Source organism: Callospermophilus lateralis, unplaced genomic scaffold (genome assembly GCF_048772815.1).
Source record: "Callospermophilus lateralis isolate mCalLat2 unplaced genomic scaffold, mCalLat2.hap1 Scaffold_86, whole genome shotgun sequence".
In the NCBI taxonomy this organism is placed as follows: domain Eukaryota; kingdom Metazoa; phylum Chordata; class Mammalia; order Rodentia; family Sciuridae; genus Callospermophilus; species Callospermophilus lateralis.
The window spans coordinates 5,043,792-5,115,880 of record NW_027516693.1 but is presented as its reverse complement, the minus strand read 5'-3'; the positions used below and the strand labels follow the sequence as shown (position 1 = coordinate 5,115,880).

General features: G+C 34.9%; 1 protein-coding gene and 1 pseudogene across 1 annotated transcript; one reads left to right on the top strand and one right to left on the bottom strand.

Moving 5' to 3' along the window:
- Window positions 1–47,440: 47,440 nt before the first annotated feature.
- On the bottom strand, window positions 47,441–48,286 carry LOC143641121 (ribonuclease H1 pseudogene; annotated as a pseudogene).
- A 6,288-nt stretch (window positions 48,287–54,574) lies between these two features.
- LOC143641120 (ephexin-1-like) lies at window positions 54,575–57,297 on the top strand. The gene is made up of 3 exons (XM_077108516.1): window positions 54,575–54,995; window positions 55,635–55,739; window positions 56,999–57,297. The coding sequence occupies exons 1-3, from the start codon at window positions 54,575–54,577 to the stop codon at window positions 57,187–57,189; spliced, it is 717 nt and encodes a 238-aa protein (XP_076964631.1). The 3' UTR covers window positions 57,190–57,297.
- Window positions 57,298–72,089: the final 14,792 nt, after the last annotated feature.

Sequence of the window (72,089 nt, the reverse complement as noted above, 5' to 3'; positions counted from 1 at the left end):
ACTCTCTTCTACTCCATGAGCACTTGTCAGTGACATGCCATGTGCACAAAGTGAGAAGGCATCTTTGAGCATAGCAGGAAAAATGTCCCCACCAGACACCATCCACCATGCCCACCCTAACCTTGGACTTTCAGCCTTCATAGCTGTGAGGGTATATATTTTTGTTGCTTAAATTACTATAGTATTTTGTTGTGGTAGCCTGAGTAGATTGAAACATATGAAATAAAAGTTAAATATAAAATATGTATATGTGTCTGTGCATGTATATATATATATATATATATATATATATATATATATATATATATATACACACACACACACACACACATACATATATTTTTGCTTATATATAAGATATATAAAGCACTATTTTTGGTATACACACAAATATAATACTTAGTATATTTAAAATAAAAATTATTATGGAGAAAGGAGAAAATTAAGGAAAATATAAAAACACATGCCATAAAAAATAAACAGAATGGCTTAACAACACTTTTAAAATGTACATTGTAATGTCAAAAAGCAGTGTTAGAGATGAGGTACATCCCAGCAATTCAATTCAGAAAGAAAAATATTGAAATATGAACTTTAGAAGCAGAACTACTGAAGCACATATGGAAAACAAAAGGTTTTACTGTTATGAACATGTGTTCTGGGGAGAGGAATAAGAGATCACATTATCATGAGTAAAAATAAGCAGAATATGCAAAGAAGGAAATGCCTCTAGAACAGCTATTGATTTTATATCTATGCTCTTAAGAAGATAACTAATACTAACTTTGAGTTCTCACTTTCCTCACAGCATTTACATTACTATTATACTCTTAACTATGAAACTTCAATAGTTGATTTTTAACGGTTTCCTTATCCCAGAAGTAATTTAATTTTCCATTCAGGATGCTTAACAGTCATAGCAAATACATGAATACATACTGTTAGGTTTGGATGTGAGGTATCCCCCCAAAGCTCTTGTGTGAGACAATGCAAGAAGGTTTAGAGGAGAAATGACTGGGTTGTAAGAGTCCTAACCCAATCAATGATTTGATCGCCTGATAGGGATTAAATGAGTAGTAACTGAAGTGGTAGTGTGTGGCTGGGGGAGGTGGGAATTAAGTTGTGGCTTTGGTATATATTTATATCTGGAAAAGTGGAGTCTCTGTTTCCAGATCACTTTGATGTGAACTGCTTTTCTCTGCCACCCTCTTCTGCCATGATGTTCAGCCTCACCTTGAGCCCTGAGGAATGGAGCTGGCCTTCTATGGCCTAAGACCTCTGAAACTGTGAGCCCTCAAATAAACTATTCCTCTTCTATAATTGTGATGGTTGGATCCTTTAGTCACAGGAGCAAAAAAGATGACTAAAACACTATGAATTGGTTCTAGCACATGGGTTTATGGCCTTCACACACATCCTCTTCAATGCAACATAAGGATTATTTATTTTTCAAATAACAAATGATATATTGCAATCTTAGCCCTCTTTTTACATGGGTGTTACATTTAGTAACAGGATTGTAAATAAGATTTCAGGAATAGTTTTGGACTTAAGCTACTGTATATGAATGGTTGTACTTGTCTCCTCTTAATATTAGAAATATATATCAGAGAGTCTTGCTAAGGAAGGGCAGAAAAGAAAGCTTTTATCTCTGGGACCTTACACCCATCACAGGACAGCAGGGTCACTTGTTACATCAGGAAACCATTGGAGGCCCTGAGAGGCTCTTTTATCTATGACATACTCTGAGTTTTGAAGCACTGGAGCAAAGATCTCTGGCAGTGAATATTTACCCCATCATTTTTCCTTGGAGATGCTGTTAATTTAGCTAATTCTTCAATTTTGCTGAAACCCTAGTTTTGAAGAAATTTTAGAAATTAAGTTATTGTGAACTGTATTCTGAAATTGTTGGTGGCATAACAAGAGTACTGCTCCCAGTTAAATGACTGTAGCAGTTACAGGTTGAAGACCATTGTGGGAACATTTCATAGAAATTATTCAATTTTGCTTTTATTTTATGAATTATTTGAATAAAAATACATAGAATATATATATATATATATATATATATATATATATATATATATATATATATATATAATATTTATTGAGCAATGCCTAAAAGGAATCAGATACCATATCCAGTTACTTGTAGGGATGCCATAGAATAATCATAACATTTTTCAAACATTGCTCTTGTGGATCCTCTACCATGTTAGAGAAATGAGGCTTAGAAAGGTTAAGTAACTTGATTAACTTCATCCAATTAAAATTTTTAAAGATTATGAAGTATTATGCTTGAATTATTTCATAAGGATACTATTTTTGAAATATTACCATTTTCCTGAGGTTTATGTTATCATTCACTTCACTAATTAAGACTTCACCAACTCTACAATCAATGCTTTAACAAAGAGATTTTGAAGAAAGAAAATATGAGTGTTTTTCCAGATTTGGTTTTAAACTTTTGACATCTTAGGAAACTCTGACTAAGAGAGAGGTTTTAGAAACATATTAGAGATGAAAATAAGTATCCCCAAACCCCCAATGGCCCTTTTCCTTAAAGTAAAATATTACATTGGGCTATACAGAACAGAAACATGGAGAAGAGATGATATGACAAATTTGTTTCTAGAATCTTAAGAGAGAAGTTCCATCTGCTGTTTCTTAGCCCAGGGTAGTGGGAAAGTTGTGATGGAGAAATTGACATAAAATAAATGTAAACTTACCAAGTTTGGACAGTCCCACGGTTATTTCTGTCAGTCATGTTGGGTAGTAAATTAGACTTGAAGAAATTGCAGTACTAATGTCAATGCTGTTTAGAGAATCCAATTCCACTTCATTGTGAGTATGTTTGGATTGTATTCTTGCCAACTAGCTGCTTTGTTATGAGATAACTGGTAAGCTCTGAACTGAGGAAGTATTCAAAGAGTTAGTTAATTTTCCCCTTATAGAATAGGGGGAAATTTTATAATAGAATTTTTAATAGAATTTTTATAATAGAATTTTATTTTATCTACATTTGTGAACCCTAATTTTAAAAATTGGTAAAGAAATTGAAAAGACACTTTACAAAAAATGTTACCAAATAAATGACAAATATATAAACAGGTGATCAGTTTCGTTAATCAAAATTCTGTACCAATACAACCACACAGGAATAACTAAAACAAATTATTCTACTGTGAGCATAACACTTCAGCATATGGGACAGCTACTATTTCTATGCATGACTAGTGGGAATTTAAATTAACACAATTCATTTATAAAATGGTTTTGCATTATCTACTAAAGGTCTACATATGTATATGCACACACACACACACACACACACACACACACACACATGCACATACAACACACAACTACTAACTTTATGATCAGGAGTATTTTCTACTCCTCACTAGGGGGAAGGAATAGAAATATCATAAAAATTAAAATTAAAAATTAAAAAAACCTTGAAAATGTTCATTACAGCACTGTTCATAATAATGCTGATCTAGAAACTGTTCAAATACCAATCTCTCCTTGAGTGGATAAGACATATATTAATATAAGAGAATACTAGACAGTAATTAGTATGCATGATTTAAAGTAGGCACAACAACTTTGATTAACCTAATTAATATAACATGTAGTGAGAGCAGACACGAGAGTATATTTTGTATGGTTACATTTATAGAAAGTATAAAAACAATCATAATTTAAACCTGGTTAAGATAAGGAAGGAAAGAGTAAAAAGATATCCTGAGGTTCTGTGAACACAATCATTTAGTAAACTCTTTACATTGTTCTGGTTGTCAAAATTCATCACTTTTTGTACTTAATGATTTATATTTTCCTGTATATGTAGTGTACTGTAATATAGCATTTAAAAAAATAAAGCCTAATTCACATGGTAGTTATTCAGAAAATGAGATTGTTCATATAAATGTTTTTCAGTTCTAAAGAAGCCCTCTGATGGACTCAGTTGAGAACTTTATCACTTGTCTAACTTCCATCATGGGCTGGTTTTCTACATTAGTATTCTCAGTTCTTTGTTCTCTAGCTGAGATTAGCAAAAGCTAGAAGAAAGGTACACATGGTGCATTTGCAATTTGCAGAAACTCTTCTTTAAACTATGAAGCTTCACATTCAGTTGTAGTGTTCTAGGTGTGACAGATAACTGAGGAATCAAACTCTGTAGCATGGGGATCATGCAGATATTTTGTGATATCCTTATATTATTATTATTTTGCATACTGATCTTATGTTTTGGAATAGCTAGTTTATTGAAAAAAATGAATTTTCTAAGGGTTAAACCAATCTTAAAGGGATCTGATTCTTTTGCTGGCTCTGATGGGCAGTGAATCTACTTTGATTCTGGTGGAAACATGCAGCCACCTCTGCATACCACTGATAGACCCCTCATCCCAATTAAGAATAGGGAGCCCATTTTAGCTGGAGATCATCCCACCAGCACATGTAGCATTGTAAACGAAGGTAGAACTATTTAAGATTCAGGCACAGAAATTGTTCCTTAAGCCAGAAAGAAGGACAAATATGAATTTCTAATTTTTTGGTAGTCATATTTAGAGGGAGGAATAAACATAGGATGGACCCCAAATACTTGCATCTTCTGGTAAAGCCTCTAAAATTTATGAAGAGTCTTCTGTACTGCAATTCCTATTATGTAGAATAAGACCTAGGCTTGCATTAACTAAGGCAGGAGGAAAAATTATAGCCATCAGTTGTTTGTAGAGTAAAATTTTCCTCAAAAACTGAGGAAAGTTTGTTTATTGAATTTCTGTACTTCATTTGTACTTGTTTTGTTTGGAATACAATTTTTAAAAAATTTTCAGTAGTGCTAGCTTCTCCTTGAGATATATATTTCCCTTAGCATCACATTTTATTTATATTTGAATTCCTTGTCTTTTATCTTGTCTTCCTGTTTCCATTTCTTCTTTCTATGTGTAACTCCCTAACATATCTTCTTTATTTTAATCTGTTTTTGGCTCTATTATATTTACCAGTTTCCATGTGAATCTGTCTCTCTCAAAGTCTTTTTTGTGAGTTGATAATCAGTTTATGACTGGTGCTAGAGTAATTTCAAAGCTTTCTTATCCAGACATGGAGCCGCCAATAGTGAACTGTCCACTGGAATGTCACCTGCTACTGTAAATCATAACTTTTTCATGTGCCTTGCGCTTAAGTTCTTAGAATAAGCATTCCAAGAGAACCAGAGTAAAAGGCTTTCCACATTTTATGCAAAGTGTTGGGGCCACATAAACTCAGTTTTCCCTTTATCACAAGACCAGTCAGGTTCAAGAAGATGGTCCATGCCCCCACCCTGTCTTGATGAAAAATGTAAACATCTCATTGTAGAAGGAGGATGCAAGATGGATCATATTGTAGTGACTTTTCATTTTTTCTAATGAATGGTAGATAGCTGTCACAAATTAGTTCATGTATCTTTTTGTTTTTTCCTCTCATAAGTTGGAATTGACCACTGAGACATATTCCCAGACCTATTTTGTACTGAAAAAAAAAATCCTTTGTCCAAAAAATCCTTTGTTCCACTCTTTGTTATTAGTTACAGTTCTTAGGTGGAGATTAAAATAATTGACACCTGATTTACACCTAAGGGAGAAGTGACTCATATAAGGAGTAGATTATAGGTAGATACTTGTGGAAGCATTAAGCAAAACATCATGTAGAGGATAATTCTTGAGGGTTTTTTGCACATTCAAAGAATCAAACATCTATGAGCTCTGTTTGGCTAAAATTTCTATTTCACATACTTGATTTTGTTCATGCTAATATTATTTGATGCTATTTGATTATTTACATAAAATATACCACTGTAATGTTACTAGTAAGATTTAAATCATACCTCTCATTGTGTACAGGTATTGTGTGATAAAGACATTTATATTCATGCTCTTGCCTGTATTTTTAAGTAGAAACATACATTTGAAACTTCATAGTACTTGATATCACAACTGCCAGGACTGATTTATCTTTATATGTTGACACTATGCACATGTATTAACGTAAACTAAAAAAAAAAAAAATCCTTTAACAGTAAAGCAGAGTATTATACTGACTTCAGAGTACATATTATGCCATGAGATTAGATTGTCTTGAGACTGGAAGAGCATTTTCATAACAATTTTATCAATTTCTAAATTAAAATAACTTCACATCTTCTGATTAAATAATTACCTATCAGCATAATATTGCAAACACAACTATTAAAGCATAAAAGAGGGAACAAAAATGGAATATCTTGAAGAATGCTTTATCCTTACTATTGCATTCTACAAAGTGATTTTTTTTATTGGTATGTGGGATTGAATTCAGGGGCACTGGACCACTGAGACATATTCCCATACCTATTTTGTATTTTATTTAGAGACAGGATCTCACTGAGTTTCTTAGTGCCTCACTTTTGCTGAGGCTGGCTTTGAACTTGTGATCCTCCTGCCTCAGCCTTCTGAGCTGCTGGGATTACAGGCATGCACCATTGCACCTGACATAGAAAGTGATCTTAATAAATTATACAAATTAGATGTGACCATTTCCAAACTTAATCCTAAATTCCTTAATTTCAAGTGGTAGACTGAAACCAGCACTCATCATTCTTGTCTAGCTCATAAGTACATTAGTGCCAGAGCTTGTGTCCAACACTGGTTCTTGAGTAGAAATGATGTTTAGCAAAGTATATTTTTGTATTAAAACAATACTTAGAACACACCAGGATCTGAGAGAGCAGAATTTTGGAAGAAAACAATCATAAGTCTTTGACCTTTCACTTTTATTTTCTTATAGGAATATGGAAATGTTGAAAAAAGTAAAGACAGTGATTTAGTGAGCATGAACATTGACATGGATTAACACTTTTTCTTGGGGTGGGGGCAGGGATTGAACCCCCGGGTGTTCAACTACTTAGCCACATCCCTTACCCTTTTTAATTTAAATTATTATTATTATTATTTTATTTTGAGTCAGGACCTAAGCTGCTGAGGCTGGCTTTAAACTTGTGATCCTCATGCCTGAGCCACCCAAGTTGCTGGAATTACAAAAGTGTACCACCACACCCAGATCTGATTGGCTATTCATAGGTCCCTCATGTTGAATTTTTATCCACAAGTAGAAGATAAATAGTTTCTCCTTTCTTTTTTCTACAAATCCAGAGAGATTAGTTTTCTTCTGCTCAACCACATCCTTTATGCTGAAGGACAGAAAAAATAAAGTCATTTCAAATTCAAATAAGATTCATCATTATAACTTATTTAGCACCAAAAGATGGAATAAAATTTAATATTTGACTTCAAATGAATGGTATTTATTTATGTATATAAACTTCAAGTTTTTTTTCTTAAAAAGTATTTATTAGCACATGTTTCCTAAAAGGAAATAAGCTAGAAATAATGGGATTTTATGTAAATCTAATTTAATGCCTGTTATAACTCCTCATAACTCATTATTTCAGAGTATAAGAATCAATTTTGTTGTATAAGAATACATTCTCTTCCTGGGCATGGTGGCCCACACCTGTAATCCCCATGGCTTGGGAGGCTAAGGCAGGAAGATAGAGAGTTCCAAGAAAGCCTCAGCAATTTAGTGAGGCCCTGAGCAACTTAGTAAGACCCTGTCTCTAAATAAAATATTTAAAAAGGGCTGGAGATGTGGCTTAGTGATTAAACATCCCTGGGTTCAAACCCTGGTAACAAAAACAAAAAAAGAAGTGTGCACTCAATGTGATAATTTATGCTAATACTGATGAATATATGTTAGACATAATCTTAAAGATGAAATAAAATTGAATTCATTTCTATTGTTAATATATGATAGAAAAAAACAGCTTAGCTAATTTTTAAATTAATTTGCATAGAATATATTTATTTTTCAAGCTATTATACAGTAATAAGTGAAGCTTGAGTTCATTTATGAACCAACCAATATGATTATTTGAGAATAAATAACTTAAATTATATTGTAAGTTAATTTTTTCTATTGGCCCTTGTTTCTGATTGACCTTCCTTTCTTTTCTTCATTGTTGGTTTCTGATTTTCAACTTGCCTCTTTTGACATAAAAATGATAACTTAAAAAATAGTGATAATGAGGATTTCAGTAAATTTCCATTTGTGTGACATCATTTTGTCAGTGGTTGCAACAAAATGGAAGCCATTTCTCTTTCTTTTCTTCCATCCCAATTCTTGGGATAGTTAAGGATATAATGTATGAAGGGAAGATTTGGTTAGAATTAGAAGGTAAAAGGAGAAGAAAATAATCGTAGTACCTTCTTTTTCTTATCACTCTTGTTTTAAGAATATCATTCTTACTTTATGAATCCCCCCAACGCACTTTTTTTTTGGTCATTACCTCTTGTCATCAGTGGAAGTGTTTGGAATGAGTGATTACCTTTTAATCACTCTTTGAAGAAAAAAGAGCATAATCTTTTTTCTCATAAAACAAATTCCCTTTAAAATATTCTCCTTCACATGAAAACCATGTATTTCTTTTATGGGGCAATAGTCCTAGGAAGAGATTCAATAAACATACTCTGAGGATTCAGATAAGGAAGGATAGTAATAAATCAGGTGGTGGGAAAGAAATAGGGGGACTGGGAAACTTTATGAAAAGGAATCATTACTGACTTTCCTTAAAGGGTAATGAGATTGAAATACATCATAGAAGTCTATTTCAGTTTAGAAAGAAGGTCATTCCAAACTGTGCCAACACTTTTTAAAGTAAATTCAGATTATTCATAAGAAAGAACTCTATGAGGGACTACTAGAGGCTGAATTGTGTCTCCTACTGCTATATTCTCATATTAAAGACCTGACCAACAAGAGCTCAGAATGTGACCATATTTGGAGATGAAAATATTTTCAGTACTGATTATATCAATATGAGGCCACTAGTGTGGGCTCCAGTTCAATACAACTGATATCCTTATTAAAATATGAGTAAATTAGGCACAGACATTTACAAAGGAAAGATGATGTGAAGACACAGTGATAGCCAACAACAACCCATGGAAAATGGCTTGGAGCAGATCCTTCCACAGAATACTAAGCAGGAGCCAACCAGACCAATGCTTTGGTCTCATGTTGCTGGACTCCAGAACTGTGGGACTAGTGTCTGTTCTTTAAGCCACAGTCTGGGTGCTTTGTGGTAACTGTACACTAATACAGGCAGGCACATTTATAGATGACTTTAGGTGCCAATTTGTTTTTTACTCAATTTTAGAAAATATTAGAAAAATAAAATATTAGAAAGTCAATGAATGATTGCTACTCCAAACCTAATATAAATTAGTATATCATTAAAGTGATCAATGATAGTGTATCATTAATGCACACCATCAATGCTATGACAAGGCACTGATAAATAAAGTAGGAAGAAGAGAAAACCATTATATTACAAATAATGTAGAAACAACAGGCATTGCATAAATATGAAACAAAACCTTAGGGTGGTAATGTTAATAAAAGTTTAAAAGCTCTTGAGAAACCTAATTATATTGAAGGTGACTAAGAGAAAGCTCAAATTCTTAGAATTAATGGCTTTAATTTGATATTTTTCAATAATAATGTGGTTCTACTACACATAATTATTTGTATTTTTTGTGTTTGAAGCAAGTGAATACATGAGGGACACTGTATAGAAAAGGGAAAATAATCAATGACAACATCAGCACACAGGCCAATTATGATCCTATTTAGCCTCTCATTTAGAATTTGGAAGTCACTTAAATTTCTATGTACACTTTAATTAGATAGCATCAGGATATTAGCCAATTTGAAGAAATAGTGCCAGTTGGTACAGTTAATGACTTAATTTTTATTTAATAGAATTAAAGATATATCTCTGGTTAAAATTTAAAATCTTCTCTTATGATATGTATAAATTAAAATGCTTTGTCAAAACAGTCCATAAAAATCTTAACATTTTGGGCTTAGAAAGTTTGAAGTTTATTCTTTTGGTGTATAAAGTAGATGACATTTTGTGAGTAAAGGAAGCGCACGTTCTCAAGTTACACAGAAAGTCTGGAAAACTATGTGAAGATAACAGGAAAGAAAAAAACACAGATGAAGAGGGGCCATTGAACAGCATGAGCTGTAAGGAGAAGATGGGATGGTTATGCTCTGATAAGGTACCTGAGGAAGCAATTTGGACAACATCCTGAGTCTGATTTTTCTGAGTAGATTATGAGTGGAGTGTAATACAAGGCCTATAACATCTGTGGCCTGGGAGATGAATTGGAATACGAAAGAGAGCTAAGGAAGAACAAATGGAGAATAGAGTTGACCTGTAGTTCAGCAAAATTTGTTTTTTGATTCAAACTGGTTGTAAATCTAATTAAAGGCTAATACAGCATGGTTAACTACTTTCTCATAAGATATTTTATTATTCTATTGATTCAATGTGGAAAACTCAATTTCAAAGAAAGAAGTTTCGGTAAAATAACTTATCTCGTTTTATTCCTCATAGTTAGCAGGTGGTGCAGAGGAAGAAATACTGCAAATAGCTACTTGGCATTTTCAATCCCCTCAATCCCCATATGTGGGTGACTACTATGATTATTATGACATTACCTATTCTGAACATCATTAAGGAAATTTATTTACAAGATAAAATCTTAGCTGTTATTGAATTCAAATTCACCTTTGAAATTACCTTTGAATATTAATATTTATTTACCAAATTAGTAGCAACCTATCTAGATTACTACAGAGATGAGATCCATTAGAAATCAAATTTTTAATTGTATTTTTAAATGTTATGATAAGGATGTTGTGATAATGCTTTGAAGTGTTATACATTTGATTTATACTTTCTATACATAATATATGTCTACATTGGTTATATTACCTCATGCTTATAGAGAAACATCAATACTGTCCTCATTAGCATTTTATCTGTGAGAAAACCAAAATTCATGGAGGATATGTGACACACAGAAGATTACACACCAGAGGTACTGAAGTCCCTGCCTGCTCACTCCAGTTGCCCTAACATTTTTTTGTAAACAATTTGTCCTTTGTTTTCTTCCAGGATTTACTTCCCTTTAAAACAAAAAAGATTCATGCATTCATATTGAAGTCATACTTTGTAAGGAAACATAAAATAATATTATTAGAGCTGACAGTCATCTTTAACTGCAGATTTGAGTGGGCTGATGTGTAGTTGTGACATGTTAGAGCTGTGGGACTAGTGTCTGTTCTTTAAGCCAAAGTCTGGGTACTTTGTGGTAACTGTACACTAATATAGGCAGGCACATTTATAGATGACTTTAGGTGCCAATTTGTTTTTTACTCAATTTTAGCATCTTTATCAAAAATATTAGGTGATTGTTTAAAAATAAAATTGACTATTCATAAGAAATATACTTCTGCTTAAAAGGCAGCATCTTAAAGTAAAAACATTAAAGTATTTTGCACCTAATTCAGGAAGTAGAAGAAGTTTCCATAAATATTAACATTGTTTTAGAAGGTGCTGAATTGCCAAGGCATTAGTAACAGGTGTCAGGCAGAGGGTGAGATCAGGCCTGGGAAGCAAGGTTCTGGCTCCAGCATTTAAAAGAAAAAGTGAGGCATGGTTGCAATATTAGTCATTTTTTATTCAGAATCAGCAATAGAATCTACCAGCCTGAAGCCTTTTCCATTGGTGCTCCTTATATGAAGGCCAAAGACAGCACAATGATGACAGGTTACATAAGTGGACACATGCTCAAAAGAAAATGTTTATGACCTTGAGCACATATGATCAATCAGAGTATTTCTGAATTTGACTAAAGACTGATGATAACATAGCTAATTCATGGCCATGTACTACTTTACAGGCCACAATAAGCTTAGCTAGGCTCAGCCACCTACCTTTATAGATAAAATACTAAATAATTTTGTTACCATTTAGATGGTATATGTAGATAGTAAAATATAAAAGACAAAGGGCATGGAAAGCCATTAAAATTAAATATTTTCATAATGCTATTAACAGTTCAAAAGCTTTCAAATTTTACAGTTGAGAAATCAATGTGAGTTAGGAAATACAATGAATGATTGCTACTCCAAACCTAATATAAATTAGTATATCATTAAAGTGATCAATGATAGTGTATCATTAATGCACACCATCAATGCTATGAAAGGCACTGATAAATAAAGCAGGAAGAAGAGAAAACCATTATATTACAAATAATGTAGAAACAACAGGCATTGCATAATATGAAACAAAACCTTAGGGTGGTAATGTTAATAAAACACACACACACACACACTTCAGCTTTATAGATCCAGAAAAAAAATTTCTGGGAAAATATTAACATCATCAATTGAATATTTGGTAAAATAAGAACATATCTCACAAGAAGCTTTAGCTGGGAGCTTAACTATAGCCATTTGGGGACTGACCCAGCAATCTACCCTTTTAGGATTTCTTGCTGCACAACCTATGTGTCTGAAGTCTTCCACAGTGATCTCTTAGCAAGGAAGACAGAAACTTGTACCCGTAGGCCACAGTAACAGATGTTATATTTACCACAGTAGCAGGAAATTGTACATGCTTGCAAGTCACATTGGAGCTTCAGGACAATGGGCATTTCCAACCACAAGAGTTTCACAGGAGGTGATTTGGGATAAGATGAATTGTTTTAAATTTTTATGAAAGAAAACATTTCTGTGAGATAAATCAATAAATAGCTAGAAAAACAAGGTGAAGTTTCCTGTAAATTCAATAAAGTGTGCCAGCTGGAAGGAGCCTGGTATCTGGCTAGGAATGGGTCCCACATGATTTCAACACTCTATCTACATATACTCTTGCCAGATCCTCCTCCATCCAATTATCCTCCTCCACTAAAAGTAACCAGGGAATGCTGACTCTCTCCACATTTTGTGGATTAATGGGAGAAGGAATAATTAGAGCACAGCCAGGAATTGGAGAATGGTCAGTGCTGTTGCAGCTTGTTAAGTGGGGTGCAGAGAAGAGAGACATGCCTTGTAGAAAGATCATGGCTAGAGAGAAGCAGCTGCCATGACAGACATAATGGAAAGTGGAACACAAAATGTGCATGTATTAATGTTTTTACCTGATTTTTTGATATGATCCTGGGCATGTTTTTTCAACTATTTAATTTTTATTCAAATAATGTGAACACTGACAATTCACAACAATATTTGATCTTATTCCATATGTTTTGTATCAGAATGAGAAAGTAATATCTTCTGATATCCTATTCGCCTCTCCAACATAGGATTCTTAACTTTCTGGGAGATAATATGTTTATTTGTAGAGAATAGAAACATAGGGACTAAAGTTTACATTGACTCTAATATACTCTGATGCCCTCACATTGGATTATGCCAGTTATTTAAAATGCCAGTATGTTTATTCACTATTATTTCAAAGGAGGTCTTAAAACACTATTTTATAAGCATTGAGTTGTATGTTTCTGTGCATGTATGTGCATGAACTATTTTCTAACTCTAAAAATTAAATGTGTTGGAGAACCATCAGTTAATAAACACTTAATAAATGTATGGTTTAGAGGCAGATGAGTAGTTGCATGATGAACAGATGGAAGAATGAAATTTCATTTACTCTGAAATGTCCAGGCAAGAATTGTTTGCTTTCTGCTCATTGAATGATTTCTCTAAATATTGCTAGAAAGCACTTTGAAAATATTTATTCCTTTATTCTGAAAATAATTTAATTATTTCTAAAATAAAGAGACATTATACAAAGATACAATAATTTCCAAAGTTAGAAACAACATTCAAAGCTAGTTAATTCTAAACTATTAACTTGGAGACACAACATAATCCAAAACTATTTTCTTTCAGTCATTAAATGAATATTCTAGTGCCAACTATTTGTCTCTTAGTTCTGTAGTGGGCATGAAAAGATTTAAAAAAAACTAATTTACACTTGATGAGCCATGTATGAAATAGCAGAGAGAATACCATGCAAAAAACAGCTCCAATATAATGTCCTAGGTGTGGAGGTGACAGTAAGGACTAGAGTTAGAACCACCTAAAAGTGTCTCAGTGTTTGAACTCTCAGTTTAAACATAAAGATGATAACCTGACAAACTTTAGGAAATGCGTGTTGATAAAGATGTTTACATGTAAAAATACTCTATTCCCCTCATCCCAGTGTGTCTGTTCTACCTGAAATTATCATCAGTTCAGCTGTCAAATAAAATGTCATGGAAAAAAAAAGGACTAGAAAAAGTCATTGTGTGTAATAGCAGATAATATAATAATTTACTCGAATACAATTATAACACAAGATTAAGCACAATGGACCCAGGATAAAAAGGCACTGTCTGTGAAATTCTTTGGCAGGAAAGCTGGTCCCAGCAAGTCTCCTCCAGGACACTCATGATGATGAAGAGATTGTCCCAGGTCATCAGCAGTCATGTGTGCCACAAATTTTAATATTAAAAACAGAAGAGATATTAAAGCATTTAAGCACTTGTTTACCAACATTAGTATTTTAAACAAGCAACTCAGTAAAACCTATGTAAGTGCAATTATTCTTTAGGTTTGATGCACATTTTATTGTGAATGTTTCTATCCAGTTATTAAGCCAAGGGTAAAAAAAAAATTCTAGATTCTATTTTGGAACATTCACCATTTCTATTTGACCTATAATAAAATAATTTACAAACACTAAACAGAAATAAATTTTTAATATATTAAATTTAAATTTAAGGAGTAAATCTAATCTAACTTTCAATTGGCTATATTAAAAAATTCTCAAAATTTAACAATTTACCATAATTTGCAGGGTATGCTGTAAAGGAATTTTTTTCCCTTTGTAGATAGAAAGTAGGCACATGGAGAAACTCATGGACACACACAGAGTGGACAAGAGGAGAAAGAGGATTAAGAGGTAAGGAAGGCACAAGAAAGGAACTAAAGTTATTAGAGGGATATTAAGATATTTTGGCAAAGATTCTTCTGTCTTATAGAGGAGCTAAATGAAGCTCTGGATGACTAAGTAAATTATCAAAAGTCACACAGTAGGGACAGAACCAGAGGAAGAGACCTTTATTATTTTTAGATGAATTCTCAATATTCCACAAAACAAAATATTTATTTATTTATTTTTCTAGTAGTTTACTACATAGTTATTTCTGACCCAATTTCTAGTTTGGATTTTTATTGGTCTTTCAAAACTGTGAATTTTTGACATTATTCAACCAAATTTTCTAGTCCAACAGCTGTAGGAGACATCATCTCGTGATTGGAACCAACAACCCCTAGCATTGCTCTTCATTAAAAAAAAAATGCAAAAACTCATCTTAATATTTTCAGAAAGTAAGGGTGGCTCTTTAATAAAATGTACTACAAATAGCAACTCTATTATTTAATTTTTAAAAAATTATTTTAAAAATAATTTAAATTCTTAACTTTAATCTCATCCCTTTTTGCATTTTATTTTTTAAGTACATTTTTATTTTTTATTTTATTTTTAAATTTTTTTTATTGGTTGTTCAAAACATTACAAAGCTCTTGACATACCATATTTTATACATTAGATTCAAGTGGGTTATGAACTCCCATTTTTACCCAAAATACAGATTGCAGAATCACATCGGTTACACATCCACATTTTTACATAATGCCCTATTAGTAACAGTTGTATTCTGCTACCTTTCCTATCCTCTACTATCCCCCCTCCCCTCCCCTCCCATCTTCTCCCTCTACCCCATCTACTGTAATTCATTTCTCTCCTTGTTTTTTTCCCATTCCCCTCACAACCTCTTATATGTAATTTTATATAACAATGAGGGTCTCCCTCCATTTCCATGCAATTTCCCTTTTCTTTCCCTTTCCCTCCCGCCTCATCTCTCTGTTTAATGTTAATCTTTTCTTCCTGCTCTTCCTCCCTGCTCTGATCTTAGTTGCTCTCATTATATCAAAGAAGACATTTGGTATTTATTTTTTAGTGATTGGCTAGCTTCACTAAGCATAATGTGCTCTAGTGCCATCCATTTCCCTGCAAATTCCATGATTTTGTCATTTTATAGTGCTGCATAATACTCCATGGTGTATAAATGCCACATTTTTTTTTATCCATTCATCTATTGAAGGGCATCTGGGTTGGTTCCACAGTCTAGCTATTTTGAATTGTGCATTTTTAGATATGAAAACTTTTGTCCTGATTCTAACCACCTTCCAAACAAAATATTTTCAAGTTCTGTTGACATTTTTTTAATATGTATGGCTTGCTTTACTTTGTTTCTCTTTATTTCAATAGGCATCTCTGGGCTAACTATTAAGATGTAGAGAGAAATGTAATGTATAGTGCTTGCAGTTTGAGGTCACATTCTTTAGCAGGTTTGAATGATGGGAGAAACAGAGGGAGAGTAATCCAAAGAATGCAGTGCTGTTTTATTTTTATTTTTTTATTTTTTTTAATTGGTTGTTCAAAACCCTACAAAGCTCTTGACATATTATATTTCATACACTAGCATACATTAGCTTCAAGTGAGTTATGAACTCCCTTTTTTACCCCAAGTAGAGATTGCAGAATCACATGGGTTACACATCCACATTTTTACATAATACCATACTAGTAACTATTGTATTCTGCTGCCTTTCCTATCCTCTACTGCTGTTTTATATTATCCTAAAATTATTCATGAATTACTAAATATTGAGTATGAAATTCTTGCATGAATATCTGATAATGGAATTAATTTGTGCAGTTATTAAAAGTATGACTTGGAATACTTTAAATCAGCAATGACCTTGACCTACACATATGAGTATCCTGAGATCTGACTTACAAAACCAAAGCCATAAAGTGGAAGCAAACGTCAGGGTTACTATTCTTATTTATGTTGAAACTTGATGTTACTTTATGGATATATTTTTGAGGGTCAAATCAAGCAGATATGTGGGAAGAAATATCCCAGGTTTATTTCATAGTGATTAGTTAAATTATTTCCTCTACATATGGAAAATTGAACTCAAAGCAACTGGCTGCAGGGATAGAGAAATGACTTGCAGAGCTATTACACCAAATTTTATTCAAACTTCCATTTTTCATTAGAGTAACTTTAGAGCTTCTCTATAATAGTATCCTAAACACTAAAATGACAGAATAAAAATTTCAAATACCACTAGAAGATAATGTTTATACTGAGTAATACATACGGTTAGTGATATGTAAGATGCTGAAAAATATATGTATGGATACACATCCTCTCACACACACAACTACCTGTATATAACTTCAGCTACTATATTGAGGCAAATTTCTATTTCACAGTTTATTCTGTAGGCAAACATGTCATTGCCTGAGGCAGCAGAGAGGTGAAGGTCTTGTATCCAAGGACCAAGTATAGTTTCTGTGCAGTACAAAAATTTGCTAATATGTTAAAGTGGCCAGCTCATGAATTATTTGTCTTTGTTCTTTCCTGATACAGTTCATATCTAGGGCTGAGTTATTAAAAATGGTTATAGGAGACATTCAGAAAACAGAATAATTTTCAGTGTGCTATAGATTCTGAATTTTTTTTTACATTATACCTTATTATATGTGTATTGATTTCAGCAGATTTAAATAAAACTTGGAAAACTATTTTTATGTACTGAGGAATATTTGGGGGAGCATTCTGTTATTTCCAGATGAGTGTAGTTTATTCAACTAATGGTGAAATTATTTTTGCTTGTTTTCCTCATAAGTCCCAAATGCCCATGATCTCTAAATAACGCTTGGTCAGAATTCAATTCTGGGTGTTTATTTGTCATCTAGAGAAGAACACTTGTAGAAAAAATGCCATGTAAACTTTCTTATGGAAAATAAATAATTGAAATAGGAGTTTTCTGTAAAGCTTTCCCATAAAAATGAAATATTATATAACCTAAAAAGTTTGGTTCACTCTAAATAACATACACAACAATAGATTCTAATATATAAACATTTTCATTGATCAAAAAAATGATACAAATTCTTTTAATAAAATTAGAAAATTTTAAAAATTACTTAGAAGTTATTAAAATATGAGTAGTCAAAATTACAGTTGATGGATTTTCAAAATGTGATATGACATAATGTGGTAAATTGTAAATGTTTTCTCAAATGGTTTTATTCATTCTTTCTTGAATTTGACTTTTTTTCAGATAATACATAATTTTTTCCCCTTTTTAAGCAAGTTTCTGAAAAGTAGAGGCATCTTAACTAGGAGAAATATGTAATCTTATATCCAAGATCATCTTTTAATAACTGTGTTTTTGTCAATTTTTAATTTTTTCAGACCTACATTTCATATGTGTATAAAATGAAGATTTTATTTCTTACTTCAAAGAGCTGTTTTCTGGATAAGATTTGCAATTTAAATGTCACAATATTTGATACATAGTGAAACCGCTGTTGACCGGTGACGAGTTCTTGCTTCCCCAATGTTGAAGAATAACACCAGAAAGCACACGCCGAGGCAAGGTCAGAGTAGAAATTAAAGTTTATTAAAGGACAGCAGAAAAGACTTCTCCCAGAGGAAGAAGGGGACCCAAGAGGTGGAATCCAGTTAGCGGGCAAATGTATTTCCCTTTTTATAGGTTTGGTGATGGAATGTAGGTTGGAGGGGTTAGGACACAGGTGGACCCAATTATCACCTTTTGGGATGGGCTTATCACTTCTCTAAGATGGGCTATCTCCAAATCTGTTGGGGGCTGTTTCCTGAGCTCCATTAACAGTTCTTTGAGGTGGACTTTGGCCTAGGGCCTTTTCCGGACTTCATTAACATTCCATGAGTGGTCCTGTGTTTTCCCTGAGTCATTCCCGGTATGGCCTCCATTTTAGATTTCACTCGGTATTAGACCCGATTTACCTAACTACACTGACTACCTAACTTGTAAATCTGGCTTCAATAGTAGGTGCTTAATCAATGCTAGTTCCCTTCCCCTTCTAATATATGCTAATTATCATTTCATTTGTAAATGTGAACAGCTCTTTTTTGTGGGGGGTGCATTCATTCTTTGAATTTTAATAGCTTTTGATCTCATTACCCATTCTTGACAGTGATTGCATATATAAAATACCAAAGCATTTAGTTATTTCTGATAATCACTCCATGTCTTTGTCTGCAGTATGCTCATCAACAATTAACTAAATTTGATGGTGTGCATTTGTTATCAAAAGAAGAAAAGATTCTTAAATAAGGTCAAAAGTTAAAAAAAAAACAGAGTCAGTACTTATAGTTTAAGCATTGAAAACAGCCTGAGGTGCAGATGAATTTTGTATTCACAACTAAAAGTGCTATTCAAAATCTTTTGCTGATGGTGATTTTTTTTTAGTGTGGTCAGTTGGAGAGATGGTAGGAAAATAAGACTGAAGAAACAATTGGAAATAAGATCCTGAAAGATCTTGTAAGTATGTCCTACTGAAGTTTATTAAGTTAGAAGTTAAATTAAGTCTGCATTTCTCAATTGTCCAAATTCTCTGAATAAAGTTCTGATCCCACTGTTTCTTTCTATAGAAAAATAGCATAGGGGTTGGGGATGTGGCTCAAGTGGTGGCGTGCTCGCCTGGCATGCATGCGGCCCGGGTTCGATCCTCAGCACCACATACAGACAAAGATGTTGTGTCCGCCAAATACTAAAAAAAAAAATATTAAAATTCTCTCTCCCTCTCTCTCCTCTCTCTCACTCTTTCTTTAAAAAAAATGAAAAGAAAAATAGCATAATTATCTACTACTAGGTCTGGAAGAATAGAAACTGGAAAGCAGAAGAGTGTGTTTTGTATTCTGCATTTAATTCCCCATACCAGACATGTCATTAAGAAATGTTTAGTTCTTTTTCCTTAATGGGAATTTCAAATAGCAGAAATGTTAAATTTTTATTAGTTCAGCTTATTATATTTTCAAAGTGAAGTTTATCATATTTTCATGGATTACTATTTTATGTCACATTAAACAGATGTTTGCCCTTAAAGATCTTGAATATTTTTTTCTGTATTTCTACAAGTTTTATAATTTTACCTCGTATATTTAGATCTCATTCATTTTGAATTCATTTTTTATTGAAAATCTTACCCTTTCTTGTCAGCCTTGACACTTCTGTTGAAATCAATTAACTATGTATGTGAGGCTCCTTTTTTTACTCAGTTTCATTTGAATAATTTGTTTCCATCCTTTCACAAATATCATATTCAATTACTCTTAAAATCATATAGTATAAGTCCCCCATCTTTGTGCTCTATCGTAAATTTTGGAAATTGAAGCTAATTTGTTTTTCTGTATAAATTTCAGTATCAATTAGTCAATCTTCACAAAAATAATTTCAGGGAAAATACTAAAATTTATTATTAGGTCATATTTACAATTCTCTTTAATTATTGAATATTGTTGTGCATAAACAGGATATGTATCTCCATTTATGTAAGTTTCATGGAGTCGAAAGTTATTCTCAGGTTTTTGGTTTGGGCATTGTGGTTTTGCCTCTCACATATACCTACTCCCCTTCTTGATTATGTGACCTGGATTTTGTTTCAGATAGCAATGTAGCCAACTGAAAACTTGATATCCATAAACCACATATGGGTAGGTATAACCAAGTGCCATCACTTTTGCCTAAGAGATGTAGTAGGAGTCTAGGTGTGCCTTCTGGAAAGCTCTGAATTTCTGATCTTTATTTTAGCAATATAAACTCTAATCAGGACTCTACCTCTTTTCCCCTGTGCCTACCCCTCCTCTCTGGGTGGGTTATTGAATGCTTGGTAGACAGGAGTTAAGATGTAACTGGGGAAAGTAAGTCATTAGATGATGAATGACAAAGGAACATGTTTCTAAAATCATTGTTTAGTAACTATCTCACCCTGACTGCCTTCTTCCTAATGTTTATTACACAAAAAACACTAAAACTCCACCTATCAAAACCTGTATGAACCGATTTCTTTCTGTTACATGCAGCAAAAATCATTTTGGATACAATCATACAGAGAGCTGGTGTTATCATGTACTGATATGTGGAAGAAAGAAAAAGGAATTATGTCTAGTATCATTCCATTATGCCATTCCAGAGTAGGTATAAATGCCCAATTGTAAAGGTGCAATTTAGAATAAAGTAGAGAAGGCTGTTGCTTTAGTTTTAACTGTAGAGAATAAAATTGAAATACTGCTATTGAACATAAAGCTTCACACATTTTGTGCTAGTGGTATATTTGTCATGGAACAAACTTGTTTCAAAAATCATACATTATGCTTTGGAAACAATAAAATACTATCTTAATTTGTTATTTTTGAGTGAGCCACATTTATATATACACCTTATTTTCCTGGAAGAAGAAATGATATATCTAGCATGAACCTATTTTCTGCATGTCCTTAAGTCCTGGGAATTATGTTGCTTACTGTGAATCATTGTCTTTGCCTTAACAATCAATAACTTATTTTTCATTAAATATGAAATTGAGCTTCACATTTTTGGAATGTGTCTTGAATTCACCAATTTTTTTAATTTTTATTTTATTTTTTGTATCCTTCTTTATCTATAGCATCATATTTTTAAAGTATCATTAAACTTAGCTAATAAAATATGAGTTCTTAGTAATATATGCTATTTTTTTCAATCATAATTCAAAAAATTTAATGGATAAATATAAGACATAACAATTGTAGAGGTAGCTATAGAGTGACATAAATAAAAAATCACATGGAACAATATCAAATAATTTCTAGGAATTATATGAGCCACCTAAGATCTTAGACATTAAATGCAATCTCCATCTGGATATTCAATAAAGTAGAGGTAAAGCTAGCATAATCTAATTCATACTTACTAGCAGATTTAAAATGATATAATATCCCATTATAGGTATATTTCTAATTATTCAGTTTGGCTTAATTTGATTCCAAAATTAATATTTTCTTTACAATTTATTCCTCATCTATTTTTATTCTTTAAAATACTTCTCAGTATTTCACTCCAAGACAAAAGGTAAAAATGCTCTTCAACTGTCTGTCAAAATCACCTGTCTTTACTTCAATATTCCTAGAGCTTTGCATCATATTTCTGCATCACTTTATTGTCTTCCCCTCATGCAATCTTTACTTGTACATGTCTTTCTCATAAGGAATTCTGTTACTTCATGGTAAGTTCATGGCCTTCTTCTTTTTTAACCTTCTGTTAATACTTTCTTTCTTCCTATTCTCATTATGCATTATTTCTGAAAGAATTTTTTAAAAACTTCTATTGTTCCAAGTGGAAAAAAATAATAACATTTATACAAATATCTGAATTATTTGATGCTTTCTCTCATAGGCATCATTATTTTGAAATTATTTTCTTTATTAGTATAAGAAGTAATTAAGAAACTGTAATGGTTATTTTTATTGTTAGAACATAATTATTTTAAAAGAAATTGTGATAGAAATTATAGAGTATAAATTGAACCACAAACCTCCCTTTGTACTTTTTTTGAAATTTTAAAACATACTTCTTCCAGGTTTTTCCAGTGAAGTAGGCTGGAAACATGACCCTCCTACAGTAATGAGCATCCTAATCTGACGACTTTCTTTCTTAATGTCTTCCTGTAAGAAAGAAAGAAAAAAAAACATTGCCTAGAGAAATGTTTGATTTTAGATATGACTTGTCCATCAATTCTGTGTCCAAGAAGACCCTTGGACTAAAAGTTTTTCTTGCTATTTTTCTTTTTAATGTTTTGGTCCAATTTATCTGCCTCTATTTAGTGTATCCTCAACTCCCTAACTGACACAGGTGTTGAAGTATCTTGATTATTTGTCTCAATCTCAAGATTGAGCCAGGAGTGTGAAGCCAGCCTGGGCAACACAGAGAAACTCCATCCTAAGGAGAAAAATAAAAACAAAGAAAATCTCCCCTCTGCCGCTGGTCTATAGCTTTCTGTAAACTTGAAGACGATATAATTTCATGTTTGAACACACCTTGGAAACCTGGACACATAAGAGGAATCCAAAAACTTCAATACACACTTTTCCTTAGACAAGGAAAGGGAGCTTCCATGGTCTCAGTTTTTCAGTTGAAAGCTCAAGTCTGTTTCCTAACATTTATAATTGAGAGCACTTCATTGTACTATCCTGGGGAGCTTTCAACCAGGAAAAGTAAGAACATTTCTCTCTGGATTATACTAGGTGCTGGTGCACACACAGAGATTCTCAGAAGAAACTCACAGGCTTATGTAAACTGAACAATCATCAGAAAAGCATAAAATATTAATCTTCACCTGGTACTTGAAGCAAAACCAAGTCAGCCAGGCATGGTGACACATGACTGCTGTCTCAGCACTCCAGGTAGGAGAATCTCAAGATTGAGCCAGGAGTTTGAAGCCAGCCTGGGCAACACAGAGAAACTCCATTCTAAAGAGAAAAATAAAAACAAAGAAAATATCTTCTCTGCTGCTGGTCTATGGCTTTCTGTAAACTTGAAGATGATATAATTTCATGTTTGAACTCACCTTGGAAACCTGGACACGTAAGAGGAATCCAAAAACTTCAATACACTCTTATAATTTATTACAACAATGTACCTACCTATCCCTACCCTCAGTTCTCACCATCTGTAGTATTAAAGCAAAAGTGGAACTAAGAGGGAGACAGAGCCAAAAATCCATGCTTAACACAGTATTTTTCAAGAGTTCTCTGGATACTTGTTAGATCATAAACCTATTTGTGTATTTCATAAACGTTTTCTTTCAATGTTGTTGATGATTTTCCCACAGGATGTTTAAAAGCTGATGTGTATGCATCCTCCTTTCAATGTCAGCCACAGATCAATCCAAAGGAAAATGGAAGGTTGCTCTCTCATGTTTAAATGAACTCCCTTCACCTGCCTTTGCTGTCTGGCAGGCAGCTTTCTGGCACACTTTGCCGCAGCCCGGCTGCAGCAGAATAACCAGGGGGGTGACGAACTACTTGTGTACGTTGATGCAGCAGGAATAGGAGCCGAAAAGTATTCAGTAGTAGCCTTTTGTTGCAACTTTTTTCCTGATAATCTTTTTTCTTCTGAACTTTCTTTTTCTTTCTGACTAGAGTTTTTGGGCTTTTATCAACACATGCCCTAACTATTCTTGGTTCCACTGGGGTGCCTTTTTCTCTTATCAATTTACTTCTCACCCCTTCCATATTTTCATCACAAAGACAATATAACATTTCAAGACAAAACAAGACACAAACATACTGCATCAATCTTCTCCATTTTCTCGAAATGGCCATTTTTCCTCTAGCCCTATCTGCCTAGGGAGGAGCAGATTGTTCCCGTCCTATCTATGGACGGGCAGCTTTTTTCGTCACTTACCCCCGAGTGTCCCGGGGCTCCCCTTAATGGGCCGCCATCTGCAGGGGGGTGACGAATAACTTGTGTAGATTGATGCAGCAGGAATGGAAGCCATTTATTGTAGGATAGGAGTGGTATTTAAACATTTTACACAGCTTATCTAATTAGCATAATATAGATACAGCAGTCAACCAATAAGGAATCTCCACACTTAATGGCTCGCTTTTGTTACTTCACAAACCACTCCCTCTGGCATTTTGCCAGGCGCCATCCAGACTTGTTTACAGACTCTAACAACACTTCAGAAGTGCAACAGAGATAAATCAGTCTTGAGGAAAGAAGCAATCTTAGTTAAAACTAATGAGAAAGCTAATTGTAGTCATTTATCTTCATGTCAGGTTCATTACTGTACTGAGGCTCTTCTTTGTATTAAAGTGGTCAAAGTTTTATGTGAATAAACAATTGATCAGTTTTTGCATTGTTGAAATGAGGGCATCAAAATGGAGCTTATTGCTTATTTAACTGATGCACATATGAGAATATATGTATTTTTTCCCCTTGACTTTTCATTTTTTAAAGTAAAATCTTATGTATCCATACTCTTCATGAGGTTTGTAATTGAACTTCATGAGTTATGTGACTTTGCAGACAATTTATGAAGAAGTTTCTACTGATATAGCAGATGTTATGAGAACAAAAATTTAAAATACATTTGATGTACTTTCTTTGATGATTTCATTATAAATCAAAAATTTTTTGAAACATGATTTTCTCTAAAGAATGCATTTCTTTAAAGAGCAAAACATAGTGCTTTTACAAATGAAATATCCTCTTTAAAATTTTGCCTCAGTTTATTGAAAAACAAGTCAACAATGACATTACAGATCACAACACAGATTAAATTACTTATAATTATCATATTACAGATTACATTGTATGTTGTAATTATCACATTACAGATGTAAGTAAATATTTAAAAGCACCTAGTGACTTCCAAGCCCAATTTCTGCCACCATATATGATAGGAAAATATGATACATCTCAGTTTTTGGCAAAAGAGTGGAAAATGTTGGAAAAACTGATGGTATAAATGGATTAAAAAATAGTGAAAATCTATTTTTAATGCTGAAAGGTAAAAATGTGATAAAGAAACGATGTATATACAGGGCCAGTTTTTCAGTTGAATGGTTTGTGAATGTGTAAAGATTATGATCACATAACAGAGTTCTTAACCCAAAATGTAGTTTTCATAACTTACACTTTTACATGCTTTCTAGCAAGTGACACTGATCTCCAAGCTGAATTGAATGATCCTGGTCAGTGGTCTGTGCAAACCTTGATTTTGGCCCGAGGATATTTACCAATAGATCTCTATTTCACTATGCATGCACCTCTGAATAAGATCTTTCTCCCTTAACAATGAAAAATAATCTCATTACTCAGGGGGTCCTCTGAGTAAGTCACACTTCAATACACATTTGAGTTGAATTAATGCTGTACCTGTCCAGGGGCTAAAAGACTCAGCTAGGGCAAACTCTATCTGCAATGGACTACATGAGATATATCTCTCTACCCTAATTAACGAGTAATAAAATCATTTTTCATATCACTAATATAAGTACTTGAAAATTGGTTGAAAATTGAGCAAGAAATCAAGAATGACATTACAAATAATAATATAGATTGCATTTTCTGGTAAGTGCTATAATTAACACATTATAAATACTCTTCTCTTGCTGAATGGCAAACCTGATTCAATTTATATGCATACATTATATATATATTATAAAGATGATTAATTGGGATTAAATAGAATGATGATGTAAAATTAATATTAAAAGATCCCTGGACAGAATCTTTGATAAACGTCAAATAAGAAAGGGCAAAATAAACAAAGGAAAGTAGTAAAAGATAAAGGAAGGAATGAAATGGAGAGGGAGGGAGTAGGACAAAAAGTAGCATAATTCTCTTAAACTCAGTAGCAGAATGATTAACAAAGACCTGGGATTAACTCTATTGCTGGAGCTAAAAAAAATTCTACTGTGCATGTTTTGCCTTGACAATCATTTATTCTTTTCACAATTCAACTTTAATGATTTTTTACCTTCTGAAAAAATTATTTATGCTGAGTGTTTCCTTTATATGATGATAGAAAAATAAAATTAAATATCAACCAACTCTTATATGTGAATAATGACATGTGAAATGATTTATTTTATGTAACACACTAAAATAAAAGCACATTAACAAGCAGGGAACCAGATCCCATGTACATCTGGATCAATAGCACACATATTAGCATAAATATGTCAGGAATTATTTTCAAATTGATATTTTTCAGTAGATATTTTATCATTTTCCTCATTTTGCCTGATGCCCTTCATCATATTATTCTTTTCTCTGTCTTTATATGCAGTTTAGAGAAAAGGAAATAAGTAGTATTTAAAGAAAAAAATACATTGTATGAGTACTTTTAACATCCAAAAAAGTAAATAATTATCGAAACTTAGTAAATATGGTGAATAATATTTCTAAGAATTGTGATTTTAGATGAAAATAAATGTGACATCATGAAATTATAAGACTGATTGTGTTTGTTTGTATCATGATGTTAACCTGAACATCATAAATTGCAGTTGCAATGTGGTTTTTATAGAATCATTCATATAAGGGTGTTATTATTATAGCCTAGTGAATCTGTGAAAGGAAATACCTATTTAGAAGATTATTTATGTCCCCAAATTAAGTAATCACATATCAGTTTATTTTTTGTCTTCTACCACTCTCTTAATCTTCTTTGTTGCCTCTCTCTAAAACACATTTCTTTCAGATCTTTCATGGAAATGGTTTTCCTGTTACATATTCTCTTGTCAGCCTCTTTCTCCAATCTCCTTGCAAGAGAACTGACTCTCTCACAGGGACATGTTTGACATGTTGCTTTAAGACTTTTCACAGAAACAAGGTAGGAAAATAAGACTCTATGATTTTGTCTGTTTAAAACATAAAAAACATAACTGGAAAATACCTGTTAATGTCCTTTGTCTATGTTTTCATTGGGTCTTTTGCTTTTGTTATTTTTGCAGTTGAGTTTCATGAGTTCCTTACATATTTTAGATGCTAAGTGGAGATGTTCTATCCTATTGTGCCTGTTATCTTTTCATTTGTTAATTTTGTCCTTTGCCTTGCAGAAGTTTTGAGGCATCAGGTAGTTCCACAGTCTCTTTTGTTTTTGTTGTGTACAATGTGCAAATGACCAACAATTATATGAAACTGTTCTCAAAATCATTAATCACTAGAAAAAAGCAAATAAAAATTACAATGAGAGATCATCTCATAATCACTAAGATGACTATGTATATATAAAGTTGTGAAGTAATTGGAAACAATAAATTCTGAGAATATAAATGAATAGAAATTATTAAAAATAGCATGGAGATTTCCCCCAAAAAATAGAAATGAAAATTTCATAAGATCCGGCAATCTCACAGCTGGGTATATATTGAAAGGAAATAGACTCACTATTTGAAAAAGTTATGTGCATTTCCATGGTCACTGTAGCATTATTCTTAGTTGGCAAGATATGAAAACAACATAAAAGCCCATAGACAGATGAGTAGATAAAGAAAATTACACATACATAAATGCACACAAACAGGATATAATATTATTTTGCAAAGAAGGAAACCTTGTCACATGGGCAATATTTATGAACAACATAATCTTCATGCCAGATGAAATAAGGAGTCACTTAAGGACAAATGCTGCATGATTGAACTTAAAGGAGGTATTTAAAAATAGTCCCCTTATAGAATTAGAGAGTAGAGCAATGGTTGCCAAGAGTTAGGGAGAGGGAAAGCAGGTTTTTGTTCAATGGGTTTAAGCTTTTAGTGATAAAAGATAAATAAGTTCTAGAGATCTGTCACATGATACAGTGCCCATAGCATTTTACTGTACAGTATAGTGACCTTCAATTTCATTAAGAATATATACATCTGTGTTCTTATGACATGTTTTTTTTTAATAATGATAGGAGAAAAATGATAGGAAAAATAAATACCCATTCATATTACCTGACGATCCTTGAATTATTGAAGAATATAATCTCAAATACAACCTCTAATTTGAAAGATACAGAACTGGAGTTCAGGTCTGTCTTCCCCTACAACCCACCCTTTTAGTTGCTATGCTACTTTGCCCTTTAGAAATGCAGCAAAATATTAAACCAATTGTGGTTATTCACACCATGCTGCTCATGCTTTCTTTGGGCTGGAATGCCTTTTTAAAGCTCCTGTATCCTACTACCTGCAAATTAACCTCTAAAACACTCTTATGAACTAAAGCTTATAGGAAGACTTCCCTGACCCTGAGTCTAGGTGGAAGAAGTTAGTTAATCTCTTTCAATCTTAAAATATTTTTCCGATAAATCATAAGATTTTCCCCCCCAATTTTAAAAGTAAACACAAAATGTGATTAATTTTCAAAATCTTAAGCCTTTAATGGTTCCAAAATATTTTAAAACGTAAGTCCAAAATTCTTACTTAACTTTCAATACTCTTCCCTTCCTAATTTAACCTGCTTGTTTAGCTTGGACTACTTCTACTTGTCTCACACAAGAATCAACATTCTTCCATTGCTTGGGCTAGGGTTGTGGCTCAGTGGTAGAGAGCTTGTAGAGCACATGTGAGGCACTGGGTTCAATTCTCATTTATTTATAAAAATAAATAAAAATAAATGTATTGTAAGTCCATCTACCATTAAAAAAAATAAATATTCTTTCATTACTAAATCCTCATATCTAATATGATTTCCCTTTTCCTGTCTACTTTGCTGGGCCCACTTTGGGCTAGAATATCCTGTCACCATCTCTGCAAATTAAAGTCCTTTCCATTCTTCAAGAATGGAATCAAGAATCAAAGTAAATTCTTCATATAAATTGCTTTCATCACCCAAACCAAATATGAATTGTCTTCATCCTAAACTGCTTTAGTTTCTGTCTCTTTTTAAAAAAATTCTTTTCTGCCTGCCCCATAGTTTTCATGATATATTTCATTACATAAAATTCAATAAATATTTTCACCATACCTTTTAAATATAAGTGTTGTTAGAAAGATTTAAAAATGGAAGAGTGCTATTTTAAGTTGTATAAGGTGAATTATTGGGTAATACGTTATGAAAAGAGTGACCTGTTAGTGTTTTATAATGAGGATTATTAAAAATAAAAATAAGAATGTTACAAGCCAGAACCAAAATGCTACAGGGAGACAGTGTGGGACAAGAAAGCAGGAAGGTGTCATGCTTGTTTAAGGAATAGTGAGTGCTCTGGTTTTGCTGGGTTTGTGTTTGTACATCCCCTTTAGTGTTGTCTGATGACTTAGCAACAATAAACTTAACCATTATTGCCTCAAAGTTGCCTGAAGAGCTTCCTCTGGGATGCATTCAGAGAGTGCCCAGAGTCCTCTTGATTGCCAAAGGGACAGACAGGATGGCCTGGTTCACTGAGCCAAATTCCTCCATCTGAGATTTTGCAGGCATCTTTCCCTTTGCCTGTTAAGCATGGCTCCTGCAGTGACTGCATCTGCCTATGGCCCCATTTTGTTGAGATTATTTAATAGTCGCCCATGCTGGGAATGTTTATTTACTCACTTGCCAGACACCTGCACCTTCTGATGATTTTTTTTCCTATTCTTTCATAAATCAGAGTGAGGGTGAAACACATTTTATGTCCAGTGAAAACGTTTAGGCATGACATTAGACAACACATTGTTTTAATTTCACAGTCCATTGGAAACATTAGCTCATTAACAAACTAATTAAGAAAGAGGAAAGAGGTGATTTGGGATAGAGTACATTGTTTACTCTAGTGAATAGGCAGTTGCAGAGCCCATAGATCTTTAACCATTAAGCACACATAAGATCTCTGCCTAACCTCCATCGACTCCTAACTCTGTTAGATTTGGACTTCTTTCTTTCTCTTCTGTGTCACAGAAAATAAAATCGTTTCCCTGACTAGAGGTGACCGGGTCAGTTTTATATCCATGTTAGTTTTGTATCTTGGAAATTGAATGGAATGATACAGAAAAATAATATCTTCATTTACTACCCCTTGTCCTCAATAATTAAACATTCTGAAGAGTTCACCATCGTGGGAGGGGTGAGTGAAACATAGCCTTTGCCTTTCGTTTTATTCTTGAAGACAGATTTTTAAGGAAGGATTTACAGTGCAAATAAATGACCAAATTATACATCATAAAAAGAAGTGAAAAGATGAGATGTTTAGGGAGTGTTTCCCATAAAAGATGGTTATTTAAAGTTAGATATTTAATTTTGCTTTTTAATACACTGCATTAAAATTCTACCAGAATTTATATATTATGTTCTTCTATAACCATAACCTAAAGAGAAGGAGATATTAAAGAAATACAAGTTATAGTTGCTACCATTGTTTGTTTCCTAGTTGGTTGGCCTTGCTGTATGTGCCTCGCATGAATTTATTTATTTAGTCTTTATAAGGAAAATACCATTTTTATCACATCTATTTGCAGTTCAAAATCACAAACTTAGAAATGTAGGGTAATTTCTCAAAACATCACTGAATGTAAGTTGCAAAACCACATTCAAACCCAGGCAATCAGATCCCCTGCATTTGGTTATAACACTGTGAAATGGAAATGAGAGCTGTTGAAAAAGTGAGACAAAATTTTGCAGGAACATTAATCTGTTCAGGGTTCAATCTGGATACAGGTACCATACTAATATGGGAATAGGGTAATTTTAACTTAAAGAATTGTCAGTTATAACTACATTTAAAAGTCAGTGAAATTTCCTTAGGAAAAACAAATTAGAAAGACAACTTCTATGGTCATGCCTTAATATATTTAATTTATTGGAGGCATTGTCTCTGAGATCCACTGTATTTTAGAGAAATTTTCTGATATTACAGAGATCTAAGAGGAGGAGGGCAGTAAACCAACTACCTTCTATAAAAAATTCTTCCATAAAAAATTGAGCAGGTACCTGTTTGGTTCTACAGGTAAAGCTTTCCAGAGGTGCACATTGGGAACTCTATGGCATTGCTGAGCAGGAAGCTGGCAGGAAAGCCCTAGACCAGGAAAAAAAATGTACCCACACTGACAGTGGTATGAGCCCAATATAATGCCAGCTAGTAAGCAAAGATATGTACAGGATCGAGCTACAGTAATATAAAATCATGGCAAAAATGGGTTGATTTGCAGCACAGAGGCAATACACTGGTAACTGATATGGAACTGAAAATTTTTATAAATCCCAACATACAAAAATGCAGTATTTGAGCCTATGTTATCCAAAATAAAACAAATAATACTTTATAAAAATAACAATATATTAAAATGTTTTCAATATTCTGTAAAAACTAGATTCATATGTAGACACACATGCAAACACACACACTCATAAGTAATAAATCATTTCAAGTAAATGATTTGTAGTTTTATATATATATGCTTTGTTTATCTATTGAAAAATCTAGCAATGGGGACATCTCTTCTCTAAAAGCCTGAACTGTAGACAAATAATGCATTTTTTATTAAACTTCCAACAATATAGCTCTTCCTTGTTTACTTTATCTTTTTTCAGTCTTTTGGAAGTTTTCCCATCTAGAAAATTTTCCTATTGAGAGTCTTAATCCTTGAACTACATGTAAATTGTTTCCCCTCCTATATCATAATCCAGTGCTCTGAAATGAAATTCTTAAACTGAGATTGGTTTCATATCTGTATGAATATTGTCCTCTTCCACTATTTTAAGAATATGAGCCATGAGTAATCTTTTACCCCAATACAAACAAAGTAAAGTTTTGTTTCAAAAGATGTACCATGGCTTGTTCCTATCCACTCCCTAGAACCTTAAAACCCCCTGGATTCTAAAGCAACACCTAAATTAGTACAAAGAGAACAAGATTATGACAACACCATTTGTTTTTGTGTTATAATTGATGACTTGGTCTTCAGATAGAACAAATTTGGTCTTTGAAATTACAATGCTATTAAGTTTCTTTGGCATTCTACAAGATATTTTTGTTCTTTTCTGTTTTAGGGAAAAAATTCTATGAGTCTACTATACCAACATGTCTCAGGGTGTGAGAGCAAATGTATGCATATTGTCATTTATATTTAGCACAGGAGTTATAGAACAAGTATGGATTTGATTATCCAAAGAATATCCATTCATGTGTTTTAACTTTTTTTTTGGATTTATTTGCACAGATCAAAATAAACATGGACCACCAAGCATGCTGGCTCACTGGTGTAATCTCAGAGACTACACAGATTGAGGTAGGTGGGTTCAAGTGCAAAGCCAGTCCCTGAAATTTATCAGGAACCTATATCAAAGTAAAAAAAAATGAAAAGGACTGGGGATATAACTCAATCATGGAGGACCCTTGGGTTCAATCTCCATGACCAAAAAAAACAAATGCAAACAAAAACAAAAAACAATTAAACAAAACTCCATAGATTACAATAGTTCATTTCTAAGTCTCCTCTGGCTTAATTTCAATGATTTTATCATGAGTAAAATTTTTATGATGAGTAAATTTTTTTCAAATAAACTAATGAATTAGTCATTGTTTCATTAGTCATTACCCTGTAACAAAGATATCATAAAAACTAAATAAACTATGAGATTTTAGTATTTTTCATAGATATACAGGAAAGCCATTAAAAAAAGTACAAAGTATCAAAAGTATCATCATATTTAAAAATTTAAAATGAGACATTTGATTTCCAAATTAGAAAAATACCATGAGTTGTGGAATCAGAATGTTCATTGATGTTTTGGTGTTCTATAATATCCCTCATATTTAGAAATTCAGTACATTAAGTATATGATAAATTAAAAAAAAATCTTTTGGGTCAGTGCATAAGGAAGAGGAATGAATTACAATTCAGAGTGATTAAATTAATGGCCTGATATTTTTTTCCAAATCACAACAAGCTGTTTAAACTGTTGTTCAAAGCTTTTTTTTTTTTTTAATTTTCAAGCTTCTGCAATATCCAAAGTTTTTATTTAAAAGTGTTAAAATCCCATTAACTTTTCAAGGAGGGTATAGAAAATATTCAGTAAGATATTGAAGTATTTTCAGGACTGTAATGTATTATGTAATGCAAATAACAACTGACAGTACAAAAAATATACTGTTCCTTATAAAAGACATCATCAAGGAACACAATATTTAATCTCCCTTCCATAATATCCCTCAGTGTTTTTCTAGGCTCAGAAGTTTTTATTTTTCAATAAGAATGAGGAATCTTAATAGTCAGTAATCAGTAATTACAATCAGCTTGTTTAATTTTGTTTAATTAATTCTTGGGCTGCCTAATAAAATATTTCTTCATATTATCAGCAGTCAAACTTGATAAAACTCAAATAAGACCTTGGATTATAAAACAAATGAGCTCTGTTTGTGTTTGCTACATAACCAACTTGCTGTATGTGCATTTTGTTTTTTTCTTCAAATGTACCTGATATTTAGATGGGTAAATTTCGCTTTTAGAGACATTAATTTTATAAAAGTGACTGGTATTACTATTAAGATCACACTCAACTTATTTGATTAAAAAGCAACTGTTTCAATTAAAATTGAAAGATATTCTTGTAAAGAAATCACACTAAAATAACTGAAAGATCTGCTTCTTTCAGAGAATGAAATGGATATTGTTAAAGATTAGTCTCACCAAGTTGAAAAAAATGTATAAACAAAGACAGTTGTCTCTAGAATTCAGGAGACCTTGCACAGTTATATCTTCTTCGAAAGAGTTGTCTTTGCAGTCAGCAACAACATTTGTGCATTTTACTGATATGAGTTGCTGTCCTTATAGATAATGTTTTCCTTGATTTCAACTGAACATATATTACAAAATTTAACTCAATGTAATATTTGTTTGATTAATATCTATATATTTTTTGGAATTTTTAAATGTATAGCCTGTGAATTGTCACAAACAGTGGACACTCCCATGTAACCATTCTTCAGGTCAGGAAGTCAAATTCTATGAGCACTCAAAAGCCCTCATGCCTTCTCAAACCACTACCCTTACTCTATTACTTAATAAATACTAGTGATTCATAATTGCATAGTTTAGTTTGGCCTGTTGTTAGTATTTGCATAAATAGAATATCACAATGCACATATTCTGAATTTTTTGCTAAATGTTATGTGAGACCCATTACATGTGATCACTCATTTTCATTACTATATATATGAATTGTATTCTAATTGCTAATGCTGTAAAACAACCTCCTCCAGCCCAAAAATTTTCAATAGGATAAAGCAGTAACTTTATTATTCAAACTGATTGTGAGGGATGCAATATAGGCAGGTCCTACTAAGAAGTATTGTTTCTGCTCCTCATATTTCTAGGTCTTCATTGAAGAATATGTGAATGTGAAGGGCAAGGGTGTATCAGTGTTTTGAGTTGGAACCCCTGGAGGCTTCCTCTCACATGTCTAGTAGAACTCTTAGGATTCCCATGGGAAATCTGTCTTCAGAATTACATGGGTCTTGTCTGTGAATGCATGTTTGGACTTCAGAACTACAGAATGACTGAGCTCTAAAAGTAAATATCCTCAGAAACCCAAGTGAAATCATGACATCTGTATGATCTAACCTCAGGGGTCACATAGAATGTCTTCCTCCATTCTCTGTTGTAAAAAAGCACTATCAAAGGAAAAGCTATGTGTAAGTGAAAGAACTGTAAAAAGCATCACTATATAGGAGGAGAATTAAGGTCAATTTTTTAAGAAAGGCAGAAAGGATGGGAGTTACTGCTGTAGTTGTTTTTGGTAAATATAGTCTGGTACATGCTGTATTCAAATATAAGGGAGTGAAATGGAAACATAGGTAGTGGAAGAATAAACATACATGTTGGTGAGCTTCTGATTTATTTACAGTTTATTTCCTGTTTGAGGCTATTATGAGCAATGTTGTTGTGAATATATCTGCACATAGTATTTGGTGTACAAGGTATGCAATTTATTGCTGGGTCTGTTCTAAAAAGGGAATTTCTGGGTCACAGCAAATTCCAAGTTCTATTCTCAAGAAGCAGTAACTGAAACATATATTCAAATATAATTGATTTATCTAGGAAGTGATTTTATTTTTTGAAAAATACATAGGAGTGAGAGAAACAGAATACAAAAAAGGAGAAGTGTAGCTAGAACATCTTTTCAGACAAAGTCAAGACTTTCCCTCATCTGCAGTAGGGTCTCAGGTATGAATCATATTGCAGTGTTGTTTCCCCCAGGAGACATGGGAGCCAGAATTCTGTAGTATATCAGTTGATCTCAGCGTGTGAGCTGTTCACCTCATTGAGTATAACCATTGGAGTTTGGACAGTGGAATAGTGCCTCACTACAGCAGTGTCTACTGCCAAGTGAGGGCAACTGCCCAAGATAAGGGGCACCTCTGAACTAATAAGAGGCAGTACTCACAGTAGCTGGGGTAACCAAATAGAAATCTAGTTGGAAGCATTAGCTTTACTTACCAAAGTACAATGTCCCTTTTGCACTTGAATCTCTCATCCAATTCATTTCACCCACCAAAGTATATGCATTCTTGTTTCACAATTCCTAGAATATTGTAGAAGAGGAAAGTTGTGGTATAAACTATAAACTTCTCCAGTGCAGTTGTTCCCAAGATTGATTATTGCTTTTCTCCTCCTTTACCTAATATTTCTCAACACCTATTCTTCACTCCCTTGGCAACACTTCTTATGGCCTCAATTACTTGTCTTGTGGAATCACCCAGATGCTCAAAGATGAAATGTTAGAGACTTATTTTTTCATATTGCTATACTTGTCAATTTGTAATTAAAATTTGGCATGAGAATAAATACAGGTCCTTCGGAGGATCATAGTACAAACACATTCCTCCCACCCACCAGTGGGTAGTGGAAGGATTATCTCCTCATGATTACTATGAATATTTATCCTTAGAGGTATGCTAATTCCTTTTCTCTGTAACCTACAGATATACTGACTCAAGGTGAGTGCTTAACCATTATTCAGAGTTTTACATTTAGGGGACATCTTTCTGTTTCCCCAAGGTAGAAGTAGTCCTTCTGTGAGAACCAGGATTTTTGGCCAAGTGAAAGAAATATAAATTTTTATAATCACTGGAATTTGTGGTAAGTCAGGCCATCACAAGTTCAACTCCTGCATTCTGAAATCTATTGCCTTCAACTTACTGAGCCCAGAGAATCAGCCAAACGCCATTGGTTTAGGAAGCACCAACATATGCAGGAAAATAATGTTTTATTTTTGATAGTTTTATTGCCAAGCTGGTGTCTCAGCTGTATAATTTTTAGTTTACCTAATTCTCTAATGGCCATTATCTACTGCTTGGTGTGGTATGTAGAATGACCAATGAATCCCATGGTTATGTTTGATACTTTCTTGGTCATCAGGGGTCTCTTGTTCTGAGGTAACATTATGCAGAATTTCATGTTGGCAGATCAGAAACTATGAAACTCAACAAATACTGGTTCTTGATCTGGGCTTGTAGGCAAGGAAAGGAAACCAATACCTATAATATGTATCCATTCTGGTAAGAATTAATGAGTGATTTTTTTTTTAAGATTCAGGGTGTCTAATAAAACTGGTAATCTTCAAGGTAGTATTCCATATTACTGATTGAGCATTAGCCTCTACCCTTGACTCTTCAGACATCCAGAAGGAACAGTATCTAAATTATGTTTGGTGAGAGGGATTTCATATAGATGAATTCATTTTAGTTTTCAACTCTAACACTGTAAATATTCATTAGCTCACAGTGCCAAACTCTAGTATGGCTAAAGGGTAGGAAAGCTAAATGATTTGATTAACGTGTCACATTTTTTTCCACTGCCCATAAGCCTATATATATATATATTGTACTCCACCTCTTCATATTGCTAAAACTTCTGCCCATTGGAAGAACCTTTCCATACCAATCTTGGTATTGCAGTGACAATCCTTTATGACTTTCACATATTAAGTTGATCCATCTATAAGCAAGTTCAATCTTGACATCCCTTCCATTCAACTGATCATGAAGAAATTCATCATTAACTTTCAAGCATTAGTTAAAGTATAGGCATTAGTGCCACAGTGGTAGGTGAAAGGGGGGTTGTAATAACTATTTGTGGCTGGATCCATATATGGCCCCCTGAAAGGGATAAGATTGGTAGGAAAAGTATGGGTGTGTTAGTGTTTGATAAATAATGGTTGAAACAATGTACAATTTCATTTATACAGGAAGAGTCCTACTTAGTCCACCTAATATACCAAAAAGTCAACAAAACTGGTAATTATTAGCTTTTTGTTTTAGTTGTTAAAATTTGTGTTTAATGTTGTCTCTTTTCACTTACATGTAAGTTCTCTGTGTTGGCTAATTTTAGTAAATATTGTCATTGGCCTTTTAAATATACTATTTTGCAAATTCCTATTCCCGTTTCTTGATCACTTTTCCAATTTAATTAATTACCATTTTTTCTTATTGATTTATAAGTATTTTTTCATATATCTTGAAAATGAAACCATGTCTTCTAAACAAGTTACAAAATCTTCTGCCAATATGTGGCTAGTTTTTAACTTTATTAATAATGTCAATGATGAACAATTTTTATTTTAATATAGTGTACTTTGTCAACTCTTTCATAGGTGGTTATAGCATTTTTATTTGGTGCTTTAGAAATATTTGGCTAGTTCAAGGTCATAAAGATCTCCTTTGTTGTATACATATGCAAATATATAACTTACTGTTTTACCATTAATATTTAGAGTGACAATATATCCATATACAGTCATGTATTGTGGAGATTTTTAAGAGGAGGATTAATTAATTCTTAATTAAAATAATTAAGACAGTGAGCTGGGGTTGTAGCTCATCAGTAGAGCACTCGCCTACCATGTGTGATGCCCTGAGTTCCATCCTCAGCACCACATAAAAAATAAATAAATAAATAAATAAATAAAATAAAGGTATTATGTCCAACTATAAATAAAAAAGAAAAACAAATAAATGAGTATTAAAAAAGAATTCTAACAATAATATACCCCTTATCTTTTACTTTGTAAAATTAAAATGAAGATAAAATAACTTCATTTGATTTTGACAGATTATAATGGCAATATAATTCACTGACTTATAGACTAATTTGAATGGATTTTACTAATTTTTGCCAATTTTTGATATTGTTAATTGAGGAAATTTGTTCCCATAAATTTCTCATAATATGGATCTTCTTATAGCATATCCTGCATTGTTAGATTCAGGTAGTCATTTTTTATTCTAGCATTCTAGTACTATTTGGATATGCTCAATTATTTTTAACTAAAAATAACACGAACATGAAACTAAAACAAAGAAAAAAATTTTTTTTAAATATTTAAATAAATTAGAATTGGAAAATCTTCTTAACCAAGAGGTAAAATATGTTCTATTCCTCATGACAAATTGAAAACAAACTGAAGAATTAACAAAAATAGACAACAGGATATTGTGAACATTTGGAATTTGCCTTATTTTGAGATTTGGTTTTAGGTACCATTGCTTTAGATATTGTGTTTGTCAATTAAATACATGTTTGTTAAAAGCAGGCATATGTAATTTCTTAACATTGGGGACATGTGTTTGTTATGATTTTCTGAATTGACAATTCTTGCTGTTATTCACTAACTCTAAGAAAGCTTCTTAGACACTGATGGCAATGTACCTATGAGAATGTAGCTGGGACTGTCCAAGGGACCCTTAAGATACATCAGCCTGTTTCCTAGAAATGACTGGCTCCAATTCCTTTAGCCACTTACTTCCACCTGCTGTCTCCACATTTATTAATTTTTACTTTCACATTGTAGAGAACAACCAAGTCATTCTCTCCGCATAAGACTTTACGTTTTCCATTATGTCACCCACTCTTTAACTGGCAATGGTCCTATTGACAACTCCATCCTGCTGTATCCAATGTCAGTATACACCTTTCTAGAACTATGAATGCATGTCATCCCTGAATTTGGTTCTACTCTTCTAGTTCAGTGCAAAATAACATTTGTTACCACTGTTCAGTCCTACTAAAATATGACAGAATGTTTATGAGCTATTCAACCCTCTGTAGTACTGTCTTTTTCACTTGCATAAGTACATGAAGATTTTGCTGCCTCATGACATTTCTTGATCTAAAGTACCTGTCATTACTTGTGACACTGCATTTCAGACTAAAGCTCAGCCTGCAGCATTGAATTCAGTGGACCTTGAGTTCCTTAAAGTGGTTCTATGCCACACAACTTTACTGGGGGCTTGTCTGTCCCAGGTTGGGGCTCTCTTGACACACAGGCTGCCTTGCTTAAGGTAAGTCTATTATATAATTATAAAATAATTTTGAGAACTAAATCTGTTATTGGTCCTCTGCTACACATTTTTCTGCTAGATTTTCAAGATATAACAAATTTTCAGATTGCTCTGTCCATATGATATTCTAAGTAACTAAAAATAAATTGATTAATGAATAAACAGAAAAATTACTAAATAGGACAAAATAGAAAAAAAATGTAGTATAGAATTCAGGATCCATATGGTTAACCTTTAGGACAATGGTGATATGGAAGAAAAAAATCAGTTACAAATTTTATTCAGCTTCTTCTTTCACACATATCAGTATATATATATATATATATATATATATATATATATATATATATATATATATATATATTCATTCTTGGCAGCAAAACTGAAGTGAAATTATTACTAGATAAGTCATTGTATAGTGGAGAATGAAGGAGGCCCTGGAAGATGTAATATAAGATGAATCACCAAGTGAAATGATATCAAGATTAAATCTTACAGCAAGTATGATTTTGAATGGACATCTTAAATGTTCTCAAGTATTAAGAAAACTTTTGCATGCAATACATAAAACTGATTAATTTGGTAACATTGCCAAGGAGTTAGATTTTATTATAAAGACTAAAACCATTAATAAATGGTAGATGAAGTTATTTTTTAAAAGTAGTGGATAAATCAATGAATGAATACTATTAGAGAGAAATACTATTAGAAATTGACTATAAAACATAGTTTGGGATACTGAAGGACCCTTTAAAACCTGAAATTCATGGTAGGTAAGACTTCAGTAATGTAATCTAGGATGTTCTGGGTAAAAATAGTAGACTGAAACTAAACTAAATGCAAATCCCACTGAAATTACAGCAAAGGGAATATTTTAAAGACATATACCCATCAAAACAGAGAAAATGAAAAATTGAACAAGAAAAACAAAAGCTTGGAGGAAAAAGAAATAGAATTAATCCATTTTTCTCATTGTTTCAGATAATGAAGCAAGTATAATAACCTAAATATACTATATGATGTATCATGTATTTATATCATGTAATTATATATTAATGATGATTTATTTCATTATAATAATAATATTAGTTAATACAGTATATAAGTTCTAGATTATTATTTCCAACCTATCTTAAAGCTTCTGTCTCAATTTTTGGAATATTCACAGAATTGAAAATTTGGGACTCAATGAATTATAAAAGTATGATACTGGCATAAAATCTCTTATGAACATAAGTGCAAAAATTTTCAATGAAATACTAGCAAATTGAGTTCAACAGCACATCAAAAGGATCATACATAACAATCAAGTGGGATTTATCCCTGGATGCAATGTTATACACAATGTTAGCAGAATGAAAAATAAAAATCACATTTTTTCCAACAGATGCAGAAAAGCATTTGACAAAGGTCAACAATCATTCATGATAAAACTTGAAACAAAAGAGAAGTAATTTTTAGAATTTAGACTCCAGGACATACATGATCGCATGTGTAATAAAAGATCACTAAACTTGGAGACCAGGTATTTGCTTTTTGGTTGCACCAAATGTGAGACCATGGGCATGTTATTTTTCTGTATGACCTTCAGTTGTTTCATTAAAAAAATAACAAAGATTTGGATTGATTACATGTTGTTAAAGCCCTTTTATTAATCCACAATTTCAAATGAAAAAAGACAAAGTTTATTTATAGTCATTTGTGATTGGAGTGACATTTAGAAATGAAAAGGTCAGAATTGCTGAGATGAGAGTGATTCTCCTAGGAATTTGTCACCTTCTGACTTTGCTTATTCCTAGGAACTTAATGATATTTTATATGGGAATCAGCATCTGACAACCTGAAAAGAAATCAAAATGACTTGAGATATATTGTCTAATTCCACTTTAGAGATATAATTTGTAATAAAAAAATAGTGCAACTGGAGGAAAACTACTACTATTGGTTTCACCACCTTTATGCTCATCTGTTAAGGTGGGCTAAAGGTGGATTTAGTGCTAGAAATCTACACCATATGTTTTTCTAGTTGTTGAACGCATTAAGAAACATTAAACAATGTGCTGTTGAGACAAATGACTTCAGGATGCATGTCCTTAAGAAAATATAATTTATGAGTTCTAATCATATGACTTTGAACTATGGGAGAAAGAATAAAAAATGTCTCCAACCTGTATGAGCTCCACAAGTAAAAGATGGAGTCATTCTTTTTAACAAAACAATCAGGACTTTATGAGAAGTCTTGGAAAACTAGCCTGGACTAAAAATCCTGGATTCATAGTTTTTCATATCAGTTAAACAAAGATATTATTTGAGTTTTCCCTGTACACTTTTATTTGCAGAGAACATCACTCAGTTAAAACAAATAATTATATCAAAATTTATATGTGCACTTGTAAATGCCTTGCCTTGAAGAATACCAGCAAATAAATGAAAGAGGGGAAACAAATATTTCAGTGTTCTCTGCAACGTTTCTTCTGCTTATGCTACTTAAATTTTTTAAAAATGCATATTGTTAATAGTGCTATAGAAATTACTGGATTATTTCATATTGGTCTTTCTTGCTGGAAACAGGAAAACAGAATTGCATATCCATATACCAACAATGAAGCTTTGGGACTCCTTTAAATCAAGATTGCTGGGTTTGGTAATAACCAGGAATTCTTCCTACTGTAAGTTTTATGGCATTCAGATTTTAGTCGATATTCCAAGTGTTTTCCTTTTTCAAACATATTTGAATTTACTGCATTTTAATAGTCATCTTGAACCATTTGAAAGGAATAAGTATAGTCAGTGAGGTAACAGGCTAAAGTAATGTGACAATTTGGTTAAAACAGGGTAACCTTTCCATCACTAACAGGTATTTGTTCTAAAATAAGTTCTTTAAAATCTAGTCCTTCTTTTCTAACAAACAGCTGATTGTATGACTCAATACAGATGGCCATTTTCAGTTTTGTATGATGTTTAAAAGGGTCAAAGTTTCAGAAAATGTAGCACTTTACTTAGCTTTATAAATTATAATATTTTTTTCAGGGAGAACTCCAGACTATAGTGTATGGTTAATAAAAGTACTTTTAAAGAACTTTCACTACTCTCATATCGCTCAAATAAGTGTGGAGCAAGTGTACAAATAATAACCCAGGAATAATAGGTTTCTTATATGAAATTCAGGCATGCTGGTGACAAAGCAGACACTAAAGTTTTATGGTATAGGTCATCTATTATTTTAGAAAATGGGCTTCTTCAATTGCAAAGTATCTTTTAAAATATTTATAAAAGCACGTATATGAATAACAGCACATATCTCAGGATATTCAATTGCAGTTCATCACATTTTCAAAATAAGATTGAGTGCAAAGGCAAGTATATAGAAGTTCATACCCATATTTTTTTAATAGTGAAAAATTTAACTCCTTTTCTTGTTTTCAACTCAATTTTTTTTCAAAACAAAGTAAGCATATAGATGCATTAACTATTATAAGTTGTGTCTCAACTATTAAAAGGAATTCAGGTTCAGGACATTCAGAGTAGCAAAAAGTATTGATAAGTCTCTAAGAACTTATGTCCCTGAACAAGTAGGGCATACACATACCAAAAATATCCAATGCAAGGTGGAAAGGAACCCACCATCAAATAGATGTTAATGAAAGTAAAAAACAACAGAATTCTGGCTGAGGTTGTGGCTCAGTGGTAGAGCACTTGCCTAGCACATGTGAGTCACTGGGTTCGATCCTCAACACCATATGAAAAAGTATACTAATAAAATAAAGTTTAAAAATGTTTTTGAAAAAAAATAAAGAACAGAACTCAAGAAAATTATTTATGCCTGTGGATAACCAGAAAAGCAGAGTGCAGAGACTGCATCCAGGATACTGAGTTGGATCTGTGCACACATAAAACAGAAAAGTGGATTTATTGTACAGACTGGAAAATAAAGGGAACATGAAAATAAAATGATAGAACTGTTACAGAAATACTAAGAAATATTATTTGACTTGAATGTAGAATGCATAAAACATTAGGAGATGTGACTGGGATATTTTAAAGATGCATTTTAGTTATTTTTGGTGACATTTCACTATAGTTTATTTCACATAAGTTTTTAATATTCATGGACTCATTTAGGAAAACTCCCAGTTCTATGGAAATGTAAAGAAGAAAAAAAAGAGCATTAAGCCATTCTCACACTATTTTTAATTTAATTTTTGCAGTGCTGGGGATCAAATCCAGGGCATTGTGCATGTTGGACAAATGCTCTACCACTGAGCTACACCTCCAGCACCTCATGTTTTTTGGTTGTGTTTTTAAGGTATGAACATTGATGTGTCATTTTAAAAAATAAATACTGAGTTAAATATCATAAGGGAAATTCAAACATTTCAAAATTCTGTGTAAAATTATGTTTATGTTGATACTGTACTTGCCATAACTAAAGAGGGAGGAGAGGTTCAGTTTACCTATAGATGTTATCAAAAAGGTAAATAGTTGAGTCGATTTTGAAATATAAATACAGTTATCTAAGTCCTTGTTAACATTTGGGTAAATGGCTTGTGGGTCAAATGTTATAAGTTTAACCTTTTTTGGCTTTCAGTAAAAGGCAATTGTCAACATTTCACATGGGTAAGAAGCAAGAAAGTAAGTCAATCAACATCTCAGTGATATTAAGCATCATTTCACTCTTTTCTCCTTTGACATATAACAAAGCACTATAATTCTTTTATTGATCTTTCCTATGTGAGACTTAGAATCCAAAGCAAGGCCAAGGGCTTCAAACTTAGGTGATTCTAAGAACAACAGAAATGAATACAACTTGATGTTGGTTGTATAGTTTTCCAGGGGCAGAAGTTAAAGCCTTTGTGGCAAATAGAAAATTGTTTTCTACATGGGTATAAACAGTCAGATTTAACATAATAAGATTTCATTTACACATACAGGCAAGAACCCAGATTTGACTATAGGCCACAGTTTGCTTACCCATATTTAATTTTTTTTTAGTTATACACTGACACAATATCTTTATTTTATTTATTTTTATGTGTTGCTGAGGATCAAACCCAGTGCCTCACATGTGTGAGACAAGTGCTCTGCCACTGACCCACAACCCCAGCCCTGCTTACACATATTTAAATAGAACCCATTACTTCCATACCTATATGTCATAGTTTTTTTCTGATTCATTTTTAGAGGTCTTATGGAAACATTTCACATTGACTGCTTAGACATTTGTTGTCTGTATCTCCAAAAGAATTCAAATTCCTACAAGGAGGGTTCTTTGTGTTTTTCATTTCTATATTCTCAATTCTTAGAATGGTCCTGGTACCCTGTTATATTATTGTAGATTTTACTTTTTTACCTAATTATCTACCTCTCTTTCTACACATGCCTTTTGATTTTGATGTTCAAGTTCAACACATAACTTCAGATATGTACAAATAGGATAGGTAGGTCCAACTCTGACTTTGTATGCAATTCTTTGATCTACTCTATCTTCTACTATTACCAAGATGAGAAAATTCCCTAGTATCTGATAGTCCATAAAAAATGACAGATGTGGAGCACATATAGATCTAATCTGCAACATTAATAAAAGGTATGCATTACCCAGACTTTGAGAAAAATCCTTTTAGTAAAGTATTTCACTTATTACTAGGATTTTAGATGTTTCAAACATAAGATAGGTTAAATCCTCTCTAAGTCTTAAATGAGTACACTTCTGATATTTGGTGAATCAAAAGAATTCAGTTAATGCTATCATTCTGTGAGTCCTTGATAACTCCCTTTCCATCATATTCAAAACCTCTGCATTGCCATTTCAATGATTTCTACAGCCACAACTCCTATGGGTTTGGGGAAAAGTAACTAATTTCTACTTCTAAGCCTTTTACTAGGGAAAGTGATATGCTATTAATAAGGTTTAATAAACAGAATTTTCTATTCTGAATAATTCTGAACAGTGGTTTCAATATTTGGAAATTTGATTTCATTATTCATGAGCTACTGAAGGCAAGGGGTAGAAGGCTGTTCTGGAAATTATCACTGAGAAAATTGTTGAATTATAAATTTTATGTGGGGGAGCCACTGGGGATTGAATCCAGGGGTGCTTTCTATTGAGTCACATGCTTAAGACCCATTTATTTTGAGACAGGGTCTTGATAAATTGCTCAGGAGCTGGATAATTTGCTGAGGTTACCTTTGAAATGCTGATCCTCCTGCCTCAGCCTTCAGACTTACTGGGATTACAGGTGTGCAACATTGCACCCAGTGAATTATCAATTTTTGAATATGCATGGAGTAAGAAGATACAGATATCTATTAATGTAACTGGACTTTGGACCTGGATAGCCACAAGACTGGGTTGTAGAATTCTCTGGATGATTATGAAAGTCATCTTAACCGTACGTGAGGTTGCTAAAAAGATTATATCTCTCTTCAATTATATTTTTAATGTGGCTTCTTGGAACTGTGGTGCAAAGACTTCTGCAACAGCAAGGTAATGACTCTTAGAGTTTATTTTTATTGTAGAGTTAGTTTCTTAATCCATTCCTAGTTTGAATGTCTGTCCCGTTTCCCCTTTGTATATGGTGTATTCCCTCAGGTATTTTTTTCTCACATATATTTCTGAATTTTGATATAACACATCTTAAGTTGAGGCTTTATTTTCTGTATAAAATATATGATATGTCAAACAATTTCCTCTAGGACTCCGTATTCAACTAGTCTTAGTTATTAAACTTGGCTTTGTGAGTTTCAGGAAAGGATAAATATAAAAATTTTATTTTCTTACATCTTTATCAATTTTCCTTCAGGTGCCATGCTTCTTTTTTAGAGTTTATGTTATTTTATTAGTATTTCTTTCATTTTTAATGTTATTTTATTAGTATTTCTTTGTATTCATTTTCCATAATTCCATATTTTCATATATCTTACACTATATTCCCCTTTAATTTCTTCTCATATGTTCCCAATTTTATCTCTATTTAATATGCCATGGCATGCAGAAAGGAGAATAAAGGACTACCCCTTTGGAGACATTAATATATTCCAGACATTCTACTACTGCACTATGATAAATTATATATATTATTTATATACATAATTTTTTCCTGTATTCATCTTTTAGCCAATATTCTTATAAAAATCAAAGTGCAAAAATTTGGGGCCAGACTGCAATAAAACAAATGGAAATATACCAAACCTTATAAAAACTGATCTCAGAATTATTGAGTTTCAGATGTTTACTTTCTGACACACTTAAGCAGTTCTTATCAAGATGTTTATTGGACCCCACAGTGCCAGCTGGAAAGCTGTCTACCCCTCTACTGCAGCTGTCTATTCTGTGAGGTCTTATGTCCACACCAGGGAACGATACTGAAATTTTAAAATGTGTTTATTTTATAGAGAATCACAACCAAAAAATGGAATATTTTAATGCTTTTCCAACAACAACAACAACAAAAAAAAACTAAATAGTTTAAACCTGCCTTTTTCTCAAAGAAGAAATCTAGTGCCATTGCTCTAAAGCAAGACAAAAATCTGGGTATATCACTTTAGCAGAGCACTTAAAGGCTGATTAGAGAGTATTCATCTTTTAGCCAATATTCTTATAAAAATCAAAGTGCAAAAATTTTGGGTCAGACTGCAATAAAACAAATGGAAATATACCAAACCTAATAAGCATAAAACTGATCTCAGAATTATTGAGTTTCAGATGTTTACTTTCCGACACACTTAAGCAGTTCTTATCAAGATGTTTATTGGACCCCACAAGAGCCACTGCTTGCCTTCTTCTGAGTACGCAAGTGACTCCTTTCAGTCTGTGAAAGCTCAGCCCTTTCTCTTGCCTGCCAGTCTATCAGTCTTTTCATTCTCCACAAATTGCAAAATACCATGGGCATGCATTGCACTGAATATTCATGCTACAGATGAGCTCCTCCAGCTTCACGAAGTCCTCCTTGTTGATCATCTTCTTTCCTGCACTCTTCCTCCACTGGTTCTTCTTCCAGCTTTGGACCCAGTTAGCGATGCCACATAGAGTAAACATGCTGTCTATATAGAACCAATTTATTCATGTTCTGAACCCTTGGTTTTTTTGATGGCTTTGCAGACTGCTTGGATTTCTGTTCTTAGGTTTGTCTGTCACCTGGGAAGTCTAATGCCTACAATTAACAGGTGACTGGGCCCCAGTAGACAACTATTCCTGCTCTTGCTCTCCTCTGCCCATTACTGGAGCAACAACCATAAGTGTAGAATCTGCCATCACAGATTCTCCCATATAAGAAAATGTGTCCTTGACCATGTTAGGGGCTAGCTTTTCATTTTTTCTTGAGTATTTTGTGCTTTGCTCTCAATCTTTTTTATTGAAGGGCTTCTGCAGCTGCTTGGTTACTTTCACTTGGGACACCTGGACATGAGTATTCTCCTGCTCTTCTGAACCATCTGGGTTGGCAGTTTCCAACAAAGGCACAGGCCACATATTCTGCGGCAAAGTTCTTAAAAACTAGCAACAGGAAACCAATTCACTTATGCTCTGTGCTTATTCCAGGTAGGGAACAGGCCAGTACTGAGGCCACTGAGCAGGTTTGGAACATCTGGAGGCTGCAAACAGCTGTGGCCACAGCATACTGTGTCCAAGGAGACTGTGCTGGCCAGAGGCAGCAGCATTCTCTGCATTGCTCAGCTGTGTGTGGCCCACTACATCATACTCCTGAGCTCCAACCCCTGGAGCTAATTTCCACAGGAGGCATGGAAGATGTATATTAATATGGATATATTGATATGGAGAACCAAAGAGGTGAAGTAGCACATCTAAAGGCTGCACAGTGGTGAAGGAGTAGCATATGGTTGAGAGTGGTGTTCAGATTGGGTAAATGAAAGCAAAAGTGAAGCATACAACTAGGAAGGTATCGTCACTTTGTCCTTGTATTTCAGGGAGCTATGGGGATTCACGATGGTTCCTTAAGATAACCATGACTATGTGGAGACACAGGAAGAATTTCTTTTCTGTGACACAAATATATGCTATTCAAACAGAATTTCTTGTGGCTCAACAATAAGGAAAACAGCAAGGCAGAAGGATATTAAGAAGGATTCCAGCAGAGACTGAAGGGCTTTACCAACAGAAAGTCACTCACTTAGTTCCCTTAGTGAAAATTTAGTGAACATTTAGTGGGTCAGGATCTCTTTAAGTATACAGACTCTTTTTGGATCACAAAATCATCCTACAAAACCACTTATCTTCTTTTCATCATGCATCTTCAATTTCATTTTCTCATTAATCAATTATATTTATGACATTTAACCTCATAGATTTTCTTCCTCTCCTTGTTTTGTTTCATTTGTCAGGTTTTATGCTCAGCCACACTTCTGCAACTTTCCACTTGGTAATTTAATCAGGAGTGCATTATCTCTGAACCTACACTGGTTTACTGCAGCCCAGGAACCTGAAAGGCATACCTACTGGAAACTCTTTAGTTTTTCTCAATGTATTGGCTTTCCACTTAAAGTATTAACAAGAGATAAATCCAGAAAATTGCAAAACTTCTACTATCATTCAAAAGGAGAAAAATGTTGAGCTATAACTGAAGCTGAGTGTTAATTTAACCACTTTGAACATCATTGCATTATCAGTATGTAAAAACAGGAAATGTTGAAAAATTTGAGAAGCAACATTTTCTTACTACATCAGATGGAGGTACAGACTTAAAAAGTAACACTAACCTTTCATGTGAAAGTGCACTAAGAATATAAGGATTGCAAAGCAACTAGAAAATGGTTCAAATTTATTTGATCTTTTTGTGGCATGGTCATGTGAACATACATTTCGCTGAAAGGTCAAACTTGTAAATGTTCCACTGAATATTCTGTGCCTCAGTATCTAAAAATGTGACACTTATGCTGTGTTTATTCAGCACAGGAAGAATACACTCTTAAAATATTAGGCTATTATCTTGATAGATTTCAGAGCTCATGTACTGGTAGTTGTCATATGCATATGTCTTTTGCTGAAAGATGCTAGTAAAAGATATTTTCCATAGTGCATGTAAAAGGAGCATATTCATAATTGATCAGCCATTTGGAAACTGGATAAATCATACCAGTTGCATTTATGAATCATGGAGTTTCTGCTTTACTTATAAAAATAGTAATTACTTCTTTTGAATAGGTGCATTGCAGTTCTAGTAGGTGAATTTATGTGGTTTAAAAATGTATTTATATATTTCTTGTTTAAACTCTGAACTTCTTTTTCAATGAGACATATAAGTAGAAATCTTTTGAATAAATGACTTCTTCATTAGAACAGTTGGTAAGAAATCATATTTCTGTTTATCAAAGTCAGACACATCTATTATAGAAAGAGAAGAATGAACTTTGGAGTACACACTCACTTAACCCTGACTTGATCACTTTATTATTTAGGTGATATTCCCTAAAAATTCCATGAAACAATTTATTAAACTGTGTCACAAAGAAAATTGGAAGCCTTTGGAGATATTGCACAAGGGAAGAGTAATTATAGATATAGAATACTTAATAAAAATTAGAGAAGAAACTAAAATGAGTAAAATACAATGAGATTCAAAAGAGATAAATGTATAGATAAACAACAGAGATATATATGTATGTTTTATATATTTATATTTCAGAATTCATTTTTCAAAAAATATAGTTTTCATGATAATATTATTAATTAAAGCAGTTAGAGGAAGAAAAACCTGTTAAAATATAGATGACTATGTTCTATCATAAAAAGTCCTTCTCTCAGGAACAAGTTCTCAATTGTGAACTTGAACCTTGGAAAACTCATTTTACTTTTTAATCATAACTTCATTTTTTTTTGCAAATGAGGTGATCACATTTCTATTCTATCAGTGATATATTTTTCTTGAATAACATAAAATTAGGAAATGTGATGACATGACTTAGATACTTGGGGCAGTGATAAATCAGTAGGTTAAGAGAATAAGTTAGAAATGAGACACACTTGAAAGAAAGATGCATATCCCCAAAGAGATCACCAGAAGGAAGACTGCTAGCAACCCTACGTATGCATATTTGTACTTTCGTCAAGGAAAGTGGAGACTCAATAATAAATTTGAGGCCTGCAGAGATATCTTATTTTACTTTGGAAGGGATTCTTCCTTTGAATTGAGGTTTTGTAGAGACACTTGCCATTTAGTGTCCTGTAAGGAAGCCCTCATCCATTGATATTTTACACACAGCAACTTCCTTTGTGAACAGATTACTGAACAAATCAACAAGGGATACAGATATAGTTCAGTGGTCGAGTAGTGCTTGCCTGGCATGAACATCACCTTGGATTCAAACTTAGTACTACCAAAAGAGAGAGAGAGAGAGAGAGAGAGAGAGAGAGAGAGAGAGAGAGAGATAAAAGAAAAAAAACTTCAGTAAGTTTTAATTTTATACATATATATATATATATATATATATATATATATATATATATAATATGTCTGCATATCCTTGATAATCCTATAAAAGATACTAGCAAGTTTATGTGAGGATAGAAAATTCAGAATCTGATCATCAGAAAAAAAAATCATGTTAAAAAAAAAGAAAAACATGTCTTTTAATCTTCTGATATTATGCCTTCTCTATCAGGTCATATCAATTATAAAGCAGAAGGTTTCACACCTTATGTTAACCAGTATACAATATTACATACCAGGAAAGTTATATTGATTTAGTATTGAATGAGGATTTATGCCACCAGACAGTAGAAACTGTAATAGAAAGGGTTTCATATTTTTCTCCAACTCCCTTTTTTATCCTGAGCACTAACTGGAACCCAGAATTCCACTAGAAACCATGCTGTGCTTGGCAATTGCTGGGCAATTGTTGCTTCTTTTCAAATCCACCTCACCTTTACCCAGTTATAATGCATCATAGCAAGTCAAATTTCCATTGCCTGGGTAGATTATTTTCTGTGTTATTGTTTTTCTGTGTAAATGTTCAAGAGTATCGGTATTTCCTTAACTGGAACCTCCTGGTGTCAAATGATTATTTGATCTTCTTGAAAAGAATCATTTAGGAAGCTCTTCATTTGAATCTAATTTTACTCTCACTGGATCTATATATAGATCTCTTCCTTTGTTCAGTGGGACAACATGGTTTATAAGAATTTTAGTGAGCTAAGTAACTAGGCATTTTTGTTTTTTAGTCACATGGAAGGAAAAGATTCCTAAATCTAATTTTACCATCTATTATGCCTGTCAAATCTCCCACTAATTTTATTCACAAGTAGCTATATTTGGCTAGTTTGAATTATGCATATGAAACTATATTCCTGTTTTGATGTAATTTTTAAATTAAGTTTTAACTGATTTATTTTCATAAAAGGCCATGACAATTTAGGTATTTGTAGTCCATTGTTCTTTAAGCATAACTTATTCAAGATTAATTTGAATAATTTAAAATTATATAATTACTACTACTAGTAATTAATGAATTACTAAAGAGAATGGCTTCACATATTGTTCTTTTACAAAAGAATTTTTTCTTTCAAATGAGAAGGTAGATAGCAGATGACTGTGCTGGGTATAATTAGCTCTGATTCAACCTGTGGTTTTGCTTATATTTTCAGTGCATCTATAGATAGGAAAGAGTAATGGGAGGTTAAATATTGAAGATGAGGAGATAGGATTGAGATAACAAAGTTGTTTTCATCATGACAATACTACCTGACGTAACGTATAATGCTTGGAACTTCACTACAGTATATGTCGACTTTCATATAATATAGAATTAATGGATGATCAAAAAATCAATGTCTTTGAGAACTCAACACAGCTTTCTCATTTCACCTGGCTTTATGTAGTGTCTGCTCAACCAGAAACTATAGCAACAAGGTCATTTAGAGTCTTACCAGTGCTCATTGCAAGAGCACAAAGTAATTAAGATTCTTGACTGTGAATAAGCAATCTCGAGAAGAATGCTATTGTTTTCTCCACTTGTTTCATTGCTATTTTTGTTAATAATGCCATATACTCTGCTTTAATCTTTTCCCCTGACATTGTTCAGACACAAGCAACCAGCTTTGCTTCTGGTGCTTTTGTTTTTTATTGTTTTTTTTAATTGTAGGTGTACAATAAGGTGTACAATAATCAGATAAACATAGTGAACTGATTAGTGTAGCTAAGCTCATTAATGGCCTCTCTCTTCATTGCCCCTGGTTCTTTCCCTTTGCAAGATTTTTCTCTTCCTCCTAATTCTGCTGCTTAATGGAGGTCTTTTAAAATATTTTCAGGAGTCACCATCCTCATAGGTTTATATTTCCAATTGTCCAACACCATCATGGTCACCATTTCCCCTTTGGTTCTATGATGGATAGAATGATCAAAATCAGGCTTTGTGTACTTTTTTGTTTGACATAAAATATTTAAATAAGAGATTATTATTGACCAGTCTAGATGTATGAGCAACTCAATTTTATTCACTGAAGGAGAGTGAAAAATCCTCTCTGGGAGTAAACAGAACAGATGGCATGAGGTCATTTGCATAAAAAGGAGAGGATTTGTGTTTAAGAGTGAAGTACTAATGAGGTTCCAGGAAAGGAATCAACACCAGGATTGATGGCCTCTAAGCTTGATGCTTGACCTTCTTCAGCTCCACTAGGTACAACTAGTCGATTTTGTCAATGTCTTGCTTATAGCTCTGGTTCTTCTTATCCCTGGGCTATCCAGAGTCAATAAGTACTATTTTCAGCCACTAAGGACACAGTTCATGCTCTGAATGGCAAACAGATATATTTATTAAGAGCATATCCTTTTCAGGGATTTTTATTTAAAGGCTTAAAGAAATAAGTAAAGCAGACATTTTTGGAGATGTGCTGTAATAAGCCATAGTACATATATGCAAAAATCTATTTGAAACCATCATATATCTGCTGTGTCTGCTCTTATATAAAAGGAGGGAGTAAGCAAAGAAAGAAGTTGCTTTTACAATTAAGTGATCAACTTAAAAGACAATTTGTATATAAAAAATATATCATAAGAACAAAAATGTATCTTAGAACCTGATTCTTAAACTTTTCACACCCCTCCATAAAAACAGAAAAGTTAGTTTCAGAGGAATATTTGAGTGTCTTGTTCTGCATTATACTCTGGAGAATAAAACAAGAAATTTGAAATTGCGCACAAAAACTTTTCTAAAATATGCTAAAATCTCAGCAGTGGCAAAATTCTTTACTATTGAAAGAGCTCTTCAGTTATGACAATTTTGTACATACTTGAGTCAACTGGAAGGCCCTGATATCACAAAATTTTCTGGAAAGCACTTTTAAGTCAATTCCACATTTCACTCTATATTTGAGAGAATAAACTCCATGGAGCAGTATATAATTAGCCCTATGCAATGAGCCAAAGTACTCTCTCAATGATGATTTTATCAAAATAAATGAAAAAAAAATGGATTAAGGGGTAATCTGAGGAACCTTCAGTTCTTTAATATTCCCTGAAGATAATTGGCTATAATCTATGACTGATAAAGAATGAAAGAATAAGGAGAGTAGTGAGGACAGACATTTCCAGAGATACAAGACATCAGACATTATTTTACTTTCTCTGTGATCTGTGACACCCCTGCGGCCCCTCCCAGCCACCCTGCTAGGAGGCCTGGCCTCCTCTGCCACAGACCTGCTCCCAGGTGGAATGAGACTCCACACCTATGGGAGGCCAGCCCTCAGGAAGGGTCTGCCCCAGGGCCACAGCTTCGGGTGTGGGCCAATGCGGGGCAGCTCAGTGTGCAGGTGCGCTCCCTCAGGGCTTCACACTCAGGCCAGCCTGAGAACTGGGTGGATGACCAGGGGACCGCCCTCCTCCTCCCTTCGCCCCTCACCCACGTGTCTTCCTGTCCACCTCTTCCCTCTGAGCTGGCTGGACAGCTGCCTCGAAGCCCAGAGCTCTCACAGAACCCACGAGACCAATGTGGGAGGGACGCTCCATGAGCCGTGAGCCCAGGGCTCCTTTCTGGCCACCGGGCCAGCCTGCTCCCTCTGCAGCTGCCTCGCCACTCCCACCAGGGTCCCCAGGGCTGGGGGTCACATTAACCCTCCCCACCCTGCTGCTGCTAACAAACCACGGCTTCCCTGAGATGCCTCACTGCACTCTAGGGAGTGACTCCCCCTTTCTGCCTGGCTTTTTAAATGCACCCCGCGAGGAGGGCCTCCTGGGAGCTCCTCCTGTCGCAGGGCATTGGCCTGCTGGGAAGGCTGGGGCCACACGCTGGGTGGGTCTGCTCTGCTCTGCTCTGCGGTTAGGGCACCATCCTCTTCCCTGTGCCAGGAGTGAGATGAAGTGGTGGATGACCTCGCTGGCCCCCAACAGGAGGACCAAGTTTGTTTCCATCACATCCCGGCTTCTGGGTGAGTGCCAGCCTGGCAAGTGGCCACTGCGGGGGCTTTGTACTCGCTCCCTGGGCTGCAGCTTCAGGCCTCGCACTGCGCAGGAGCTTAGCACCACCAAGGATGCCGACCCCAGCTTCGCCAGTGCTGGACAGTCAACATAAAGATAGCAATCACTGGGTCATAGGTGACAGGAACCACGGGGACACCAGGAGGAACCTGGGCCCAAACTCCAAGGCTCTTTGGGGGTTGCCTGTTATTTGGAAAGCATCTAAGACCCAAAGGTGCATGAGCCCAGTGCCTCACAGACTAGCCATGGCTCCTGGCTGTGACCTCTTGTCCTGAGCCCCCAAATCACCTCCAGGGCCACACCCTGGGGTGCCTTCTGAAGCTTCAATTGAGCACCGCCTCACATTCGGAGGGTCCCTTCCTCCGGTGTTCTCTCCCAGAACTCCTGGCTAGTTGGGGGGTGTTGCCTTTGGAAGCAAGCCCCCCTCCCCCTCAGGTGAGCCCTGTCCGTGGCTGGGGAGTTCACATTCCTGTATCAAGTGGGGCTCAGCCACCCACCGGCTGCAGGGCTGTCTCTGTCAGCCACTGCTTGCCGGGGTACAGGTGTGGGGCCACCATGGGGACATGCCATCCCCCCTCTCCTCCCATCAGACTGCCCGCAGGTCCAGTGCATGCACCCGTATGTGGCCCAGCAGCCTGATGAGCTGACACTGGAACTGGCTGACATCCTGAAATTCCTGGAGAAGACGGAAGATGGTGAGGCCCCGGGGACCCCAGCCCTGCTCCTCTCCCAGCCCAAGGGGTTGTTTTCGTTGTCTACTTTCCTCCCCAAAGTGAGGTCCCACTTCACCCCTCCCAGCAAGCCCAGCGGGAGCAGGCATTCTGCGGCCCCCTGCCCTCGGACATCTGGCTTCAATTCTCCCATCACAGTGGAAGGGAGGTGAGCAGAATGCCAAGCCCCAAGCCAGGCCTCCAGGGAAGCCTGTGAGCACTAGCCTCGGGGCTCCCTGGGGGCCAGGACCCCCCCCCACGCACACAGATGACATCAGCACCAAATGAAGTTCCTTCCCAGACCCTGCAGAATTTAATTTTATTAAATTAATTTAATTATTTACAGTACTGAGCGTTGAACCCAGAGGCTGTCCACCACTAAGCCACATCGCCAGCCCTTTAAAAACTTTTGAGACAGGGTCTCTCTAAGCCACTGAGAATCTCCCTAAGTTGCAGAGGCTGGCTTTGAAATTGCATTCCTCCTGGCTCAGGCTCTCAGTCGCTGGGATCACAGGCGTGGCCACTGTTCCTGGCTCCACTTTCCCTGTTTCTCTGCCTAGGCCAGGTGACCAGCCCATCCCGGGAGGCCTCCTCCACTCAGGCCCCCTCTGGGCCCCATTCCAGATTCCTTCTTCAACTGAATACACACCTGCTCAAAGGTGACCTGCAGAGAGCATGCCCCAGGCCCCCCAGAGCTGGTGGGAATATGCCCCCAGGCCCAGGTTGGGGGTGGGAGAAGGGGGCCGAGCAAGCAGTGGGGGAGAGGGCCAGAGCACTGTGACTCAAGTGTTACCAGCTCAGAGGCCACTCTCAGCTGGCTATAGAGGCCTTTGGGAGGCTGAGGCTCTGAGAGGAACTGATCAATAAGAAGGTGACCTCCGGGTCCAGGCTTGGGGCATGGACTCCAGGGGGCCCCTTGGATGCCTCTCACTCTGGTGGCTCCTGGCCTCCTATGGGAGTGCTGAGGGGTCCAGAATGGGCTCCCGCGTCAGTGTGGAGCTTGTGTCAGAGCCTATAGCCTCGTCCTCTGCATTCGCCACCTGCCTTCCCAGCTCACTGGGATGAACCTGGCCTGGGCACTCGAGCCGGGTATGCCAAGCTGCTGCCTCTGAGAAAGGCCAGCTGTACTCAGTCCCTCAGCTTTGCTCCCCAGACAGGAGCCTTACTGGGGGGAGCTCCACCCAGGCCCCGGCTCCTGCCCCTGCCCCTGTGGAGTGCCTGACCCTGCTGCCCCTCCTCCTCAGGGTGGATCTTTGGGGAGTGCCTGCATGACCAGGAGAGAGGCTGGTTCCCCAGCTCCATGACTGAGGAGATTCTGAACCCCAAGATCCGCTCTCAGAACCTCAAGGAATGTATCCGTGTACACAAGATGGATGACCCCCAGCGCAGCCAGAACAAGGACCACAGGAAGCTGGGCAGCCTGAATCGGCAATGACCCCTGTCCCAGCACTAACCTGCACAAGGAGGGGTGGGGGAGCAGGCCTGGCTGGGACCCTGGCAGACAAGGAGGCCCTGGGAAAGGACAGACTGGCACCTCCCCAGGGGTGCAACAGGATTTGCGCACGCTGGTCCCTGCCCATGCGGTGAGTGTGCCAGTATCCCCGCCCTCGTTCACTCACAGACTAGCAGCAGCTGCCTCCCCTGGGTCTTCATGAAGGAGTCACATTGTGAGCAGTACATACACCACCTCCCTCTCTTACCTCTTAGCGGTGTTGGGGGACAGGCATGCCCAGGGATCACTAGTGTCCCTGAGCCCGGCGTCCCTGGCAGGCCAGGTGGAGGGTAACAACTGTCAGGGTCCCCTGCACTGCACATGCCCTTCCCTGCCTTGAAAGCCATTAGAATCTACCAGGCACACCCAGGGGCTGCCTTTGCCTGACGGAGCTTGATGAGCGGCCCTGGGTCTCTGACTCACGGGACTGAGACCAGCCGCCTCTGTCCTCCTTCCCCTGCCTCTGCCGCCTCTGGCTGCACGACCAGGCCCTGCTCCATGGCAGGCCTGCCCAAGCTTGGCTGGGGGCCCATGTCGCCTCTGGCTCCTTGATGGGCTGGATGTAACTTGTGTCTTCTGGCCTCTTAAGGAGCCTAGGTGTTTTATGGAATGAATTGGTCACTGCATCATGTATGGTTATGGTTCTGAGAAAAGCAAATATCATTTTTTTGGCTGCATTAAAAGAAGCATCATGTATAAAATATAAGAGGTGAAGGTCTATCCTTTATTATCCAGGTGCACACAGGAAGGAGGCATTTGGTTCTGGCCCAGGAGATGGGAGCACCTTTCAAGGCCAGCAGGGAGAGGCATGTTCCAAAGGATCAAGTCTTCAAGTCCCTGAGGAGGCTTCCGAGGCAGGGGAGAGCAGCCAGGGTCAGGTCTCCAAATGGATGGGGATTTGAGCCTCCACTTGTGGAAGGAGGGAAGCAGCTGTCAGAGGGAGTGGGGGACATCTTTACTGCATGGAATTGAGAAGAGCTTTGCAAGATCACAAGGGCAGTGAGGTGGTCCCCAGTTGGGGGGAACTCCGCACCTGACCCAAACACTAGTTTTAGACACTTCTTCAAGCCTTCAGTAGCAGCCAGTTACCAGGGGCTGCAACCTTGTCCCTGGCCTGGCTGGCCAGCAGAGCTACCTCATCCCCACCCCTGATTCTGTCCCCTGAGTGTCCAGGGTGTATGCTGGGACCAGGAACACTCTGCCAGGATGAAGAACACTAGAACAGGCCTTGGAGTTAGAGCTAGTGGGACTTCCTAGCATCTTCCCACAGGCCATAGTGGGGGTCTTTGGCCTTTCTGAGACCTCAGACCCTTTGAGCATCCCTGGGAGCATGTGTCACCTGCAGCAATGTGGGCCAGCTGCGGGGCAGAGGGCCCTGGGTGCAGTAAAGAGACCTAGCTCTTGGGGCCTCTTGATGCACCCCCACTGGGAGCACCTGCACCAGGGTCCCCCAGGAGTGGGCAAGGGAGGGGGCCTCTTTCTGAGCCCTGGGGTGGGGGAGGGGACAAGCTAGGGCCTGGAGTGTGTGATCACCCAGGCTTTCTGAATCTGGGAACAGCATATTGAGTTGGATTATCTTCTCCATTGAGGATTTTGACTGTTCAAGGTCATGTGGAATGAAATAATTTCAACAGTTTCATGAAAATTTATAAGCAGACCCTTTTAGCCCATGATGTGCTCTGATTTGCCAGGAGTGGAAGTTGTTCCACAGGCTTCTATGGGGTCTGCCCCAAGTGTGTGAGTGTGGTGATGGTGCAGTTCTGGCTCCAGAGTACCGAGGAGAAACGGGTCTTGGAGAGAACCCAGGAGAAACAGGTCTTGGCAGGAAAAAGTGCCCTTGGGGGCTCAGGGAAGCCAAAGAGGCCAAACAGTTTTGAGAGAAAATGGTTTTAAAAAGGGGGGTCAGGGGGGTAGGGGAGACAGCTTCTCTCCAGCACCCCTGCCCAGGCCTCCTCCAGCTGCATAAACCACAACCAAGGGATGGCTTCTACCTGCCACTTCCATGCCCAGCTCCCACAGCCCCAGGGTGGGCTAGAGTTGTGCTTCAGACCTGTGTGCCCAGAGCAGGCCACTGTGAAACCTCTCCAAATGATCAAAGCTGTTTCCTGTTAAGTGTGGAAGACAGAAGGCAAGACAAAGGACAAAGTTCCAGGAGTTGGGGGGAAAGGCGATTGGATGATTACTAAAACATGTTTTAAAAATCAGGAGATTAGCTAATTTGTTTTTTGTTATTCCAGCAGCAAATGTGATTCTGAATTCTATATTAAATTTTTCGGATATATAGAGAATAAAATAAAATTTGAAATGTCTAATAGTTATAAAGACTGGTGAAAATACAGGTTTGCATGCATTGCTCTACCAGTGGGGGCTTGAGTGCAGGAGGGAGAGTTACAATGTTAATGGTGAGAATAAAATGATTTTCTTTTCACAAACAAAATCATTATACCCTTTGGTGATTATAACTTATTCGAATTTAACAGATCAGGATTATTTACAAGTTCAATGGAGTGATATTACAATTATATAAAATAGATTACAAACTTGCTTTAATAATTTCATCTGATTCCATATAAAATAATCCTAGTTACTAGTTACCATACCATAAAATAAGAATTAAGTGTTAGAAATTGTATATCATCTTCCTTAAGTCTTATCAGGGCCTTGCCATATAAGTGATATTTATTTTCTATAATTGGAATAAATTTATGACTCAGGGTTGATTAACATGGCAGTGATCACAAATAGCAAGTGACACATCAAAAATTGAAGGTCTTTCTTCTCTGTATGTGTATATATATATATATATGTATATATGGCATATATGTGGCAAAAACTTGGTTCAAACTAATGTCTACTTTGTTTTATTTAAAAATTATATTGCTTTCCCCTTACCTGAGGAAAAATCAGAAATGTAACATTTCTTTTACTGTTGCTATTTTTAATTTTTCCTTTAGTATGTGAGTGTTATATATTTAACACTGAAGAGGAATAGGATATTATTTCTTTGAATATCATGAATACAGTGCTAACAAGAACTCACACCCTTTGTCCCTTTAATACTGCAACATTTTATTCATGATATCTTCTTCACTATGGTGATCATGGATCCTTGTTAACCCCAAAAGCTTGCTACTCACTCTATGAAGTAGGAGCCTCTTGAGATCATGGTGCAGGTGGAGATGCTAAATCTTGGTGCTGAGGCTCCAGTTAGGACTTGAGAGAAGCTATGTCCTTTCCACTTCAGCATAGCAACTTTCATTAATGAAAGAAGAAAAGCCTTCTTTGTTCATGTTTGTTTTAATGCCTGAAAAAAATCACTGAAATCTTTCTGGAAAGATTTTAAACTTAAAATCTGTCTGGTGGAGGTCAGGGTCAGGTGACAGACACTTTTGTTGTATGAAATTTTTATCAAGAAAACTATTGTCAGGAAACTGTTGATGCAATTTCTAGCCTGCTTATAATAAAATCATGGTGTCAAAATCATGAAGCATTCACTGCCTCTGTGGAAGATTTGATTCTGTCAGATTTTCTTGGGTTTCTGCCATTTCAGTCTGATGTGGGAAGTGAGAAAGTTGATGGCTGGGATATGGGAAGGAGTGCCTAATCTGCTACACTGACCTTTAAGGACTATAATGTCATGAGTTGAATACATTATATTGTAGAGCTATATATAACATTGTGTGGGGGAGGCAGGAGAATTTGAAATGTATGCTTTTTAAGACTGAATATATTTGTGAGGAGGAAAATCTTCCTAATACAACACTCAGATTCTGAGTTGCTTTTCCTCCTCTTTATAGGAAAATCTGGATTTAATATTCCTTGGATGAACTCATAAAACATAACCTCCTTGGTTTAAATGACTCTTAAGGAGTTTTATAATAATTATACAGATCAAAATTATTTTCAAAAATACATGTTGCATGAGATGTTTCCAATTTCCTATTGCTTGACCTGGGTTTCATACCTTTCTTAAGTATATTGGCAAGAACATAATAGATCAGTGTGATTTAAGATCAAGCATTTGGACACACACATCAATATATCTAAAAAGTTAAAAGTTTTCTAACTGTATTGGCAAGATAGAATATTTTATATGATAAAAAATATTAAAAAATGACTTCTTGTTCTTTATTAAAAAATGACTTCTTGTTAAAATTGTTAAAATATTAAAAAATGACTTCTTGTTCTTTATTAGTACGACCAAATTCTTTGAGACCCTCTGAAGCACCTGAAACTTTCAGAGTCTTTTGGATTTTCCTATTGCTCATAATATATACCTGTGTACAGGAATTTATTTGCAGTCCTATCTCTAGCTCCTCCACCTCTTGTCTTACTGATATTTGTGCTTCTATCCCCTACTCCCCCTTATTTTACTGTATTTGTCTTTAGTTTTATTCTATTGGAGCTTCACCAGGTGATCTCATCAAATTGCATAAATAGCATATACTTTTGTCAATTACTAGTACAATTTTGTCACAATATTTATCCATTCGTTAGTTTTTCTCATAAATTAGAAAGCAAATGAGTTACATAAGATGGGAAGATCAATTAAAGATAATCTGTGTTTTTGGCCTGAGCAACTAAGTGGATGCAGGTACCATTTTCTGAAATAGGGGAAATGGATAAGGTGAAAATGAGTAGTGGACATAGTGAAATTGAATAAAATCAAGATTTCAACTTTGGAAATATTAAGTTTGAATTGCTTCTATGACTTCAAAGTAGAAATGTCACATAGAAAGATCAATATATAAATCTAGAGTTAGAAAAGAAAAATGACTGAAGATGATAATGTCTGATTCAGGGAATGGATGTAATTATTTTAGGAGACAGTAAAAGAGAGACCAGAGCCTGGGAGAAGACCCTTGGGATTTTCATCATTATAATTTTTGTCTCCCATTAAGTGTGATTTTAATGGAATTCTTACTCTCAAATTGCATATTACCATATTATACATGTTATCATGAAAGCCAAATGAAATCTCTTAGGATCATATTCATTTTCATTAAAATCTGTAAGATCAAGGCAGCTGTAACCATACTAAGTATGACTTGTAGTAAATAAAGTGTCCCTAAATCTCTTTTAATTGCCAAGAATTCATAAGCCAGAGCCTCTTATTAGTACTCTATGTACAAAGTACTTTTTAGGCCTTTGTTAAATAAAAGAGTCCACAGGGAATCCTACAATATTTTATTGACATCTTTAAGGACAGACAGATGCTTGTCATATTAGACTTAAGGTCCTTAAAACAAATTGACACTAAAGTAGGTTAGAGAAGATAAATATGCTCATCCATGCTGCCTCCCTAAACTTTTATAGTGGAAAACTTACTAGTACTTATAGTAATATTTTGAATCTAGCCCTGGTTGCAGAGTCCTACTCTGCATTCTGTATACCACACAAAGATTATTACAGCATTGTAATTACATTTGGTGCAAAGATGAAGCCCACTGACTATCTTAAATATAATTTCCTTCTGCAAATATCAAATATTTTCAATTTTCTATTTTATATAAAGCATTTATTATGGTGGATGCTGTATTAACCTGCATGAGCTGACATAATGAAACACTATAGAAATTGATTTCTCATAATTTTTGATTGAAAGTCCAAGATCAAGGTGCTGAGTTTTCTTTACTGAGCTTGCAGATGACTGTCATCTTACTGTGTCCTCACATGGCTTATCCTTTGTGCACAAGCACTACTGATGTTTCTTCCTCCTCTTATAGGGTCCCATTGAATCAGGGCTCCACCCTCATGAGCATATTTGACAATTATCTTTTTAAATTATAAATTCATTTAAGCTTAACCCCTTACATTTCTAAATATAACCACTTTAGGGATTAGGGATTCAATAGACAAACTTGGTAGTATGGAGAACAGGACACAATCTAGTCCATTAATCAATTAAATTAATGTTAAAATATAATATTCACTTTAAGTAATCTTTAGCAATTTTAGCTCAAATATATAGATAGATATAGATATTTTAACCTATACATATATGCACATATATGTGACTGTGAATAAATATACATGAAATATGTGTTTATGGTATATACATTAATGTGCACACACACTTACCTAAAACAAATATGTCTTTGCACATACCATACACATTTTAAATGTTATAGTCACAAAAATTATAGAAGGTAGAATGTGCTAACTACATTATGATAAGGTACAAAGCTTTCCCAGAGTTCAGACATGTTATTAATATGTAGAGAAATGAGAGCAGATAGCAGAGGAACATTTAGAAGACAAAGATAAGAGACCTCTATGTTAAAATATGAATAGGCGCAGTACTGCAGAATGGAAGATAACCAGTCTCTGAAGGTAGACTGAAGATGTTTAAATCTGGGCCCTAGTCACTGTGTATCCTGGAGCAAGTTAATATTAGAACAACTAGAATTCAGTAACAAGAAGCAACAGAACAAACCCAAATCTGGAGTTGTTGAATACATGTGGAATTTCTTGTACATTTTTAAAGTGCTAGCATTAGAAGCTGGCACACAATAAGAGACCCCTAAATATTTTCATTATTATCTGAGATTTTAGTAGAAATACAAAATGGACATAAAAGTATAAGAACAATAAGGAGTATACACTATTAATGTTTTCACAATTGTTTTTTAAATCAACCTCTCCAAATCTCCCAGGAAAGTATAGCAGTGGGTCTCACTTGGTGTCTCCTTACTAAGAAGTATTCTATCATTTCTTGGAGTGACTGATTGCCTGCCCCTTCCCATGGGTTGATTGCATTATGGCAGCTCATAAATTTCTCTACTTTTAAAAAATCTTAGAATGCCCTAAGATATCTCATCCAGGTTTTAGAGCTGCCTCTTATCCATTGAGGCACAGAAAAAAAATCAAATTTTTCCTGGAATGTGCACACCATAGTTCAATGAAAACCAACTCTCTCAACCCCCTCAAGCAGCACAAGGATAAAGGAAATCCCTTAGCACTGGAATTACATAAACCCCATCCTGAGAAGCTGGTCCCATTCCCTCGTAAGGAGTTTACTTTAACACTAATACCATCTACTGAAGAAAATAAACTTATTGATTATGTCCCAGTCTTATGTTAGAGCCTATTACAGCTCCTTCAGGATGAATCAACAACACTGTAGAATATTATTGTTTTACGAGTGACGAGTGTTTCACCTTTTCACCTCATATGATCATTTATATATTATATATGCCAGTCTTTTAATGAATCCTCAAAAGACCTATAAGCACACCACTATTAAAATTAGAATCATAAGGATGGTCTTATGGCAGAATAGAAATCTCATTCTAAATATTATTTTGAACAGCTTGTGCTCCAGCTCTGTTGTTAAGCTTACATTTAAATATGTAGGCTTAGTTATTAGAAGAATTGACTTCATGTCCACCAGCTACTGCAAAGAGAAAGAAAAGCTTCTCTCTACTGCTGATATGACTATTATTTCTAATGAGAAATAGTGTTAAAGCAATTGAACCATTAGCTAATTATGACAAGTGAATTCAAAAGTTTATTATCAAATATATTTTACCTCACTTCATTAGTGGCAGGTTTCTACAAAAATGACAAATTTATGAGTTAATTTAGTAATTCAGATTCTTCAAGTGTTTTAAGAATATAGTAATGTTCAGCTACCTCATGCTAGATGACCAATTGAGACAGAATTCTCAAAATCATATGCTCTAGAGTGGTCAAACTCTCAATTTTACAATAAACTGTTATCACTTTGTTTTATGCAAAAAATTTAGAGAATTCAAGAAGTGGTAGAGTATTCCATATAAACTGTGTTACTGTCTTAGAGCATTCATTTTGAATGGGAATAAATGTCTTGGTTTTCCACCCAGGCAAAAATAAAGCAGATTTCAAAATGGAGAAAACAAGGGCTCCTCAAAGTTATACAATTCTGTCTGCCTTAGTCTGTTTGGTGTTACCATAATAAAGTACTACAGACTGGTCAACTCATAATGAATAAGAATTATAGTGATTCACACTACACTTGTAGTGAAAATGTCCAGGATCAAGACTTCAGCATCCATGCTGCAACATCACATGGTAGAAGGCAGTTCACTACAGATCTTTTTATAAAGCAGCAGTAATTTGTTCACGAGAGTGAAGCCCACATGATCTAAACATCTTCCATTAAGCCCACATGTGTCTGCATTAAATTCCAGGAATTCTGAGAGATACACTTAAACCATAGCATACTCTTTGACCAAAACTATAGCATAAACTATATAACATAAACTATTGAGCCACCATTCATTCCCTAAAAAATAACTGTATCCAAATTGTCCTAATAATATAAACTTATTTGCTCTAAACTATTTTTTTTTCACTTTTTGTATTTAAGTTTTCTTTTAAAAATCAGAATCAACTTTTAATATTTTTGAATATAAGGAGAAATTTTAAATAGAAAATAATTACAATTATAACACAATTTATTTAAAAAATGGAAATATCATAGGCAAGTGATTGCCTATTTGTTTCAAGACCCAGGATGCATTCTGGTTAAATGGAGAAGAGAAACAAATTAAGAGTGGGACCAGGTGTCAGTTCAAAGTGCAAGAAGGAGTCACACTGGACTAGCTTAGGTAATCTTCTAAGTTTAAAATTGTGAGAGAAAAAGGAAAAAAAAAAGAGGAAAAACATTGCTGGGTTAGAAAAATTTATGAGAAAATGTGCAGAGATCAAGCAAAATTTAAAAGAGGTGCCACAAAACAGGCTAGTGACTGTGATACGTTTATTACCTACATGGAATTCCTAGATTGGACCTTCAGCAGGGCCACACTTATGGATAAGTCGTGGCTGAGATCAGACTTGTTAATGCCATGTTATATGTGTCCATTAAGAAAATAAAAAAGAGGAAGAAAGGAGAAAAAGGAAGAAGATGAAGGAAAACCAGGAAAGAAGGAAGGAAGAGAGGGAGCAAGAAGAGAAAGGAGGAGTAAGAAGAGAAAGGATAAAAGATAGAGATGAAAGCAAGGAACGAAAGAGAGGATAAAGCAATGAGAATGACAGAGGGAAAGAAGGAAGCAAGGCAGAGAAAGAAGAAGTCTGTGCTAGAGCTGGGGGATCAATTATGTTCACACACTCCCACATAACCACCTCTACTCTCTCTTGGATTATACACCTCCCATGACAACCAGCTACACTACCACAGGCTCTACCCTGTGACCTCTCATTGCCCTAGCCTTCCTATAACTCTCAGGAGCCTTGGGAGGTACAATGAATCTTTCAATAGGGAATCCAACAGCTATAGGTATGATGATGTGTACTTTGATATTTTTTATAAAGTTATAGTTAATCATGCTAATATATAAACATGCCATTTTTGGTCTCCTGAACCTATGACAATAGAAAGCATTAATTAAACAAATGTTTCTCACTTACTATGTGAGAATAAGTATAAAATAAGATTGTAATGACCATTTATCAGACACTTACTATGCTCCAGGCATTGTGTTAAAAGTATTCCAATAATTGCTTACAAATTGCACAACTCTAAATTATATAAAATATAATCATATTTTTTTTATATTGGGAAATATTGGCTTAAAAACTTTAATAGACTAAGATCAGTTTGTAAAAGGCAAGGAAGAGATTTCAAACTAATCTCTGCTATAAATTCAACTCCATCCTGTGTCCTCTAAACTTACTCACACAGCCTCAATTTAATATATCTAATGAATTCCTTAGCCAGAGTTTATTCTCAAATAACCTAGATGCTGTGTAACATTTGAGGTAGATTTTTCATGTCTGTGTTAGTTCATTCCATATAGGCAGAAAAGCTTTGAGCAAACCCATTGTCTCTGCTCTGTATCTCAAACATAGGCCAGAATTGTGGCTTAGAGCATATTTTCTTTTGTGACACCACTTCTGGAAAAAAACAGGAAAACAAAAGAAGGTGAACCTCACTCCTTTTATCAACCAGGTTGGATGAACAAAACTGCTCTCTGTTTTAAACTATGTTAATCCAGCAGACATCAAAACATTGGTATGAAAGTGTATAAATAAAAATACCTGCCAATTTCCATCCAGTTTTCAAGTACAAGATCAGATCACCACACTTGGAGAATTCATACTTCTTAAAGAAGTATTTATTTTCCTTAAATTAAATGCATATACTATAAGTTGTCATACATGATTACCTAAAATATTCTGACCATGGTACTAGATTATCATGCAGTGATAGCTCTTAGGAATGTCCTAAATTATACTGCCCCCCTGCCTTTGTGCTCAAGTTCAGGATATAGATTTTTACACACATAAGAAGGGATCTGATAAGGATGTTCTTCAAAATTCTAGCACCATGCTGAGCAAATCTTGGGTAGGCCTGTTGTTTGTCAATCTTGACACCTCTTTCATTTTTGAGGCAATTAATCACCTGCAGAGATACTAAGATTTGCCTGGAATTTGTACTTTTCAATCACTTCTTTGATAGCATCATCCAGATTTTATTTAAATGGGAATTTCAAATAAACCATTAAAAAAGCTAATCATGCCACCTCCCTTTCTTCCTCCTGGATAACAGATACAGAAACTATGTCTGCTTCTTCTTTTTCCATCACCCAACTCTCATTTTTCAAAGCTCACCAGAAGTAAGAAACATAAATTATGTACAAATAAAACATTAGAACATATTTAGAGGAATCAAAAAGAACACTTCTAATGTTAACTTATACACAAAGAGGATTAATTGGATAAAAGATAGTCCCCCCCCCACCAAACATAAGGAGGGACGAGGTAAACTGAGTTGCAGGTATCAGCTGCCACTGACTCATAGATATCAAATCACTGAGATGACACCTGCTTCAGTGAGATCACTTCACTACTGTCTGTCTTGTTTACTAAAGCACAGATCAATATCAGTGGCAAAAAATGAATCAAGTGAGGCAAAAGGAGGTAAGCAGACTATTATATAATTCAAGGAGTCCGTGGGAAAAAAATATTTTGAGAAACATAAGTCTAGACTCTATGCATATTTAGCAGGGTGGAATCTGTCAAATACCATCTTTCTGTATCACAGTGTTTTATATTTGACATTTTTACATAAAAAATTTTGTTCCGTTTTATTTTGTAAGCTTTTTATGGTTAAAACACAAAATAATAAATTCAGATATAAAAATCAGATTTAAATTTCTAGACATAGGGATTCAAACAACAAAACAAGATATATTTTGCTGAATATATATTATTTTGATGAATATAGGCATCAAAATTATTTAAATAATAGGAATTAAGTATTGGTTTTATTGATGCAAAATTTCATTTGAAAATACATTTTTTTCAACTGAGTGATAACAGATCCGTAATATAATATCTAACAAATGGATAGTTCTATGCAAATATTTGTTCAGTGCTAAGCACTTGGAAATTTTGGCATGGTGATTTCATAAAATTCAAGCTGCTATTTATAATTGTTTGAATTATACAGTGCGATGGATGGCAGCAATTAACCAAGAAAATATGAAGTGAATTATCCAAATAATTAAATCAGAGGCTAAGCTGTAATTACATATTGAAAATCCACTTGCAACAGTTAATAATTCAGCAAGACTTGCTTTAATTTTTGTCATAGAAAGCACTCTGACATTGTGGAAAGAAAGCTGAACTGGTAATCAGGAACCCCAGGTTCTGCTGTCATCTCTAAAACTAACACACTCATCTGATTTCATTACAGGTTTTTTGACTTTCAAACAGGAAAGGAACTCATTATTTCTTATGTCCTTCTCAGTTCAAAAAACTGTTATGAGTCATTTAACAGTTGCAGAATAGACAATCTGTCCATTTAAACCAATATTCTATGCAGCATTAGAATTATGTAAAGGGTCATCAGTACCTAAGATGATTAGGGCAATCAGTTTAAAATTCCAACAGAGATCTTAACGTGAAGATCACACTATCTCCACAGTCAGAGAGTTGACTTTTAGGACATATTGGCCAAAATAGATAAGCCAACAGCTGCCCAAGACAATCCATTGGTGGGGCCAAGGACAGCTGAATTTTAAGTGGACAAATGCTACGCAGATGCAAATTAACAAAGAACATGGTTTTGTGCTTGTTGAACCTGATGTCACTTACCGGTCCTGAGTTGTAAATTGCCTCTGCCACTTATTTTGTTAGGTTGGACCATTTACATGGCTTTTCTAGAGTTAGTTTCTGTATCTATGAAATGGGAACCCAGCATGTCAGAATGACTAGAGAAATAATGCCTTTTATAGTGAACTTATCATAGCACTTGACAGACAATACTACATGCTTAAAATCAGAATATATTTTATTTTGATTAATGTATTGGTTGTGAAAGGAAAATACAGTGAGAGAAGAGTGTTATGACATGGATGAATTAATTCGTTTCTCCCATCATATCCCCTAAGTGATTGTTTTGCCAAGGAGATTGAATCCCTGGAGTTTCTAGATTTGTTTCCCAGGGAATTGGCACATTTCCATTTGTTTGTGTTTTGTGCTTTTACAAATATTCAAGAGTAAACTCCTAGAGTCTGGTAGGTATGTGCTTGCTCAGTTTTTATGCATTCTTTTAAAGTTAGACCAAAGAGCTTATCTTTGTTTCACAGTGCAGCACACAGTACATAGGAGTGTTGACTAATACAGAGAAGGCCTCCAATTCTGCTTGGGAAGATTGACATTTCTGAAAAATGGATGTTTTGTCTAAACACATGCCAGTGAGAACACAAGCCTAGAAATCTACCTTCTTCTTGCTACCTTTGCTATGGCTCTGTGGCCTGCCAAAAAGTTACTGCCACTCATTTACTGTCAAATACCATTCTGGTCATGGAACCAGCACTGCAGTATGACTGATAATGTTTTATTATTGAGAAGAAAAGTAGATGGTACTGCAGTGCCATTATGTCTGTCTTGTGGAAAAACCTACCAAGAGAGGCCCTTTTATTCTTTAGACAAGAGAGAAGTTGAGAGAGAAAGAGTGTCATTGGAGAATTCTTTTAAATATTTCATTTGGTGGGTAGAAGGCTCATTTTAAATGGGTTGTGTGTGTGTGTGTGTGTGTGTGTGTGTGTGTGTGTGTGTGTGTGTGTATGTGTTTGAGATTTGAGATTTCAGAACATCATATGAACATTTCTAAGATTTTGGAGAGGACTTAAAAAATAAGGTGGCATCTATTTTTGCTACCTTCGAAAACTTAAGACAATGTGTTGTACAAGACTATAGGCCTCAGACTTTCTTTGTAGCACTATTAAAATAAATATGTACTATTTTGTAAAATCATCAGTGATTTAGATTTCAAGTTGCTGACAGCTTGCTTGGAATTTCCATTTACTCTTCACATGTATCCAAAAGCTTTATTGAGTTCACCTTCTTTCATTGGACTTGAGCAATTTCATGTTCTGACCTCAGAGATAAAATGCCATAGTCTAAGATGTTTAGCTAATATGAAACTATTGTAGCCTGTGGCTTTGCCAAAGGATAAATGTGTGCCACCCTAGCCAACATGAAGGGGAAATTTGCAGCAGTGAGAGCTCGACAGTCTAATTAATTATTTAGAGGTTTCAAGGGGAAAAAGAAGTCTAGCGTCCCAGAGTTCCCATTTGCAATGCATTAAACAATCAGAATAATAATAATAAAAAGCAGAGAAAGACTGTCCTGGCTGTTTGGAATGTGTGGGATATAATTTGAGGGACCAAATTAGAAATAACCTAGGATCTTAAAGGCAATTTTAAGGCTTAAGATTACAGGAAGACAAATCCTTCTAGAATTGCAATACTATTTTTTCCTCCTTTTGTCTTTATTTTGCATCTTGAAATGTCTGTGGAGCTTTACTTCCCTGCTTCCTAAATTGCCTTCATGTATTAGAAGTCTTTGGCTGAGCATATAATTAAAGAGTCCAAATGTGAACACTGAGGAGAAAGGTGTCTAATAAAGTAAGTGGCAAATGTGAATTTATTAAAAGTAGGTCACATCACACATTGTAATAGCCTTCTTTGGCATATCTCCTAACTTGGGAGATAAAAGTAATGAAAGGATACCACAATCTTAAGTTTGAGAAAGGCATTTGGTATTATGCTACATAATAGATGCCTATAAATTAATTGCATAAATACCTGAATGAAAACCTGGTCATATAAAGTCGAGTATGACTAATCAATAAATGTAGAGCCTCTCAGTGGAGAGCTGCAGGAAGAGTATCAAGGGGTCAGTATTAGCACATGTTAAATATTTTGTTAATGACATGCTCACATCTGTCGAATACATTTACTGATACCAGAATCAAATTAGTCAGAAAACACAAGGAAGGGCAAAGCAACCTGCAGAGCTAACAGTAGTGGGATGAAAGTCATGATGAATATAAACTAACATCAAGATAGAGAATACACAGAAGGCAAATGTAATAGGAAAACTCAGTCTGGAAAATACTAAAGTGGAGATGCATCCATGATACACACAGGTGTTGGGAGTTAATTTTGAACTGTTCTTATACTTAAAAATAATCACATTCATATAAGGAGAAAGAACTATAGGTACCTACACATCATCACCTGAGTTTCACAAGTTACTTTATAGTAAGCAAATGGCCAGCAGATGAACATTGAGGAATAAAAGAAGATATAGCATCTGATCTGGTTAGGTACTTGGTGAAAAAGAAAACACACATGACTAATGAACATTTTTAATTTTCATGTTCTTTAGTTATCAAATAAATGTTATTTTTGACTACAGAGTAAGGAAAAAGTAGATGACAATAATAGCAGATATTTACACTTTCTATGTGCCAGGTCTTGTACTAAGTGATATGATACATTAACTTTCATGATTGCAACAGCTTAGGAGGAAAATTTTAATACAGGCTTTTACTGATGAGGTAGGAA

Bases quoted from the DNA above. Each gene is read 5' to 3' on its own strand.
- LOC143641120 (XM_077108516.1), top strand. From the start codon at position 54,575: ATGAGCCGTGAGCCCAGGGCTCCTTTCTGGCCACCGGGCCAGCCTGCT. The intron at 54,996-55,634 runs GTGAGTGCCAGC...TCCTCCCATCAG, and splicing joins CATCACATCCCGGCTTCTGG to ACTGCCCGCAGGTCCAGTGC. The intron at 55,740-56,998 runs GTGAGGCCCCGG...CCTCCTCCTCAG, and splicing joins CCTGGAGAAGACGGAAGATG to GGTGGATCTTTGGGGAGTGC.